The following is a 72,089-nucleotide window of genomic DNA, read 5'->3' as shown; positions in this document are numbered from 1 at the left end:
GTGAGTGTGAGTTGTGAAAGACAGAAAGGAACCAAGAAAAACTAAAATATTTCTTTAATATTTATTTTCTGATTTACTTCATGATTATTAGTTTACTTGAATTTTCTAGCTCTTCTTAACTAGTCACTTATTTTCTTAGAAAATTGTCCGTTTGATTGGAATTTTTAAATGTATTAGTATAGAGGTATGAAATCTTTTTTTACTTCCTTAAATCTCTAACTCTGTAATTATACCCACTTTTTCATTTCTAAAAATGTATAATCTTTTTTTTTTCTTTCTCTTATTCTCAACTGGATTTCCAGGGCTGTGACTCTTTTAACTCACATCTGTTATACAGTATGTAAAAGTTATTAGCCAAAATAGGATGAGGAGTCCACAACATGATGTGGAAAATTCCTTCAGAGTTATATAGAGAGTAAAAGTATGTCCTATGAATGCATAGATTCATTCTAGAAATATTTTTGACTTGGCTCTAAATATCCAGACTTTTGGAATAGAAAAGAAGAAAAACAAAAATCTTACATGTGCAAGGCACTTTGTAGTTTATACAATGAATAGTCACATTATTTTCTTTGAGTATCTTAACAACACCATGAAAACCATTTTCCTCAGTATTTTACAGAGTAGAAACTTATACTCAGAATGGTAAATTCCTTTGAGATAATATATCTAGTAAATGGCAAAGTCTATAATATTTTTCTGCCAATAGCCTTCTGCTTTCTGTGTAAGGGAGTATGTATATGCTGATTTGTGTGAGTGTATATATAGATATTTATAGTTATTTATAGCTTTCTTGTGTTCTGCCATTAAAATACAGACTGGGATTATGTTTCATAGAATCACAGTAAGGATGATAATAAAAAAATCTCTGATGCTGTATAAAATAATTTTCATCTATTAGGCTGTTCGGAAATTTCTACTCTTTTTTCTTTAAATTATCTATTATAAAACCTTTTTGAATGTTAAGTTCTAAGTAAGTATAATGCAACTATTTGTTATAAAGTTGGAGTAATTTGAAATAATTATCTAAACCATTGTACATGTCTGCTTTATATGTTTATTTCCCCATGGATCTAAATGGGAATATTTGTGAGTAAAATGAAAAGAACAGAAATTATTTTGAAGCATATTGGAGTGAAATTGATTCTAATGACAGAGAATAGTAAGAAGGAAGAGAAAGAAAGACATGTTTGATTTTATAAGGTTCCTATTTACATTTATTCTTATTGAGTATTGGGAAATAGTAATCTTAGAACATGACATGGTAGCATGCATCCACAGATGTGGTAGTAAGTCAAAATTAGAAAGATCCGTTTTGAAAAACTATGTTTTCAAATAATAGCAGTCTTGTATTCTAAGGCACAATTTGGTTTCCATGCTTGTGTTCGGGCTATTGCAGTTCAGAGTTGCCACATGTGACTAATTCAATAGAAATTTTAATTTATGGAAAACTGCTCTATACCAGACAGATAGTGCTCCCTTTTCAGCCATCTCATAGAGAATTTTGTGCTATCATAAGGTATCAAACAATAAAATCATTTTATTGTATTTTGGAAAAGACACCTAACACCAGAATCTGTGAGTCTGAGAATGCAGTTTGCAGAGAATAAATCATTTTACAGCATTTCAAAAATAAAGAAAATAAAGCATTTTAAATTCTGATGTATTCTCTTTGCCAATCTAAGACTATTTCCAAAAGTAAAGCACCAGACTCTCATCTCACGTTGCGCCATGTACATCCGGTTATGTTTAGTTAACATGAAGAGAACTAGGTGACCTAAAATTCTTTGTATTTCAGACAGAGTGATCATCGAGGTCCTCTTAATTGAAAATCTTTGTTTGCTTTGTTTATAACTCTCCAGGACAGTAAGACTCACTCACTTGTACATTCAGTAGCTAGAAGCCAGTGTATTATATAAACCAGCAAGGGGAGATTGGTTTACATTGTGATAAGCATCAGGCCATGTTAACTATTCTTACTAAGATGATTACATTAGATCAATAATAAGTAATAGTTGACCTCATCAGCAATGTGTCACAGCTAGAGTCATGATGATAGGTGACAGCTCTCACAAACATTTGATTAGGCAAATTTCTATTATAAACATATTCCTAGAAACACACACACACATCACTTAAAAAAAATCCAAATTTACTTAGCTCTGCCTGTTGTTTTTGCCAATAACTCTACCAGCTGGCCTGTGGGAGATGTTTGCAAAAATGTTTGCATTTCCCTTATGTCCCCTCCAAACCTTTGTTTTCACCACAATAATGAAAGGAACAAATGTTCACATTTTCCAAAGGTTTACCATTTTCAAGAAAAACACAAAAGCTCATCTGAAATAAATGAGTGTTCACTTGCTGGTAGGTAGCCAAATACAAACAGATGTTTAACTTTTGTGAATTAACTTTTTGTTTGTTTGTTTCTGGGCTTGATGCTACTTAGAAGCATGCATTTTGTTTTTAGACAAGGATTGAGTCTTGATATCAGAATACTGTGTCATGAAAGGGATGATTAAGCAGCCATATCCTGACTTGTCCTAAAGGTAGTGTACTTCATGATGTTTGCGAGTTTCAGAACAAGTTCTGTGTCCTGTCAAGTAGCTGTAGAAAGAGCAACCCTAGACAGGAGGCTAGACTCTACTCCTTTGCCACTAACACCTTATGTGACCTTGAGTAATGATCTTCCCTCTCTAGATATTAGTTTCCTGTGTGTATTATTTTATGTAAATCTAAAGCCTCCATGTGCATCTTAATCCTCATAGGAAAAATATTAACTGCTTAAAATTAATTAGAAGTAAAGTCTTAATACATAAATTCATCTTTATTCTCTTTATCAATATGTGCAACAACTTTATTTGCATGGTTTGCAAGAAGTTTTTAAAAAAGTCCCAATGAGAGAGATGATGCCCCTGGGAAAAGGAGGCAGCTTGAGTGCTATAAGCAGAGGGTTTGGAGCCAGACTGCTGGGTGCAAATCGCAGTCTCTTCTACTTCCCATCTGTGTGAACAGGGGGAAGTCCCTTAAATCCTCTGGAAGCTCAGGACATTTCAGTTTTTTCATCTGTAACTTGAATATAGTGATAGTACCTACTGCATATGGTGGTTGTAAGAGTTAGATGAAGGAATAGTTACTACAAGCAATTTCTTAGAAGAGGTAGCTCTAATTTCTCTGCAATACTATTTGATATGCCAAGAAATTAGAAATCACATAGGGAATTATGAGGAAAAGATATGCTTCAAAGTTAGTGATAAGAAGTGCAGTCATGTTAGATCCACTATCATCCAACAATACTATCTTCCTACCATCATCTAATGGCCTTCCCTGATGGTTCAAAGGTAAAGAATCCACCTGCCAATGCAGGAGATTCAGGAGATGCAGGTTCGATCCCTGGGTGGGGAAGATCCCCTGGAGTAGGAAATGGTAACCCACTCCAGTATTCTTGCTTGAGAAATCCCATGGACAGAGGAACTTGGCAGGCTACAGTCCATGGGGTCACAAAGAGTCAGATGCGAATGCGCGCGCACACACACACACATTAAATATATAGATGTATCTCCCAGGGAAGATCCCCCGGAAAATGGAAAGGCTACCCACTCCAGTATTCTGGCCTGGAGAATTTCATGTACTGTATATAGTAAATGGGGTCACAAAAGACAGACACGACTGATCAACTTTCACTTCACTCCCAGTGGTTCTGTTCCTATGGCAAGCCCTGACTAATACAGGAGCCTAGACTGTTATCACAACTGTCCTCCTGACACAGACATTGTTTTCTCTACAAAAAAAAAAAAAAAAAAAAAAACAAACAAACACAAAATAGAGAGGGCAAGAGAGAAACAATAGATAACATATGGATCTATTTGGGGCAGCTGGTGTTGAATTGATGGCAGCGATGTGCTTTATTCACGGATGGGGGAAAGACTGGCAGCCTTTGGTGAAGCCTTTCCCTTTTGCCGGGTACCTAGAAGAGAGCTGTGTGTAATCTTGCCCATGTTTCTTTTGTTTTTCAATTACTTTATAGGAGAGGTAAAAAGGAAAACTCATCTTGGCATTTTAATCATTATTCTGTAACTTATTTAAACATTATTTTGTAGATTTGGTGCCTTATTTTACTAACTTTTTTTTTTTTTGTCTTGGCACTGAATAGATTATATGGATCTTACCTTATCTTCCTCTTGTGCCTGAGCCCTGAGAATCCAGACAGTATTCAACATAAATCTCTAATTGTGAATATCTCCTAGAAAGCAGCAGTCACCAGGCATGTTGGTGATGCCATTTCTTTCACTGCACATGCTGACCCACTATAAGCTCAGTTTTCACATAATAGGGAATAGTCTGTATGGTTTGTTGTATACTGTACCTATAGATTAGCTGTTGAATCTTTCAAGGAAGAGTTCTCTTCAATTTTGACATAAACTGATACAGCAAGTGTAAATCTCAGTCCAAACATTTAAGTATGCAAGAAAAATTACCTTTCTTATTCCTCTCAAATCAACTCACTGCTGACATTGAGGCCATGTGCTTCTGGATTGGTATGAAATCCCATCTCAATTATTACTGCTCTCCCCTTGTCAGAATAATAGGAGACTCTGTGCAACCTCAGAGTTTTCTGAGAAAATATTTATAACCACCACTACCACAAAAATTCACAAATATATAAAAATCAATTCATGCCAAGAAATGTTGCATGTGGTTTTATATATTAATATGAAGGGTTTTAACTCAGGTCTGTTACATTATGTTATGGGCTGAGTTGTGTCCCCTTCCCCCACAAATTCTTATTTTGATACCCTAACCTCTAGATACTTTAGAATGTTACTGTATTTGGATATATATATATATATATACTCCTTATACTTTATTTTAATAATAGTGAATTATTCAAAGAGACTTTTTTGCATTATTATTATTTTGCATTATTTTAAAAAATAAAGTATTTATTTTGGAATAATTTTAGATTTACAGAAAATAATACAAAAATCAATACAATTTCCTTATACCATGCACCCCTCATGTTACATTATTGTGGTGCATTTGTAAAAACTAAGAAACCAACATTATTACTAACTAAACTTCCAGATGTCATTTGTATTTCACCAGTTTTTCCACTAATGTCCTTTTTCTTTTTTTCTGTTCCAGGATTTAATCAAGGATAGCATATTTCTTTTAGTCATCATATTTCCTTAGGCTGCTCTTGGCTGTGATAGATTCTCAGTCTTTCCTATTTTTTCTTGATATTGACAGTTTTTAAAAAGGACTGGTCAAGTATTTTTAGAATGTCCCTCTATTGGAATTTGTCTAATTATCTTCTTATTATTATACAGAAGTTAGTGGTTTTCAGAAGAATACCAGAAAGTTAAAATGTCCTTTCCATCACATCATATCAGGGAGTACATGGTATCAATATGACTCATCACTGGTGATGTTATCCTTGATCACTTGCTCAAGATAGTTGCAATGGACTGAAGGTTTGTCCCTCCACAAAATTCATATATTGAAACACAGAAGAGGGCTCTCACCAGAACCCAACCACATTTGCACTTTATTCTTGGACTCCTAACCTCCAGAACTGTGAGAAATAGATTTCTGTCATATTTATTTTGTTACTATGGTTCTTGTTATAGCAACCCAAACTGAGTAAGACAGTAATCTTTGCTAGGTTTCTCCATTGTAACGTTCAGTTCAGTCCAGTTCAGTCACTCAGTTGTGTCCAACTCTTTGCGACCCCATGAATCACAGCACGCCAGGCCTATTTTCCCTTTTTTATACTCTATTGTTTGGAAGATTGTCACCGACTCCAACTCACACTCAATAGGGACTGGGGAATAAACTCCACCTCCAGGAAAGAATAGTCCATGAAAGGTTGTTGCTGAACCATGAAAGATGCTGGGATTCTTGGCCTCTGGAGGAGAAGAATTCAATCCGGGGCCAGAGACAAGGCTTGATCACTCAGAGCTTTTGTGTAATAGAGTTTTATTAAAGTATAAAAGGGATAGAGAAAGCTTCTGACATAGACATCAGAAGGGGGCAGAAAGAGTACCCCCTTGCTAGTGTTAGCAATGGAGTTATATACCTTTTAATTAGTTATTACAGTGAATCAAAAGAATGTCTCAACTTTGTGAAAATTTTACCAGACCCACTCCCACAATTTACATTTTAGGATAGCAAGATTAGAATTTAACAATAGAAAGATCCTACCAGACCCACTCCCATAATATACATTCTAAGATATCAGGATTAGTCAGAAGGTTTTCAGGAAGGAGAAACTTTCCTCAAGAAACTGTTGCTGTATAATCCTTAGTACAAAGTTTAAACTGAGTTGTGTAGTTGATTAAGACTAAGGAATGTAGACAAAATTGTGTCCTTTCCTCCTCCTTGAGAACTCCAGACCCCTCTCTCCTCGGGGACCCCCGGACTTCTTATCAACCTGCCTAGGAATTGACTCTCTCAATAGGCATATACTATTTGGGTCATCTTTCCATTGACCACCTGTCTGCTATCACATTGGTCCTAGATCTATAATCTTCTTCCTTCTTTTTACTGACTTACTATAATCTCATAGCCTCCAGAATAAAAGCCACAATCACAGAAAGCTAACCAAAATGATCTCATGGATCACAGCCTTGTGTAACTCAATGAAACTATGAGCCATGCCATGCAGGGCCACCTAAGATGGGCAGGTCATGGTGGAGAGTTCTGACAAAATGTGGTCTGGGTATTAGTGGAGAATTCTGACAGAACATGGTCCACTGGAGAAGGGAATGGCAAACCACTCCAATATTCTTGCCTCGAGAACCCCATGAACAGCATGAGAAGGCAAAAAGATGACATGGGAAGATGAGCCCACCAGGTGCCTAGGTATCCACCTACTGGGGAAGAACGGAGAAATAGTTCCAGAAAGAATGAAGAGAATGGACCAAAGCGGAAACGACACAGTTTTGATGTGCCTGGGGGTGAAAGTAAAGTCTGATGCTGTAAAGAACAATACTGCATAGGAACTTGGAATGCTAAGTCCATGAATCAAGGTAAATTGGACATGGTCAAGCAGGAGATGACAAGAGTGAACACTGACATTTTAGGAATCAGTGAACTAAAATGAATGGGAATGGGTGAATTTAATTCACATGACCATTATATCTACTACTGTGGGCAAGAATCCCTTAGAAGGAATGGAGTAGCCCTCATAATCAACAAAAAAGCCTGATACGCCATACTTAGGTACAATCTCAGAAACGACAGAATGATCTCTGTTTGTTTCCAAGGCAAACCATTCAATATCACAGTATCCAACCCTATGCCCCAACCACTGATGCTGAAGAAGATGAAGTTTAACAAATCTATGAAGACCTACAAGACCTTCTAGAGCTAACACACACACACACACACACACACACACACACACACACACACAGATGTCCTTTTCATCATAGGGGATTGAAATGCAAAAGTAGGAAAGTCAAGAGATATCTGGAGTAACAGGCAAGTTTGGTCTTGGAGTACAAAATGAAGCAGGGCAAAGGCTAACAGTGTTTTGCCAAGAGAATACACTGGTCATACATAGCAAACACCCTTTTTCAACCACAATAAAAGATGACTCTACACATGGACATCACCAGATGGACAACATCAAAATCAGATTGATTATATTCTTTGTAACCAAAGATGGAGAAACTCTATACAGTCAGAAAAATCAAGACGTTGAACTGACAGTGGCTAGATCATGAGGTCCTTATTGCAAAACTCAGACTTAAATTGAAGAAAGCAGGGAAAACCACTAGCCCATTCAAGTATGACCTAAATCGAATCCTTTATGATTATACTGTGTAAGTGCAAATAGATTCAAGAGATTAGATCTTATAAAGTGCCTGAAGAACTATGGATGGGGTTCATAACATTGTACAGAAGACAGTGACCAAAACCATCCTAAAGAAAAAGAAATGCAAGAAGGCTAATGGTTGTCTGAGGAGGCCTTAAAAATAGCATAGAAAAGAAGATAAGTGAAAGGCAGAGGAGAAAGGGAAAGATACACCCAACTGAATTCCAGAGAATACCAAGGATAAGAAAGCTTTCTTAAGTGAACAATGCAAAGAAACAGAAAACAACAGAATGGGAAAGACTAGAGATCTCATTAAAAAAAATGGTGATACTGAAGGAACATTTCAGGGAAAGATGTGCACAATAAAGAAAAGAAATGGCAAGGACTTAACAGAAGCAGAAGAGACAAGAAGAGGTAGCAAGAATACACAGAATTATATAAAAAAAAGGACTTAATGACCCAGCTGACCATGATGGTGTGATCACTCACCTAGAGCGAGACATCCTGAGTGTGAAGTCATTTGGGCCTTAGGAAGCATTGCTATGAACAAAGCTAGTGGAGGTGATGGAATTCCAGCTGAGCTATTTCAAATCCTAAAAGATGATGCTGTTAAAGTGCTGTCCTGACTATGCCAGCAAAGTTGGAAAACTCAGCAGTGGCCACAGGACTGGAAAAGGTCACTTCTCATTCCAATCCCAAAGAAAGACAAGGCCAAAGAATGTTCAAACTACCACACAATTGCACTCATTTTGTATGCTGGTAAGGTAATGCTCAAAACGCTTCAAGCTAGGTTTCAACAGTATTTGAACTGAGAAATTCCAAATGTACAAGTTGGATTTAGAAAAGACAGAGGAATTAGAGATCATATTGTCAACATTCATTCAATCATAGAAAAAGCAAGGGAATTCCAGAAAAACATCCACATCTGCTTTATTGAGTACACCAAAACCTTTGGCAGTGTGGATCACAACGAACTGTGGAAAATTCTTAGAGATGGGAATATCAGGACACCTTACCTGCCTCCTGAGAAATGTATATGCAGGTCAAAAAGCAGAATTTAGAATTGGACATAGAACAATGGAATGGTTCAACATTGGGAAAGGTGTATGTCAAGGTTGTATATTGTCAACCCGCTTATTTAATTTCTGTGCAGAGTACATCCTACAAAATTCAGTGCTGAATGAATCACAAGCTGGAATCAAGATTACCAGGAGAAATATCAATAACCTCAAACATGCAGATGACATCACTCTAATGGTAGAATGTGAAGAGGAACTAAAGAGCCCCTTGATGAAAGTGAAAGAGAAGAGTGAAAAAAACTGGCTTGAAACTCAACATTCAAAAAACTAAGATCATGGTATCCAGTCCCATCACTTCATGGCAAATAGAAGGGAAAAGTGGAAGCAGTGACAGATTTTATTTTCTTAGGCTCCAAAATCACTGCAGATGATAACTGCAGCCATGAAATTAAAAGATGCTTGATCCCTGGACGAAAAGCCATGACAGACCTAGACAGCATATTAAAAAGCAGAAACATTAACTTTGCACACAAAGGTCCATCTAGTGAAAGATAGGGTTTTTCCAGTAGTCATGTACAGATGTGAAAGTTGGACCATAAAGAAAGTTGAGCCTTGAAGAACTGATGCTTTTGAACTTTGATGTTGGAGAAGCCACTTGAGAGTTTCTTGGACAGCAAAGATATCGAACCAGTCAACACTAAAGGAAATCAACTGTGGATATCCATTGGAAGAGCTCATGTGGAAGCTGAATCTCCAATATTTTGGCTACCTAATGCAAAGAGCTGAGTCATTAGAAAAGACCCTGATGCTGGGAAAGATTGAAGGCAAAAGAAGAAGAGGGTGGCAGAGGATGAAATGGTTAGATAGAATCACCAACTCAATGGACATGAGTTTGAGCAAACTCCAAGAGACAGTGAAGGACAGGGAAGTCTGGCATGCTGCAGTCCATGGGGTCACAAAAAGTCGACTAAACAACAGCTTTCTGTGGATAATACTTCGGATCATTTTCTCATCAGAAGCCACCTATGTCATCATTATCTTAACATAATATAACACTAACGGTGATTTACTTTATTAGTCGAATCACACTACATTTGAATTTCAGAAGATTCCAGTTCAGTTCAGTCACTCAATCGTGTCCAACTCTTTGCAACCCCATGGACTGCAGCATGCCAGGCTCCCTGTCCATCACCAACTCCCAGAGCTTGCTCAAACTCATGTCCATTAAGTTGGTGATGCCATCCAACCATGCTCATCCTCTGTCGTCCCCTTCTCCTGCCTTCAATCTTTCCCAGCATCAGGGTCTTTTCAAATAAGTCAGCTCTTCGCATCAGGTGACCAAAGTATTGGAGTTTCAGCTTCAACATCAGTCCTTCCAATGAATATTCAGGACTGATTTCCTTTAGGATGGACTGGTTGGATCTCCTTGCAGTCCAAGGGACTCTCAAGAGTCTTCTCCAACACCACAGTTCAAAAGCATCAATTCTTAGGTGCTCAGCTTTCTTTATAGTCCAACTCTCACATCCATACATGACTACTGGAAAAACCTAACATTGACTAGATGGACTTTTGTTGGCAAAGTAATCTCTGCTTTTTAATATGTTAAATCTTCTGAATATGCACCTAATATGCCAGCAAACTTGGACAACTCAGCAGTGGCTATGGAATTGGAAAAGGTCAGTTTTCATTCCAATCCCAAAGAAAGGCAATGCCAAAGAATGCTCAAACTACTGCACAATTGCACTCATCTTACATGCTAGTAAAGTAATGTTCAAAATTTCTAAGCCAGGCTTCAAAAATATGTGAACCATGAAATTCCAGATGTTCAAGCTGGTTTTAGAAAAGGTAGAGGAACCAGAGATCAAATTGCCAACATTTGCCGGATCATCGAAAAAGCAAGAGAGTTCCAGAAAAACATCTATTTCTGCTTTATTGACTACGCCAAAGCCTTCAACTGTGTGGATCACAATAAACTGTGGGAAATTCTGAAAGAGATGGGAATACCAGACCACCTGACCTGCCTCTTGAGAAACCTGTATGCAGGTCAGGAAGCAACAGTTAGAACTGGACATGGAACAACAGACTGGTTCCAAATAGGAAAAGGAGTACGTCAAGGCTGTATATTGTTACCCTGCTTATTTAACTTATATGCAGAGTACATCATGAGAAATGTTGGGCTGGAAGAAGCACAAGCTGGAATCAAGATTTCTGGAAGAAATATCAATAACCTCAGATATGCAGATGACACCACCCTTATGGCAGAAAGTGAAGAGGAACTAAAGAGCCTCTTGATGAAAGTGAAAGAGGAGAGTGAAAAAGTTGGCTTAAAGCTCAACATTCAGAAAACTAAGATCATGGCATCTGGTCCCATCACCTCATGGGAAATAGATGGGGAGACTGTGGAAACAGTGTCAGACTTTATTTTTTTGGGCTCCAAAATCACTGCAGATGGTGACTGCAGCCATGAAATTAAAAGATGCTTACTCCTTGGAAGGAAAGTTATGACCAACCTAGATAGCATATTAAAAAGCAGAGACATTACTTTACCAACAAAGGTCCATCTGGTCAAGGCTATGGTTTTTCCAGTGGTCATGTATGGATGTGAGAGTTGGACTATGAAGAAAGCTGAGGGCCGAAAAATTGATACTTTTGAACTGTGGTGTTGGAGAAGACTCTTGAGAGTCTGCAAGGAGATCAGTCCTGGGTGTTCATTGGAAGGACTAGTGCTGAAGCTGAAACTCCAGTACTTTGGCCACCTCATGCGAAGAGTTGACTCATTGGGAAAGACTCTGATGCTGGGAGGGATTGGGGGCAGGAGGAGAAGGGGACGACAGAAGATGAGATGGCTGGATGGCATCATCGACTCGATGGGCATGAGTTTGGGTGAACTCCAGGAGTTGGTTACAGACAGGGAGGCCTTGCATGCTGTGATTCATGGGGTCGCAGGAGTTGGACACAACTGAGTGACTGAACTGAACTGAACTGAATAATAGGCATTTTAATCACAATGACAGGGAAAGAACCTGGCCCCAGGTAGCAAATTGTTTGTTTTCTGTGTCATTTAGTAATATTTGAGAATTATCTTACATTTTCTCTATTAAGATGTTTTTACTTGAAGTAGTCTGTTTCCTAAAAGAAAGAAATCATTTGTATCAGTTACTATACATTTATAATTGTGTCATATTTTCCTAAAAGAATGTGCTTATTTCTTTATTCTACTTTATGAAAGTTACTGTAAGCTTAGATCAACATGAAAATCTTAAACGAATGCAGTACAAGCTATGTCATCCTTTTAATGATTTAGCTCTGAGTAGCTCTTAATTGAAAGTTTATAGATATAGGTGATGTTCAGCTCATTGTATTTTCTGCTCAGCAAATTTTAAGATACCTTAAGATATTGCTGATTGACAAATTAAATGTTATTTCTTTGAAAGAAAAGGCTGTATTAGACTGCTGTTTATGTCAGAATAGTGATGGATTATTTTAATTGCATATATAAAGAGATACTTGATAACAAGGAATAGCTGGGATTGAACCATTTACAAGTATATAAAGCTATCTGGATATTTCAGACATGTTTTTAAAAATGAGTCCCTTCTTTCTGTGATTTTTGGGAACAGAAAGTTTGCAAGGTTATGAATTAACTTTCCAATCTGTCAGCAGTGTATTACAGAGAGATTTGGAAGGCTCAAAGCAATATTTCACTCTCTGTTGAAAATCCACATAAAGGGCACATTCCCCTGCTTCTGTTCCTTATATGATTAGTGCAGCAGTAGAATGTGGCACACTGGCTTTATGGTACATTTTCAAGTTGTTTGTTGATGAAAATCAAGTTAAAAATTGGAAGCTAAAACTATGAAATTGTCCAGGTATTTCTATAAAGGAACTCATGAACTGATAGGATATAAATGATATTTTTTTACAATCATAGTAAAACTATTCTAGGGTCTTCTTAAGTCAGTTTAAAGATGGCTTAAAAAAAATTCAACACCTAAAGCCTCTCTTCTACCCTCAGTTCCCTCCCATTTTTGTCTCTGTATATTTGTTTCATTCATTGATCCATTTATTCATTCCTCAAATATATATTGAGCACTGATGATATTCCAGGTACTATGCCAGATCTTGGAGATTCAGCAGTGAATGTGATACACGCAGTCTCATAATGGAGATGTAACTAGTATTAATCAGACAAAAGAATGAGTATAAAATTACAGTGGAGTCAAGTGGCATTACGGCAGGTGATATGGATTTAGGACAGCTTATAGCAGGATAATTTGAAGAGACATCACCTCCATATTCTGTTTTACCCTTATTAAGTCTTATTTATTTCCCTAGTGAACCAAAGTCACTTAGAAAATGCAATAGTTTGAACCTCTAATTCCCCCATCCCTGAATTGTCCCCTGCCACTGTTAACCAATAGTTTGTTCTCTATATCTGTGTCTGCTTCTATTTTTATATTCCCCAGTGTTGTATTTTTTAGATTCCACATTTAAGTGATATTATATAGTGAAAAAGTTGGCTTAAAGCTCAACATTCCGAAACTAAGATCATGGCATCTGGTCCCATCACTTCATGGGAAATAGATGGGGAAATAGTGGAAACAGTGTCAGAATTTATTTTTTTGGGCTCCAAAATCACTGCAGATGGTGATTACAGCCATGAAATTAAAAGACGCTTACTCCTTAGAAGGAAAGTTATGACCAATCTAGACAGCATATTAAAAAGCAATGACATTGCTTTGCCAACAACAGTCATTCCGGTCAAGGCTATGGTTTTTCCCGTGGTCATGTATGGATGACCCAGTTGGACTGGGAAGAAAGCTTAGTGCCAAAGAATTGATGCTTCTGAACTGTGGTGTTGGAGAAGACTCTTGAGAGTCCCTTGGACTGCAAGGAGATCCAACCAATCCATCCTAAAGGGGATCAGTCCTAGGTGTTCATTGGAAGGACTGATGCTGAAGCTGAAACTCCAATACTTTGGCCACCTCATGTGAAGAGCTGACTCATTGGAAAAGACCCTGATGCTGGGAGGGATTGGGGGCAGGAGGAGAAGGGGATGACAGAGGATGAGATGGCTGGATGGCATCACCGACTCGATGGGCATGAGTTTGAGTGAACTCCGGGAGTTGGTGATGGACAGGGAGGCCTGGTGTGCTGCAGTTCATGGGGTTGCAAAGAGTCGAACATGACTGAACTGAACTGAACTGATACAGCATTTGTCCCTCTCTAACTTATTTCACTTAGCATGATGCCCTCCAAGTCTATCCATGTTGCTGCAAGTAACAGATTTTTATTCTTTTTTTTTTATGTCTGAGTAGTATTCCATTGTTTTTATATATACCACCTCTCCTTTGGGCTTCCTTTGTGGCTCAGAGGTAAAGAATCCCCCTGCAATGCAGGAGACCTGGGTTTGATCTCTGAGTTGGGAAGATCCCCTGGAGGAAGAAATGGCAACCCACTCCAGTATTCTTGCCTGGAGAATCCATGGACAGAGGAGCCTGGCGGGCTACAGTCCATAGGGTCACAAAGATTTGGACACAACTGAGCGACTGATCACCATCATAGTCCATGGGGTTGCAAAGAGTTGGACCTCTTCTTTATCCGTTCATCTGTTGATGGATGCTTAGGTTGCTTCCATGTCTTGGCTATTGTAAATAATGCTGCTATGAACATTGGGATGCATGTATCTTTTCAAATTAGTGTTTTGGGTGTTTTTTTTTTGTTTGTTTGTTTTTAATATATCCAGGAGTGGAATTGTTGGGTCATATGGTAGTTTATTTTTAGAATTATGAGAAACCTCCATACTGTTTTCCACAGTGACTATACTGATTTATGTTCCTACCAACAATGTATGAGGGTTGGTTCCCTTTTCTCCAGATCCTCTCCAGCATCTTTTATTTGTGTTATTTTTGATGATAGCCATTCTGACAAGTGCGAGGTGATATTTCATTGTGGCTTAGATTTGCATTCCCCTGATGATTAGAGATGTTGAGCATCATTGAGTATCCTTTCATGTGTCCGTTGGCCATTTGAATTCCCTCTTCAGAATAATGTCTGTTAGCTCTTTGACTCATGTTTAAATTGTTTGTTTGTTTTGATGTTGAGTTGTATGAACTATCTACATATGTTGGATTTTAATCTCTTATCAGTTGTATAATTTTGCAATATTTCTCCCCATTAAGTAGGTTGTCTTTTCATTTTGTCCATGGTTTTCTTTGGTGTGCAAACACTTTTAATTAGATCTCATTTGTTCATTTTTTTCAACTTCAAGAGATGGATGCAAAAGAATATTGCTGTGATTTATGTCAAAGAATGTTCTGCCTATGTTTTCCTCTAGGAGTTTTATAGTATCCAGTCTTACATTTAGGTTTTTAATCCATTTTGAATTTATTTTTGTATGTGATGTTAGAGAATGTTCTTTCTCTTTTTTTTCATTTATTTTTATTAGTTGGAAGTTAATTACTTTACAATACTGTAGTGGTTTTTGCCATACATTGACATGAATCAGCCATGGATTTAAATGTGTTCCTCATCCTGATCCCCCCTCCCACCTCCCTCCCCATCCCATCCCTCTGGGTCTTCCCAATGCACCAGCCCTGAGCACTTGTCTCATGCATCCAACCTGGGCTGGTGGTCTGTTTCACCCTTGATAGTATACTTGTTTCAATGCTATTCTCTCAGAACATCCCACCCTCGCCTTCTCCCACAGAGTCCCAAAGTCTGTTCTGTACATCTGTGTCTCTTTTTCTCTGTTTTGCATATAGGGTTATCATTACCATCTTTTAAAATTCCATATATATGCATTAATATACTGTATTGGTCTTTATCTTCCCGGCTTACTTCACTCTGTATAATGGGCTCCAGTTTCATCCATCTCATTAGAACTGATTGAAATTAATTCTTTTTAAAAGCTGAGTAATATTCCATTGTGTATATGTACCATGGCTTCCTTATCCATTTGTCTGCTGATGGGCATCTAGGTTGCTTCCATGTCCTGGCTATTATAAACAGTGCTGCAATGAACATTGGGGTGCATGTGTCTCTTTCAGATCTAGTTTCCTCGGTGTGTATGCCCAAGAGTGGTATTGCTGGGTCATATGGCAGTTCTATTTCCATTTTTCTTTTAAGCAATCTCCACACTGTTCTCCATAGTGGCTGTACTAGTTTGCATTCCCACCAACAGTGTAAGAGGGTTCCCTTTTCTCCACTCCCTCCCCAGCATTTATGGCTTGTAGACTTTTGGATAGCAGCCATCCTGACTGGCATGTAATGGTACCTTGTTGAGGTTTTGATTTGCATTTCTGATAACGAGTGATGTTGAGCATCTTTTCATGTGTTTGTTAGCCATCTGTATGTCTTCTTTGGAGAAATGTCTGTTTAGTTCTTTGGCCCATTTTTTGATTGGGTCATTTATTTTTCTGGAATTGAGCTGCATGAGCTGCTTGTATATTTTTGAGATTAATTCTTTGTCTGTTGCTTCATTTGCTATTATTTTCTCCCAATCTGAGGGCTCTATTTTCACCTTGCTTATAGTTTCCTTTGTTGAGCAAAATCTTTTAAGTTTCATTAGGTCCCATTTGTTTATTTTTGCTTCTGGGGAGGTGGATCATAGAGAATCCTTTTGTGATTTATGTTGGAGAGTGTTTTGCCTATGTTCTCCTCTAGGAGTTTTATAGTTTCTGTTCTTACATTTAGATCTTTAGTCCATTTTGAGTTTATTTTTGTGTATGGTATTAGAAGGTGATCTAGTTTCATTCTTTTACAAGTGGTTGACCAGTTTGCCCAGCACCACTTGTTAAAGAGGTTGTCTTTTTTCCATTGTATATCCTGTTTCCTTTGTCGAAAATAAGGTGTCCATAGGTATGTGGATTTATCTCTGGGCTTTCAATTCTGTTCCATTGATCTGTATTTCTGTCTTTGTGCCAGTACCATACTGTCTTGATGACTGTGGCTTTGTAGTAGAGCCTGAAGTCAGGCAGGTTGATTCCTCCAGTTCCATTCTTCTTTCTCAAGATTGCTTTGGCTATTTGAGGTTTTTTTGTATTTCCATACAAATTGTGAAATTATTTGTTCTAGTTCTGTGAAAAATACCATTGGTAGCTTGATAGGGATTGCATTGAATCTATAGATTGCTTTGGGTAGTATAGCCATTTTCACAATATTGAGTCTTCCAATCCATGAACACGGTATATTTCTCCATCTATTTGTGTCCTCTTTGATTTCTTTCATCAGTGTTTTATAGTTTTCTATATATAGGTCTTTTGTTTCTTTAGGTAGATATACTCCTAAATATTTTATTCTTTTTGTTACAATGGTGGATGGTGTTGTTTCCTTAATTTCTCTTTCTGTTTTCTCATTGTTAGTGTATAGGAATGCAAGGGATTTCTGTGTGTTAATTTTATATCCTGCAACATTACTGTATTCATTGATTAGCTCTAGTAATTTTCTGGTAGAGTCTTTAGGGTTTTCTATGTAGAGGATCATGTCGTCTGCAAACAGTGAGAGTTTTACTTCTTCTTTTCCTATCTGGATTCCTTTTATTTCTTTTTCTGCTCTGATTGCTGTGGCCAACACTTCCAAAACTATGTTGAATAGTAGTGGTGAGAGTGGACACCCTTGTCTTGTTCCTGACTTTAAGGGAAATGCTTTCAATTTTTCACCACTGAGGATAATGTTTGCTGTGGGTTTGTCATATATAGCTTTTATTATGTTGAGGTATGTTCCTTCTATGCCTGCTTTCTGGAGAGTTTTTTTTTTTTTTTATCATAAATGGATGTTGAACTTTGTCAAAGGCTTTTTCTTCATCTATTGAGATAATCATATGATTTTTATCATTCAATTTGTTAATGTGGTGCATTACATTGATTGATTTGCAGATATTAAAGAATACTTTCATCCCTGGGATAAAGCCCAGTTAGTCATGATGTATTATTTTTTAATATGTTGTTGGATTCTGTTTGCTAGAATTTTGTTAAAGATTTTTGCATCTATGTTCATCAGTGATATTGGCCTGTGATTTTCTTTTTTTGTGGCATCCTTGTCTGGTTTTGATATTAGGGTGATGGTGGCCTCATAGAATGAGTTTGGAAGTTTGCCTTCTTCTGCAATTTTCTGGAAGAGTTTGAGTAAGATAGGTGTTAGCTCTTCTCTGAATTTTTGGTAGAATTCAGCTGTGAAGCCATCTGGTCCTGGGCTTTTGTTTGCTGGAAGATTTCTGATTACAGTTTCGATTTCCGTGCTTGTGATGGGTCTGGCTTAAGATCTTCTATTTCTTCCTGGTTCAGTTTTGGAAAGTTATATTTTTCTAAGAATTTGTCCATTTCTTCCAAGTTGTCTATTTTATTGGCATTGAGCTGCTGGTAGTAGTCTCTTATGATCCTTTGTATTTCAGAGTTGTCTGTTGTGATCTCTCCAATTTCATTTCTAATTTTGTTGATTTTGTTCTTCTCCCTTTGTTTCTTGATGAGTCTGGCTAACGGCTTGTCAGTTTTATTTACCTTTTCAAAAAACCAACTTTTAGTTTTGTTGATTTTTGCTATGGTCTCTCTTGTTTCTTTTGCATTTATTTCTGCCCTAATTTTTAAGATTTCTTTCCTTCTACTAACCCTGGGGTTCTTCATTTCTTCCTTCTCTAGTTGCTTTAGGTGTAGAGTTAGGTTATTTATTTGACTTTTTTCTTATTTCTTGAGGTAAGCCTGTAATGCTATGAACCTTCCCCTTAGCACTACTTTTACAGTGTCCCATAGGTTTTGGGTTTGTTGTGTTTTCATTTTCATTCATTTCTATGCATATTTTGATTTCTTTTTTGATTTCTTCTATGATTTGTTGGTTATTCAGAAGCGTGTTATTTAGCCTCCATATGTTGGAATTTTTAATAGTTTTTTCCCCCCTGTAATTGAGATCTAATCTTACTGCATTGTGGTCAGAAAAGATGACTGGAATGATTTCAATTTTTTGAATTTACCAAGGCTAGATTTATGGCCCAGGATGTGATCTATTCTGGAGAAGGTTCTGTGTGCACTTGAGAAAAAGGTGAAATTGATTGTTTTGGGGTGAAATGTCCTATAGATATCAATTAGGTCTAGCTGGACCATTGTGTCATTTAAAGTTTGTGTTTCCTTGTTAATTTTCTGTTTAGTTGATCTATCCATAGGTGTGAGTGGGGTATTAAAGTCTCCCACTATTATTGTGTTATTGTTAATTTCCCCTTCATTCTTGTTAGCATTTGCCTTACATATTGTGGTGCTCCTATGTTGAGGTGCATATATATTTATAATTGTTATATCTTCTTCTTGGATTGATCCTTTGATCATTATGTAGTGTCCTTCTTTGTCTCTTTTCACAGCCTTTATTTTGAAGTCTATTTGATCTAATATAAGTATTGTGACTCCTGTTTCCTTTTGGTCTCTGCGTGAAATATTTTTTTCCAGCCCTTCACTTTTAGTCTGTTTGTGTCCCTTGTTTTGAGGTGGGTCTCTTGTAGACAGCATATATAGGGGTCTTGTTTTTGTATCCATTCAGCCAGTCTTTGTCTTTTGGTTGGGGCATTCAACCCATTTACATTTAAGGTAATTATTGATAAGAATGGTCCTGTTGCCATTTGCTTTGTTGTTTTGGGTTCGTGTTCATACAACCTTTCTGTGTTTCCTGTCTAGAGAAGATCCTTTAGCATTTGTTGAAGAGCTGGTTTGGTGGTGCTGAATTCTCTCAGCTTTTGCTTGTCTGTAAAGCTTTTGAATTCTCCTTCATATCTGAATGAAATCCTTGCTGGGTACAGTAATCTGGGTTGTAGGTTATTCTCTTTCATAACTTTAAGTATGTTCTGCCATTCCCTTCTGGCCTGAAGGGTTTCTATTGATAGATCAGCTGTTATCCTTATGGGAATCCCTTTGTGTGTTATTTGTTGTTTCTCCCTTGCTGCTTTTAATATTTGTTCTTTGTGTTTGATCTTTGTTAATTTGACTAATATGTGTCTTGGGGTGTTTCGCCTTGGGTTTATCCTGTTTGGGACTCTCTGGGTTTCTTGGACTTGGGTGCCTAATTCCTTCCACATTTTGGGGAAGTTTTCAGCTATTATCTCCTCGAGTATCTTCTCATGGCCTTTCTTTTTGTCTGCTTCTTCTGGGACTCCTATGATTCGAATGTTGGGGCATTTCACATTGTCCCAGAGGTCCCTGAGGTTGTCCTCATTTCTTTTGATTCTTTTTTCTTTTTTCCTCTCTGCTTCATTTATTTCCACCATTTTATCTTCTACCTCACTTATCCTATCTTCTGCCTCCATTATTCTACTGTTGGTTCCCTCCAGAGTGTTTTTGATCTCATTTATTGCATTATTCATTTTTAATTGACTCTTTTTTATTTCTTCTAGGTCCTTGTTAAATATTTCTTGCATCTTCTCAATCCTTGTCTCCAGGTTATTTATCTGTAACTCCATTTTGTTTTCAAGATTTTGGATCATTTTTATTATCATTATTCTAAATTCTTTTTCAGGTAGATTCCCTATTTCCTCCTCTTTTGTTTGGCTTGCTGGGCATTTTTCATGTTCCTTTACCTGCAGGGTATTTCTCTGCTTTTTCATCTTATTTCGATTGTTGGGTTTGGGGTGGCCTTTTTGTATTCTGGTAGTCTGTGGTTCCTTTTTATTGTGGAGGTTTCTCCCAGTGGGTGGGGCTGGGTGTTTGGCTTGTCGAGGTTTGCTGGTTAGAGAAGCTTGTGTTCTGGTGGGTGGAGCTGGATTTCTTCTCTCTGGAGTGCAATGGAGTGTCCAGTAGTGAGTTTTGAGATGGGTCTATGGGTTTGGTGTGACTTTGGGCAGCCTGTATATTGATGCTCAGGGCTATGTTCCTGTGTTGCTGGAGAATTTGCATGGTATGTCTTGCTCTGGAACTTATTGGCTCTTGGGTGGTGGTTGGTTTCAGTGTAGGTATGGAGGCTTTTGGATGATCTCTTATTAATTAATGTTCCCTGTAGTCAGGAGTTCTCTGGTGTTCTCAGGTTTTGGGCTTAAGCCTCTTGCCTCTGGATTTCAGTCTTATTCTTCCAGTAGCCTCAAGACTTATAATAAAATGTCTAGGTTAATTGTGAAAGGATTCTCCACAGTGAGGGACACCAGAGAGTTTCACAGAGTTACATGAAGAAGAGGAGAGGGAGGAAGGAGATAGAGGTGAGCAGGAGGAGAAAAGGGGGATTCAAGAGAGGAGAGACAGATCTAGGTTGTACTCTGTTCCCTAAGTGTTCTCCACAGCCCAGAACACCCACAGAGATTCACAGAATTGGATTGAGAAGAGAAGGGGGAGGGAGGAAATAGAGGTGATCTGGGGGAGAAAAAGGAGAGTCAAAAGGGGGAGAGAGTAATCAAACCAGTAATCACACTCCTGAGTAAAAATGGGTACTGAAGGTTGGATTCTTAAATGTCCAAAATTGATATAAAATACTGAAAAACAAATATTAAAAAGATTAAAAATCTAGAGTAGAGGTTAGACTCTTAAAAATACAATATTAAAAAAACCACAAAAACACAAAAATTTAAGAAATATATATGAAGTTTGCTTTAAAAATAGGGTCTTTTTTTTTTTTTTTTTTTGGCCAGGTTATAGTGGGTTATAAAAATGAAAATTAAGGAGTAATAGAGGAGTAATAGAGGACTTTAAAAAAAAAAGAAAAAGTAAAAAAAAAGGGGGGGGGGAATTTTGTAATTAAAATTTAAAAAAAAGAAAATAGTAGTAAAAAATATATCTAGGAATTTCTCTGGAGCTGTTGTGGGCAGTGTGGGTTCGGTTCAGTTTCAGATAGCTCCTTGTTTGAATTTACACTTCTCGCTATCTATAGGCCCCTTCTGGTGTAGTCGGTGTTAACTACAGGGATTTTAATCTGTTGCACCTGTCACTTCTGAAGCGGTTCCCTTTGTTTATTTGGCTTCTGTTTGCAGGTCTCTTCAGTGTCTAATTTCCGCCCTGACACAGGCGGGCAGAGGTGGTCTCTTGTTTAGGTTCGCTTGTTCAGTCGTGCTGTGGGGAGGGGGGGTGCTGCAGACAAATGTCACTGGCCTGTGTGGGGAGCACTCGCGGTTTTCTGGCCACACTGGGCTTGCCCCCACTCGGGGCAGGTGTGTGTGCTTTCCCCGTCCACACTGCTCAGGCTCCAGGCTGCTCTCTAGGGAGCGGGCCCTGCGTTGCGTGGACTTCCCAGGCCTAAGCCGCTCAGATTCAGGTTTTCGGGTATTCCACAAAAGCACAGACTCGGTTGGGCCTGCGTTTTGTGCCTTCCCCAGTCGGAGCAGCTCAGGCAGCCAGGAGCTTGACAAGCACACTCTCCCCGGGTGCAGGGTGCCTTTATCCCCTCCGCGGTCCCAGCCTCAGTTTCCGTGCGTGCTGGTTGGGTGTGCCTTGTGTCAGTTCTGGGGAGCTGGACTCTAGCTGGGACCCTCCCGGTGGATGTTGACCACCCAGAATCTCAAGAAGTCTTTGGTTTGAAGCTGGAAGCCTGTTTTCCGTTTGGTAGGGGGTGCAATCTCTGGGGCCGAGTTTGCCCTTTTCCCCTCCCCCCTGCCTCCTGCCTCTGGCAGGGGATGGGCCGGTCCGCCACTGGCTAGCTCTTCTCTGGTATTTGTTCAGTCCTTCGTTCTGGGAACTGGCAGGTAGTGCCTAAGTTTAGGGCTTTTCCCAGGTTAATTCTCTCTCTCTTGTGATCCCACAGTTTAAGTTGCTATCTCACGTTAGCTCCCTCCGATTGCCCTCAGGGCATTCAGGCCCGGTCCTTACCCTAAGCAATGCCACCTGCTCCTCTCCATTCCACCCCCACTTGCTGGTGGCAGATGCGGGCGTCTGGGGTACTTTTCTGCTGGGAGTTGCTTTTAGGCATGTAATCTGTGGGTTTTATTTATTTTTCCTCCCAGTTAGGTTGCCCTCCAAGATTTGAAAACTTCCCCCAGACCCGCCAGTGAGAGGGTTTCCTGGTGTTTGGAAACTTCCTCTATTAAGACTCCCTTCCCAGGATGGATCTCCGTCCCTAACTCTATTGTCTCTCTTTTTATCTTTTATATTTTGTCCTACCTCCTTTTGAAGACAATGGGCTGCTTTTCTGGGTGTCTGATGTCCTCTGCTAGCAATCAGAAGTTGTTTTGTGGAGTTTGCTCAGCGTTCAAATGTTCTTTCAATGAATTTGTAGGGAGAAAGTGGTCTCCCTGTCCTATTCCTCTGCCATCTTAGTTCCCTCTAGAGAATGTTCTAATGTCATTCTTTTACATGTAGCTATCCAGTTTTTCCAGCACCACTTATTAAAGACCCTCTCTTTTCTCCTCTGTACATTCTTTCCTCCTTTGCCATAGACTAATTGACCATAAGTGCATGAGCTTATTTCTGGGCTTTTCTTTACCCTATTCCATTGATCTATGTGTCTGGTTTCATCCTGTACCATACTGTTTTGATGACTGTAGCTTGGAAGTATAGTCTAAAGTCAAGGAGCATGATCTCTCCAGCTCCGTTCTTCTTTCTCAAGACAGAACAGTACTTATGGCCATTTTATACCTCAGAAGATGCAAGAAGAATGTATCTAGAAATAGTCCATCCCTGTTTTGCTGCAATACATACATATCCAATTTATTTTATGCACTCAGGTGGTCATCTTAAGAGAGCATATGAGGATATATGCTTGTCAACTCCAATAACCCTCAGATTCTGAAAGGAGATTCTTCTGATGGGCACTGTCATGTCCTACTTTAATGCATCTCTCAATTTTTCATAATAATTTCCATAGGAATATGCCCCATATGAATATCCCTTTGATATGTCACTGTTCTGTTGTCCTTCTGCCTGACCATATGGCCAGAGCACTTGTCACTGCCAATGAGTAGGTAACAACCAAAATATCATGACATGCAGCATGTAATTCCTTCTACCCAGCTGATCTGTTTTTATCTTCCTTGGTCATGGTGGCATTCTTCCAAACAGAATGCTGTCTGTTCATTTTAGACCTGCTTATTATAAACCATAAAGTTCTTTGTTGGTTGATTTAGAGCTTTTTATAGGGCAATGTCCAAGTTACAGCAAAACCCAGCAGCTCCTCATGGATTTCCAAAATCAGTGCTAGGGAAAGGAGATGCTCTGCTAATGAGTATCCCTTCCTTATGTTCCCTCAGTAGCATGGTCTTATGTAAACCGTTTCTATTTTATTATGGAGTTTCTGTGCATTCATGTCTCCATTAAAGTTTTTCTCCAGTATCACCCAAGATATCACAAGTAGTTCAGGCTTAAAAACTATTTTTTTCCCTTTACTCACAAGGATAGTTTCAATTAATGTCCAACAGCAGGCTAGTAATTGCCTCAAAAATGGAAATCCCCTAGCCCAAAGTCCTAGTGGTTATCACTGGGAAGCACTCACAGACTTTGCAGTAAAAACCAGTCTGAGTTCCTTACAGATCTATCACACAGACAATTTATTCATGCCAGCACTCGAGTCTATTCTATGCTATGTAGACTTGAAATATTTTATTTGCTTTCATTTAGTATGCCCAATTAATATTATTTGAGGGACAGATTTATATTTTTTTTCCACTTTGAAGAAACCATTCCTCAGGCAGAATGTATCACGGTATCCATCCCCATGATACATTCAAGGTAAAAAATGACACAATCCTTTCGTATGAACTCTGTTCAAACTTAGCAGTTCTCCAAACTTTCATCTTAATCCAATAACCGTTTGCATTCAGAATTCATCAACACATTTGGTTTTACAATATTAGGCAGAGGAAGTATTCCCCAGTTAGACATAACAATTATTCCCACAAAACATTTAGGCAAAGGAGATGCAGCTTCTTTCCATAAAGACTGTTTAAACATCCAACTTTTGTAATTCTATCAACTTTTTCAATTTAATAGACGCTCAGAAAGAAATGGCAACCCACTCCAGTATTCTTGCCTGGAGAATCCCCATGGGCAGAGGAGCCTGGCAGGTTACAGTCCATGGGGTCACAAAAAATCGGACAGGACTGAGTGACTAAGCATAACGCAGCACACATGATGGCTTCAGCAATATGTCTTGGTATCACAACACGTTGGGGTTCTGTGTAAAGGATTCCAAGAAAGGTCTCTTCTCCACCCCTCTGACCAATTTTATCCACTCTTGTGTATTAAACTTTGGGTCTGTAGTGGAAGGTCGAGAGAAGGGACACTGGCTGTTAATATTAATCTTGATAAATTGGCCTATTTCCCCAAGTAATTGCAGGTCAGGTTTCTCACAGTAATTTTTGCCTTCCAGCATTTATAATTTCTCAGTGTTAGAGTAAATAGAGCAGACTTGTTTGGGACCCTTTAATGTTGGGGGAACCAGTAGAAGTCCCTTTGGTCCTTCAAGCCTTTGATCAGTTCAGCTCACTTCAGTCTTTCAGTTGTGTCTGACTCTTTCTGACCCCGTGGACTGAAGTACCCCAGGTTTCCCTGTCCATCACCAACTCCCAGAGCTTGGTCAAACTCATGTCCGTCGAGTCAGTGATGCCATCCAACCATCTCATCCTCTGTCATCCCCTTCTCCTCCTGCCTTCAATCTTTCCCAGCATCAGAGTCTTTTCCAAGGAGTCAGTTCTTCACATCAGGTGGCCAAAGTATTGGAGTTTCAGCTTCAGTATCAGTCCTTCCAATGAACACCCAGGACTGATCTCCTTTAGGATGGACTGGTTGGATCTCCTTGTAGTCCAAGGGACTCTCAAGAGTCTTCTCCAACACCACAGTTCAAAAGCATCAATTCTTCAGTGCTCAACTTTCTATTATAGTCCAACTCTCACATTCATACATGACTACTGGAAAAACCATAGCTTTGACTAGATGGACCTTTGCTGGCAAAGTAATGTCTCTGCTTTTTAATATGCTGTCTAGGTTGGTCATAGCTTTTCTTCCAAGGAGCAAGCGTCTTTTAATTTCATGGCTGCAGTCACCATCTGCAGTGATTTTGGAGCCCAAAAAAATAAAGTCTCTCACTGTTTCCATTGTTTCCCCATCTATTTGCCATGAAGTGATAGGACCAGATGTCATGATCTTTGGTTTTTGGATGTAGAGTTTTAAGCCAACCTTTTCAGTCTCCTCTTCCATTTTCCTCAAGAGGCTCTTTAGTTCTTCACTTTCTGCCATGAGGGTGGTGTCATCTGCTTATTTGAGGTTATTGATATTTCTCCCAGTAATCTTGATTTCAGCTTGTGCTTCATCCAGCCAGGCATTTCACATGATGTATTCTGCATATAAGTTAAATAAGTAGGGTGACAATATACAGCCTTGATGTATTCCTTTCCCAATTTTGAACCAGTCCATTGTTCCATGTCTGGTTCTAACTGTTGCTTCTTGAACTGCATACAGATTTCTCAAGAGCTCCATTAAGACCTTTGCCTCAATGCCACCAATGTCTGTTTTATTCATTCCATTTCTCAATAACCATTTAAAGAATTCCACCCTGATGAGACAAGTCTCTTGACACTCTCCTTTCTCTTTCCTTTTTGTTTAGAGCCTATCAGTATTTTCTTTATTCACTCCAGTTCCTAATAACCATTTAACATTTTTCATCTTAGTGTGACCAGTCCCTTGACTAGCCCCTTACTGTGATTAGCCCCTCTGCCTCTACACACTGTGGTTATCAGCATCTGTAAGCCCCATGAGAGGAAGCTGATAGCAGATTCAATAAGACTTTACAGACTGTTGCTCAATTTTATAGCAGTTAGGTTACATGAGTACCATGAAAAGGGGTCCCCTTAAGCACAGTGTTTACCATGACCTGTGTAACAGGCTTATTCAGTAGGTGAATATAATATCCTACATGGTTTGCATATGATGTATACTAGCTATTTTATCTAGGGAGTTCCACTTGACATTGTTAGGGAGAGTCCCTCTTCCCAGGGTGAACAAACTTTATAGTAGCTTTTATCCAGTTCACCAGGTTGGCTGTTCCCTTGGGAATAACCTGTTATGTATACGGATCATCTATGATTGTACTATATTGAGCAGTGTGTACTGTATTACCCAAACATGCTCTTTAACTCTGCAGCATTCAAAACCAAAGATGCTGCTCCTAAATCAGTCAGCTTCACAATCCATTTCAATAGCTTTCTCAGGGAGCTCATGGTACCTAACTACAAGCTTAGGTAACTCCTTCACATTGTACTATCTGATTTCAGTGGTTTCTTCATTTTGCTCTCCCCATAGTGTGAACTATTTTCTTGACCAGAGAACTTAAAAGTGGTAATTTTTTCCTAATCTGAGCATAACTTTTCCTTTTGAGAGTTAATCTGAGGCTAGTGGCTAAAACTCAAGACTGAATGAAATCTTATCACTCTCTACAAAACAAAAAAAACATACAACTCAGTTAAAAAATCAGCAAAGAATTAAATAGACATTCCTCAAAGAAGATATGCAAATTGACAATAAGCAGATGAAAAGATGCTCAGCATTATTAGTAGTTAGGGAAATGAAAAAGCAACCCACAATGAAATACCACTTCATACCTAAGATGACTATAATAAAAACATTATAATAATAAGTGCTATCAATAATGTGGAAAAGTTGAAAGTCTTATACATCATTGTTGGTGTGAGTGTAAAATGGAAAACAGTTTGTTGATTACTCAAAAAACAAAACATAGAATTGCCATATGACCTAGCAGTTCCATTCCCAGGTATATTATACCCAAAGGGGTTGAAAACAGGGTCTCAAACAGATCTTTGTATTCCAGCATTCATTGCAGCAATATTCATAATAGTCAACAGGTGAAAAGAAACAAGTATCCATCAATAAATGAATAGATTAATAAAATGTGATTTGTATATATAGTGAAATATTGTTGTTGTTCAGTCACTAAGTTGTGTCTGACCCTTTACAGACCCATGGACCACAGCACGTCAAACTTTCTTGTCTTTCACTATCTCCCAGAGTTTCCTCTGTCCATGGGATTCTCCTGGCAAGAATACTGGAGTGGGTTGCCATTTCCTCCTCCAAGGGATCTTCCCAACCCAGGGATCAAACCAGCGTCTCTTATGTCTCCTGCTTTGGCAGGTGGATTCTTTACCTCTAGCACCACCTGGGAAGCCCAGTAGTTAAATAATATTATTTATTCACCATTAAATGATTGAAGTTCTAATATGCCACAACATGGATGAACCTTGAAAGCATTATGCTGTCAAACAAACCAGCCCTGATACGACAGCTATTATCTGATTCTACTTATATAGGAGAAACCTATAACAGGAAAATTCATAGAGACAGAAAATAGATTAAAGGTTACCAGTGGTTGGAGGTAAGAGAAGATGAGGAGTTACTACCTAATGGTTGTAGAGTTTCTCTTTGAGATGATGAAAAAATTTTAGAAATAAGTAGTATTGAGTTTGCACAATGCTGTGAATACAGTTAATGCCACTGAAATGTACACTTAAAAGTGGTTAAAAGGAATATAAATTGGTACAGCCACTATTGAAAAACTAACAAATAAATTTCAGAAAAAGAAACTTTCAAATCAGTATCCCTCATAAATATAGACATAGAATGTATAATTTCTATGAACAAATAGGTAACAAAACATCAAAAGTTTAATGAACCATGAATAAGTAGGATTTAATTACAAGAATTCACAGTTGGTTTAACATTGAAAAACTAATCACTATAATTCATCATATTCAGAGAACAAAACAAACCACATAGTCATTTTCTTAAGTACAAAGAAAATATAGGCATATCTTATTTTATTGTACTTCAATTTATTGTGCTTTGTAGATATTACCTCTTTCCAAATTGAAGGTGTGTGGCAAACCTGTACAAAGCAAGTCTATTGTCACCATTTTTCCAGCAGTATTTGCTCACATCCTGTTTCTGTGTCACATTTTGGAAATTCTCTTGATATTTCAAACTTTTTAGCTATTATTATACATGTGATGATGATCTGTGATGAGTGATCTTAATGTTACTATTACTTACTGAAGTCTCAGATGATGGCTAACATTTTTTAGAAATAAGATATTTTAAAATTTACATATGTACATTTTTGACCTAATTATTGCACACTTAACAGACTACAGTATAGTGTAACATAACTTTTATATGCATAGGGAAAAACAGAAAATTCATGTGAGTAGCTTTATTGCTATATTCACTTTATTGTAGTGGTCTAGAAGTGAACCTGCAATATCTCTGAGGTTTGTCTGTATTAAACAAAATTCAAAATCATTCATGGTAAAGTCTATTTACTACATCAGCAGCCTCAGATATGTGGATGATACCACTCTAATGGCAGAAAGTGAAGAGGAACTGAAGAGCCGGGGTGAAGGAAGAGAGTGAAAGAGCCAGCTTAAAACTCTATATTAAAAAAACTAAGGTCATGGCATCTGGTCCCATCACTTCATGGCTATAGAAGGAGAAAGCATGGAAGCAGTGACAGATTTCCTCTTCTCAGGCTCTAACATCACTGCAGATGGTGTCTGCAGCCATGCTATTAGAAGATGATTGTTTCTTGGCAGAAAAGCTATGACAAACCTAGACAGTGTGTTAAAGAGCAAACATCATTTAGCTGACAAACGTCCATATAGTAAAGGCTATGGACTATAAAGAAAGCTGAGTGCCGAAAAATTGATGCTTTTGAACTATGGTGTTGGAGAAGACTCTTGAGAGTCCCTTGGACTGCAAGGAGATCCAACCAGTCCATCCTAAAGGAGATCAGTCCTGGGTGTTCATTGGAAGGACTGATGCTGAAGCTGAAACTCCACTACTTTGGCCACCTCATGCGAAGAGTTGACTCATTGGAAAAAGCCCTGATGCTGGGAGGGATTGGGGGCAGGAGGAGAAGGGGATGGCAGAGGATGAGATGGTTGGATGGCATCACCAACTTGATGGACATGGGTTTGAGTAAACTCCGGGAGTTGGTGATGGACAGGGAGGCCTGGCGTGCTGCGATTCATGGGGTCGCAAAGAGTCGGACACAACTGAGTGACTGAACTGAACTGAACTGATGATCTTTCCAGTAGTCATGCACGGTTGTGAGAGCTGGACTGTAAAGAAGGCAGAGTGCTGAAGAATTGATGCCTTCAAACTGTGGTGCTGGAGAAGACTCCTGAGAGTCCCTTGGACAGCAAGGAGATCAAACCAGTCAGTCTTAAGGGAAATCAACCCTGAATATTCATTGGAAGGACTGATGCTGAAGCTGAAACTCCAGTATTTTGGTCATCTGATGCAGACAACTGACTCACTGGAAAAGTCCCTGATGCTGGGAAAGATTGAGGGCAAAAGTAGAAGAGGGCATCAGAGGATGAGATGGTTGGATGGCATCACCGATGCAATGGACATGAACTTGGGCAAACTTTGGGAGATGGTAAGGGACTGGGAGGCCTGGTGTGCTGCAGTCCATAGGGTCGCAAAGAGTTGGACATGACTGGGTGACTGAACAACAGCAACAAAGTCTGTTACCAAAAAAGGTTTAGTAGGTATTACCTTCTTCAAACTGATGAAGGACATCTATGAATAACTTAAAGAAAATATCATATTTATTGGTGAAAAATAGTCTCTCTAGTGAGATTGGTCTGGAGAGACAAAGAATCTCTGCTATATGGCTTTATTTCACAGGTCAAGAAAACACGGTTTTGTTAAAAGCAGATTGAAGACTCCAAGACCAGTTGTGAATTGCTTGTCCTTTCCTCTTCATCATATATAAACTTCTTTTTTTTATTAATGTAAATATGCATATATATAAATCACACGCACACACATACACACAAACATATAATCAATAATCAGATAGCAATATTATTTGAAGTATTCAATGTTTAGCTTTAAAATATATTTAACCATATGAGCACATTATACGGGAAGGCATAAACCACATTAAATTTTCCATATTTATTGGCTATTTACAAAAAGCAAAAATAGAGTAGTCTAAATAAGTAAAAACTTTACTTGACCTTTGCTTTCTTTATCTCTATGAATTTTAAAGTTTTTAAATGCTTCCAGGTAACTAAAATTTTCCTGTTAACTGAGTAAATATAATGCTAGTTTTAGGTTTAAAGTCATTTGATGAACTCGAAAATTATATTTAGGTTGACACAATAGAACAACACAAACATTATTAATATTGAAAATATTTCTGAGATGACATTTACAAATTCACATCAACAATGAAATTAGAAATTGTCTGAGCTATGTAAAAATTAAACATTGGTTTAGAAAGATTTAGTTGCAAAGCAGAAGTAGAGACACAGATGTAAAGAACAAATGTGTGGTTACCAAGGACAGAAGGAGAAATGGAGTGAATTGGGGATTGACATATGTACATTATTATGTATAAAATATACAACTAATGAGAACATACTGTGTAGCTCAGGAAACTCTACTTGGTGTTCTGTGGTGACCAAAATGGGATGAAAATCCAAGAAAGGGGGAATGTATGTATACATACAACTGATTCACTTTGCTGTGCATTTGAAGCTGACACAATGGTGTAAAGCAACTACACTCCAATAACAATTAATTTAATAAAGACAGGAAGTAGAATTCAATATATTGTGTAAACACTGTTCACTTACCTGTCATAGAAAAGCAGTGTAGAAATATTTCTGTTTATATTTAGAAAGTTCAAATTAACTACGCTTTCCATGACAAAGATAAAGCCAATCATAGAAAACTATTAGTTTGTAAGTAGATGTTCTTGTTTTTCCTCCCATATGAACTTGACCTATCCTGGAGGCCACCACAAGGAGTTCTTGTTCATGCAGATAGGTTTTTGCATCTCTCTGCCTGAAGGCATTTTGTTACCCTAGAACTTCCTGGGTCTGTCTCTGAAGTTAGCCAGGTATTTTGGAGAGTGAATATTTCAATCTCCAAACACCTAACCAATTCAAAGAGAGGGTAAAGTAAATTCTCCAGTTTCCTCCAGTTTGCTGGGAAAGGTTGAAGGCAGGAGGAGAAGGGGACGACAGAGGACAAGATAGTTGGATTGCATCACTGACTTGATGGACATAAGTTTGAGCAAGCTCCAGCATTTGGTTATGGACAGGGAAGCCTGGTGTACTGGAGTACATGGGGTCACAAAGAGTCGGACACGAGTGAGCCACTGAACTGAACTGAAAGCAAATGCTTCAGTTTCCTTAGTTCTCAGTGGGTCAATGAGATTAACTCCCAGTTCTGCACTCTTACACAGTGCTTCCTGAGATCAGCTTCCAAATTAACTTATTGAAAGCAAATTGTTTCAGAATTTGCTTTTGAGGGACCTAAGATAGCACTGCTTATATTATCTTCCATGGTGTAACAAAATCGTAGAGAATACAGTGTTCATAAACCAAAATTTTCAGAGCAATCTGACATGTCCAAGGATTCAACTTGATTAAGAATATTATGTGAACTTAGATACAGATATAATTCTGCATTACTTGCAAAGTATTAAAAATTATTTACCACAAATTTCATTAGTACAATTTTATGAGACTAATTGTTAGCTTGATACCAATTTCTATTTTTCTTCTATTGCTCATAAAACTGTCTTTTGAGTTCTATATCCCTATATTACAGACAGATGACAGACTTGCATGCTCAATTAATCTCTAAGAGTGCTCCCAAGAAGCCATTCAGAGATGCATAGCGCGACAAACACAGTAGATCATGGGAAATGGTCAGTTACTTCCCCTCTGTGAAGAGGAGATAAGTTCAGTTCAGGCACTCAGGCGTGTCCGGCTCTTTGTGACCACATGAATCGCAGCACGCCAGGCCTCCCTGTCCATCACCAACTCCCGGAGTTTACCCAAACTCATGCCCATCGAGTCAGTGATGCCATCCAGCCATCTCATCCTCTGCTGTCCCCTTCTCTTCCTGCCCCCAATCCCTCCCAGCATCAGGGTCTTTTCCAATGAGTCACTTCTTCACATGAGGTGGCCAAAGTATTGGAGTTTCAGCTTCAGCATCAGTCTTTCCAAAGAACACCCAGGACTGATCTCCTTTAGGATGGACTGGTTGGATCTCCTTGCAGTCCAAGGGACTCTCAAGAGTCTTCTCCAATACCACAATTCAAAAGCATCAATTCTTCAGCACTCAGCTTTCTTCACAGTCCAACTCTCACATCCATACATGACCACTGGGAAAAACCATAGCCTTGACTAGACAGACATTTGTGGTCAAAGTCATAACTTTCCTTCCAAGGAGTAAGTGTCTTTTAATTTCATGGCTGCATTCACCATCTGCAGTGATGGAGCCAAAGAAAATAAAGTCTGCCACTGTTTCCCCATCTATTTCCCATGAAGTGATGGGACCAGATGCCATGATCTTAGTTTTCTGAATGTTGAGCTTTAAGCCAACTTTTTCACTCTCCTCTTTCACTTTCATCAAGAGGCTTTTTAGCTCCTCTTCACTCTTTGCCATAAGGGTGGTGTCATCTGCATATCTGAGGTTATTGATATTTCTCCCGGCAATCTTGATTCCAGCTTGTGCTTCTTCCAGCCCAGTGTTTCTCATGATGTACTCTGCATATAAGTTAAATAAGCAGGGTGACAATATACAGCCTTGACGTACTCCTTTTCCTATTTGGAACCAGTCTGTTATTCCATGTCCAGTTCTAACTGTTGCTTCCTGACCTGCATACAGGTTTCTCAAGAGGCAGGTCAGGTGGTCTGATATTCCCATCTCCTTCAGAATTTTCCACAGTTTATTGTGATCCACACAGTCAAAGGCTTTGGCATAGTCAATAAAGCAGAAATAGATGTTTTTCTGGAACTCTCTTGCTTTTTTGGTGATCCAGCAGATGTTGGCAATTTGATCTCTGGTTCTTCTGCCTCTGCCTTTTCTAAAACCAGCTTGAACATCTGGAAGTTCATGGTTCACATATTGCTGAAGCCTGGCTTGGAGAATTTTGAGCATTACTTTACTAGCGTGTGAGATGAGTGCAGTTGTGCTGTAGTTTGAGCATTCTTTGGGATTGCCTTTCTTTGGGATTGGAATGAAAACTGACCTTTTCCAGTCCTGTGGCCACTGTTGAGTTTTCCAAATGTTCTGGCATATTGAGTGCAACAGTTTCACAGCATCATCTTTCAGGATTTGAAATAACTCAACTGGAATTCCTTCACATCCACTAGTTTTGTTCGTAGTGATGCTTTCTAAGGCTCGCTTGACTTCACATTCCATAATGTCTGGCTCTAGGTGAGTGATCATACCATCATGATTATCTGGATCATGAAGATCTTTTTGTACAGTTTTCTGTGTATTCTTGCCACCTCTTCTTAATATATTCTGCTTTTGTTAGGTCCATACCATTTCTGTCCCTTATTGAACCCATCTTTGCATAAAATGTTCCCTTGGTATCTCTATTATCCTTGAAGAGATCTCTAGTCTTTCCCATTCTGTTGTTTTCCTCTATTTCTTTGCACTGATTGCTGAGGAAGGCTTCCTTATCTCTCCTTGCTATTCTTTGGAACTCTGCAATCAAATAGGAATATCTTTCCTTTTCTTCTTTGCTTTTCACTTCTCTTCATTTCACAGCTATTTGTAAGGCCTCCTCAGATAACCATTTTGCCTTTTTGCATTTCTTTTCCATGGGGATGGTCTTGATCCCTGTTTCCTGTACAATGTCATGAACCTCCATCCATAGTTCATCAGGCACTCTGTCTATCAGATCTAGTTCCTTAAATCTATTTCTCACTTCCACTGTATAGTCATAAGGGATTTGATTTAGGTCATACCTGAATGGTCTAGTGGTTTTTCCCTACTTTCTTCAATTTAAGTCTGAATTTGGCAATAAGGAGTTCATGATCTGAGCCACAGTTAGCTCCCAGTCTTGTTTTTGCTGACTGTATAGAGCTTCTCCATCTTTGGCTGCAAAGAATATAATCAATCTGATTTTGGTATTGACCATCTGGTGATGTCCATGTTTAGAGTCTTCTCTTGTGTTGTTGGAAGATGGTGTTTGCTATGACCAGTGCATTCTCTTGGCAAAACTCTATTGGCCTTTTCCCTGATTCATTCCCCTATGATGAAAAGGACATCTTTTTTGGGTGTTAGTTCTAGAAGGTCTTGTAGGTCTTCATAGAACCGTTCAACTTCAACTTCTTCAGCATTACTGGTTGGGGCATAGACTTGGATTACCATGATATTGAATGGTTTGCCTTGGAAACGAACAGAGACCATTCTGTCATTTTTGAGATTGCATCCAAGTACTGCATTTCGGACTCTTTTGTTGACTATGATGGCTACTCCATTTCTTCTAAGGGATTCCTGCCCAGAGTAGTAGATATAATGGTCATCTGAGTTAAATTCACCCATTCCAGTCCATCTTAGTTTGCTGGTTCTTAGAATGTCAACATTCATTCTTGCCACTTCCTGTTTGACCACTTCCAATTTGCCTTGCTTCATGGACCTAACATTCCAGGTTCCTATGCATTATTGCTCTTTACAGCATCAGACCTTGCTTCTATCACCAGTCACATCCACAACTGGGTATTGATTTTGCTTTGGCTCCATCCCTTCATTCTTTCTGGAGTTATTTCTCCACTGATCTCCAGTAGCATATTGGGCACCTACTGACCTGGAGAGATCGTCTTTCAGGATCCTAGTATTTTGTCTTTTCCTACTGTTCATGGGGTTCTCAAGGCAAGAATACTGAAGTGGTTTGCCATTCCCTTCCCCAGTGGACCACATTCTGTCAGACCTCTCCACCATGACCCGACTGTCTTGGGTGGCCCCACATGTCATGGCTTAGTTTCATTGAGTTAGACAAGACTGTGGTCCTGTGATCAGATTGGCTAGTTTCTGTGATTATGGTTTTAGTGTGTCTGCCCTCTGATGCCCTCTCACAACACCTACCATCTTACTTGGGTTTCTCTTACCTTGGACGTGGGGTATCTCTTCATGGCTGCTCCAGCAAAGCGCAGCCGCTGCTCCTTACCTTGGACGAGGAGTATCTCCTCATGGCTCCCCCTCCTGACCTTGAACGTGGAGTAGCTCCTCTTGGCCCTCCTGCGCCCGCACAGCCACTGCTCCTTGGACGTGGGGTTAGAACTGCTCAATTTTTGAGTCATGGACACACACACATCTAAAATAAATAAAGGTATAAATATGTACATGCAGTAAATGGCTTCAGGAAAAATAAGACCAAAAAAAAAAAAAAAAAGCACAAAAACAGAACCCTCAGAGACTGAATAATTGCTCATTCTAATTCATTTTTAAAAATAGAGGTTTTCACTATTCTTCAGACATAAGAGGACTGGATGACACTAATTTCTTTTCTTTTTATGCTGGGATTTTGTAGCCACTAACCTACAATGTTTCTTAAACAAAAGAAACACGTGCAGATGTCTGCAAGTCCACCAGCTCACCTCACCCTATGAAATTCATGGGCTTTCAGATATAAACAGCTGGCATCACACCATGCTGGGACACCACACCCAAGTCTTTAAACTGAAAGACATAGGCCTTCCAGAGTCAATCTGTAGATCACCTCTGGTATCTAAACAGGTCTTTCAATTAACGCATATATATGGAATTTAGAAAGACGCTAACAATGATCCTATATGCAAGGCAGCAAAAGAGACAGAGATGTAAAGAACAGACTTTTGGACTATGTGGGAGAAGGCAAGGGTGAGATGATTTGAGAGAATAGCATTGAAACATGTATATTACCATATGTAAAATAGATGACCAGTGCAAGTTCAATGCATGAAGCAGGGCACCCAAAGCTGGTGCTCTGGGACAACCCAGAGGGATGGGGTGGGAGGGAGGTGAGAGGGGTTTCAGGATGGGGGACACATATACACCTGTGGCTGATTCATGTCGATGTATGGCAAACGCCTCCACAATATTGAATGTTAGTTAATTTTTAAAAATAACATGAAAAAACAAGACTATAACAGGTCTTTCAGACTTCTGGGAAGACAATCACCAGGTCCCATCAGTTTCTAACTGACAGATGGTAATAGCATACAAATGCATGTGGAAAGCAGAGTCCAATTTCTAAAATAATAAGATGCTAACAGACTTTGTCATATGGGATCTAAAAAGCGGCCCAATATTTCTATTCTCAGCTCAAACTCACTAGTTGGCCTTGTTAGGTCTGGAAGAGGGTGGTCAGGAACACTTAGAGAATCTTAAAATTTCTCCTGCTGCAACCTTCATTGATTAAAGTTTGCTCTCTGCTCTAGCATTTCCTCAGGCTATGACCACATCCATGTAGAACTACCCTGAACTGTGAAAGTATATAACTCAGTTGTTAAAAGCATAATTCTCATACAAATATATAGTGAGCATGTGTCAAAATTTTATTCAATTCATTTTTGAGGTAATCAGAGGAATAACTGAGCTAACTCCAAAAGGATTTGAGAAACTTGGAATTACTGGGGACAGAAACATTGAAATACATTTGTTAGGTTAGGTACAAAACTTGTTGCTATTCTATCAGGAAATAAAATCATAATCTTTGGTATTAAGTTCTCCATCAGGAAAAAAAAAGTTTCAACTCTTTCTGTGTTCTACAGTTTAAGGTATTATAAAACATCTGGGCTCTGATAATCATTCAGTTCAGTTCAGTTCGGTCGCTCAGTCATGTCCAACTCTTTGCGACCCCATGAACTGCAGCACACCAGGCCTCCCTGTCCATCACCAACTCCTGGAGTCCACCCAAACCCATGTCCATTGAGTCAGTGATGCCATCCAACCATCTCATCCTCTGTCATCCCCTTCTCCTCCTGCCCTCAATCTTCCCCAGCATCAGGGTCTTTTCAAATGAGTCAGCTCTTCTCATCAGGTGACCAAAGTGTTGGAGTTTCAGCTTCAACATCAGTTCCTCCAATGAACACCAAGGACTGATCCCCTTTAGGATGGACTGGTTGGATCTCCTTGCAGTCCAAGGGACTCTCAAGAGTCTTCTCCAACACCACAGCTCAAAAACATCAATTATTCTAAAAGTACATTTCCTAAGAGGCAATGACTTCCAGTAGGCACAGTAGGGAATGTTCTAACATTATATTAAAAGTTGATGTAATTATATTTTTTTTGTGTTTGTAAATTTTGAAGATTTTTTTCCCTGAAAGCTCAGAAAAAGTAAGCTTCATGGAATGGTATGGGAAAAATATTGGCATCTCTTGAATGCGGTATAACACAACATTCCAAGTCTAATATATTGAATCATGAGGGGTGTTGAAATGTTTACTATTAATATTTGAAAGGATTTGCAGATAGACCTCTAATTATACATTCTAATATGCATTATTGTATGAAAATGCTTGAATCAGAATGTCTAGGAGAAAAAATCTGCACTGACAGTTTTTAATAGCTGCCCAAATGATTCTAACGTGCAGTCAGGATTAAGAACATCTGCTCTAGAATGAGATACCACCAATTCTGGCATAATGGTTGCTCCTGACTCTACTTAACTCTAAAGAAAGACTGACTATAGAAAAGTTCCACCCAATACAGTGTTCCTAAGTAGCTTATCAATTGCATATCTATTGCCTCATTCTTAAATATGAACTTATATTTGAAGTTAAACAGAGGAAAAACATTTCAAACAGAAGAATTCTAAAACAATTAGACGCTTAGGAATACTAGACAATACTTTAAGAATAAAAAACTATATAGGAGTCTGAACCTCCTGTGTCCCACCATATTTTTTTTCTTCAAATGAAATTAATAAATGTATGACTCTTGTTCCTAAGCTGAATATGGCCCAGGAAAGCACACCACCATGCTGTTGTTCACTTTAAAAACATGACCACCCAAATTATGTTGGATGTGTGTCACAGTCATGCTCTATTAGTCCGTAAGCACTCTCACTCTTGTTCAAGTCTCAAGTTCCTCTTCCCTCATTCTTACTTCTGTTTAAAGATCTTGCTTCCTTTTTCATTGAGAAAGTTGATCACTGAGAAAATTTAAAGAATCAGAATTGTTTCTTCATATACCTACCACATCCCACTTAAATGACTGTTTCATTTCTTTCCTCCCCTTTAAGAAAAACTCCTTGAAAGAGTTGTCAACATTTCCTCTCTACTTCTACTCCTGCCATTCTTCCTTGAACTTGTTCTACTCCATCATTTGTTACCATCACTGTATTGGAGTGTTTCCATCACTGCGTTGGAGTGCTACCATCACTCCATTCACTGTTTATCAAGATCACTAGTGGGCAGGACATTGCCAGATTAAATGGTGCATTCTCAGCTTTCATTTTATTTGACCCATAATCAACATTTTACACAATTACCCCTTCCTTCTCCATTTACCCTTGCTTCTTTGATTTCCTCAAGTCTATAGTTAAGTTCCCTATTTTTCTACACCATATAAATGCTTCCTAAATTTATATGTCCAGTCTGATTGCTCTCTCTCTCTCTTGAATTGTAAGCACTCATTTCTAATAATTCAGTTGACTTTTCTACTAGAATTTCCTTTTTTTAGCAATAACAAAACTTTGAGTTTAATATTTCTAATAAATTGAACAACATTGGGATGACCATATATCCTGGTTTATCACTGTTGATTATTTTCAGTGTTTTGCTCAGTATCAAATATGCTTTTGTCTGGATGAAAAAGTATGTGGTTACCCAAAAGAACATTGTTCTATTTTGAGGCTTCTAAATTGATTTCCTACTCTTAAGGTAATTCAGTTTACCATATCCTTTTTTTTTTTCTTCCTCTCACAAAGAAACACAATTTTTAATCTGTTTAATGGCATTAAAGACAATTTTTACAATCCTTTTATATTGTAATGGTTTTCATTATTTGATGAGTTCTACTAAATAAAAGGGCATAATTTACTTTTTGATAGCTTGCTATTTTGTATAACTTTGCAAAGATTTATACAGTTTTCTTATGCTGTAAAAATAGTAACTAACAAACTGTTGTTCAATTGATTTTGAGAAATTGTTCTTAAAAGAGTTTATGTAGAAAAATTACATTTAAGATTCCTGAGACTGAGGAATCTACAGTTGTATTAGACTCAGTGGTTGTTTTTCCAGCTTTATTGAAATCTGAAGCATAACATTGTACAAGTGTAAAATGTATAACGTGATAATTTTATATATACATATATATGACAGTGAAAGTGTTAGTTGCTCAGAGTGTCTAACTTTTTGAGACCCCATGGACTTTATTTCACCAGGATCTTCTTTCCATGGGATTCTGCAGGCAAGAATACTGGGTGTGTTGCCATTTCCTTCTCCAGGGGATCTTCCCAATCCAGGGATTGAACCTGCTCTCTTATGTTTTCTGCATTGGCAGGCGGGTTCTTTATCACTAGCACCACCCTGGAAGCAGATTGTTTACTGAATGTTTATTGTATTCCTTTGGTGGTGTCATATTTCCCAGATTCCTCATGATCCCTATAGCCTTGTGTAGGTGTCTGCACGTTTGAAGAACGACTCACCTCTTCCAGACTTAATGGACTGACTTTGGTGAGGAAAGAACTTCTCCTGCAAGTTGGTGTATGCTGGAGCCTTCTGTGATTCAAGTCTAGTGGTGTGGTGTGCCACTTGCCCTGATATGGGGAAGCACTGGACCAAGGGAGGTGTGGTGTCTCATTGGCTCAGGCACTCAAGGTCTTACATCAACAAGTTGTGATCTTTGATGAGAACTGTGGAGAGTCTACAGTGGCTCCAAGGGCTAATGGGGTCCTTAGCAGTGCTCCCAGGCCCAGCAACTTGGAATGAGGGCAGATGGTGGTGGCGGCTGCAGCTGACCGTGTGCACATGCTTTTCTGTAGAGGCTGCCTGCAGGTGCCTGTGTGGTGGCAGGGGACATTTGCAGACCCTTATGCAGTAGCATGGGCCAGGGCAAGCACTGGGGGCCAGGGTAAATTAGTGATGACTCAATAGTGTGGGAATTTACTTGAATTTCTAATAGACATTTTAAATGTACCTGCTATTTTGATTTCCTATGTGAAACCTACTTGACTTTAAGTTTTCCCCATCTCTTCTGATGACAATTCTATCCTCTTAGTCGTTCAGACCAAAAACTCTGGAATCATCTGTGAAAAGGCAAAATTTTTCCACTATAGACTTAGGTTAAGTATTTGGGGAATGGAGAATTTAACTGAAATTGACAGCTTGACAGGAGAAATAAACCAAAATTTATTCATATGGCAGCACACAGTTGAAGTATTCATACCTAGCTCAGGAGACCTACATTAATACAGGAAATGGAGCAGGGAGAAAAGGCTTCTATGGAAAGATCAAATGACTTCTTAAGGAAAGACAAATGAGCTTTTCAAGGAACAAGTGGGATAAGATCGTTTGCAATAATATTTGTTTATACAGGAATATGTGATCTTCTCTGTCTTTTCCCTATAAGAAAAAGTTACTCTAAAAGAAAGATTTACATTATTTCTCTCTTCAGTGAATTATGCTACTCCAAAAAGGGATGCAGTCTTGCTCCCAGAAGTTTCTGCCTTTAGTCAGAAAATCTCCAGAAAGTTCCACATAAACTCTGGAAAGTCTTCTTTCTGTATCTATTGAACCACAGATATCTGCAGTTAAAATAATCTTCATATTAACCCTGGGTGTCCAAGTGGTCCCCACAAGCATAACTCTTTTTTTTTTTCCTATCATATTCCATATGTAATCTATCAGCAAACCATGCTTAGTTTATCCTCAAAATTTATCCAGAAGCTGACAGAGGCTCACTGGGAAAACTCGGGCCCACAAAAACACCATCTTTCTTCCTAACAATTCCACTTTACTCTGCCCTTGCCTGCCCACCTCCTGCAGGTGTATGCTCCATCCCTAAATCAGAAGTTATTTTAAAACACCAGTCAGATCATGTCCCTCATGATCTTCCAGTGGTTCCCCACCTTACTCTGAGTAAAATCCAAACAGCTGATAGGATCATACTTGGCCCTACATGATCTTACCACAGACTTTACCTGATTGACCTCATGTCTCACCATAGTTCTTCTATATTCATTTAATTATACTGCTTTTCTTGTTGTGGTCTAGTCACTTGTTCTTTCCTGTGCTCTAAATACTCTACTGCCAGATGGAATTCTTCTCTCACTTATTTTCTTCAGGTTTCTGATAGACTGTGAAACATATTTTTCACACAAGAGAAAGATGAAATGATCCATTACATATAAATATATACCTTCAAAAATGAATAAGAAAAAGAAACTCCTGGAAATAGCCCAATAGGGAAGTGAGTAAAGCTATGAGCAGAAAATAGAGATATTTTTAAAGTAAAAGATATTATGACAATATGTTCCACTTTTCTTGTAAAAGTCTATTAATTGGAAAAATTTTAAAATTGAAATAGTCATCTGAAAATTAAACATTCTGCATCCATTTAATTAAATAGTAGAGACCTCTTTATACTTGCATGTTCATGGGAGAACAAAATGTGAAATATGAATTTATCTTAAGACTTCAGTGCACATCTGATTTGTTCATCATATCATGTTGCTCTGGGCTTTTTTCTCCAATAGTATGAAATATCAGGGCTCTTTTGATGGATGCAGTTTGGGATTAGATTGGGTTTTGTACCTTTTGTGATCAGTTCTTGGGCCTACCATTTTCTAGGAAGAGAATTTATCAATTTTTATTTGTTTCAAATTTACACCACACGTACTTTGTAAAGAACTTGTGGAAACTTATAATCAAATATTTAAAGCAACTAAAAAATCAATTTTTTAAGCAGAGAAAGAAAGGTTGGAATTATATAAAAATAAGGAATACAAAATTTCGCTCATTTTTATACTTGATCATTCAGTTTATTGCTAGGCTTCCTGAAAGTCAAGACAGAAGAGGAAATGCATTTTTAAAGCAGAAACATAATTCCCTGGAAAGCTTGTCTACCCTGTGGAATTAAGAGCCTCAATTGTAATAATGGAAGGAAAAATGCTTTACACAATGGGAAGTGCCATATGAATATAAAGAATGGATATGACTGAGTTTGAAAATTCTCAACTCATCTTTTTTGGGGCAAATACTAAATGAGCCTTCTTTTGGCTGTGAATTACCATTTATAAACCTAATACAATAGAGGAAATATTTCTGTAGTCTCTTGGGCTCATTCTTTTAGCTACTCACCAGACTGCCTTTGCAGACGTGCTCTTTCAATCAGTAATGATATGTTCAATTATATCAGGGACTAATTTGCATGCTAAATTTAAAAAAAAAGATCTTTAGAAAAACATCAGTGATTTTTATAGTCATTTAAATGAATCTAATTTATGGATAAAGTTTGTCAAATTTAAAATTTAGTGATTGCCCTCAAATAATTTTTCTTGACACTTAAAATTCTTATACCACATAGCTAATATCCTGGTGCCTGTGGCTTTGTTTTTGGTTGGTATGCTTAGATATGTTGGCACCGCTTGAAACTATTGATTATGAAATTCAGTCAGTAGAAGAGGCAAGCCGGTTGGATCTTGACTTGATTGTTAGTCATTCTCTTCCTTCAACGTGAGGCTCCAAAGAGGTATTTTACCGTTTGGGAAGAATGATATTAAACGATGATTGCAGCAGTTAAGAGCTTTTCTTTAAACTCTGTCCAAACTCACTAGAAACGTTTGCCTGAATAGCATAGTTTCTAGAGAAGGATGGATGCTTAGACTTCCTTCTCTCTCATTAACCAGCTTTGCAAGACCTTGAGCAAGGACGGTAATAATTCTGTGACTTAGTCTCCTCCCACATAAAACTGTGACAATAATAATCTTACCTTAAAGAATTGTTGTGAATGTTAAATGAGGTAATACCTATAATGGGCTTAGGATGATTCCTAGCTGCAAGTGTTCAATAAATATTAGCTAGGAGTTCTAGCAGTATCACATAAGTCAGAACACTGCAGGCCAGACCCCAGGAGCCCTCTCTCTCTCAGGACAGGTGGTTAGAAATGTCTTTTTATCAGGTTTGTGTCAGAACAGGTTCTCCAAAGAAGGCTGCCAAATAACTGGTACCTGAGTTGCTTTGCAGAATCTTGCTGCAGAAAGAGTGAGACAAGCCAGAGAAGTTTCTTATTTTTCTCCTTTTAAAATTTATTTTTAATTGGAGGAAAATTGCTTTACAATGTTGTGTTTGTTTCTGCCATAAAACAATGCCAATAAGCCATAATTATACACATATCCTCTCCTTCTTGAGTTTCCCTCCCATCTCCTATCCCTCCTCTAGGTCATCACAGATCACCATGCTGGGCTCCCTGTGCTATACAGCAATTTCTCACCAGCTATCTGTTTCACACATGGTAGTGTATATATGTCTATTTTACTTTGTCCATTTGTCCCACTCACTCCTTCATCCACTGTGTCCACAAGTCTGTCCTCTATGTTTGATTCTCCAATCTTTCCTGAAAATACGTTCATCAATACCATTTTTCTAAATTCCATATATAATGCTAATATACAATATTTGTGTTTCTCTTTCTAACTTATTTCCTTCTGTATAACAGGCTCTAGGTTCATCTACCTCACTAGAACTGACTCAAATTTATTCTTTCTTATGGCTGAGTAAATTAAAAGATGCTTACTTCTTGGAAGGAAAGTTATGACCAACCTAGACTATGTATTAAAAAGCAGAGACATTACTTTGTCAACAAAGGTCCGTCTAGTCAAGGCTATAGTTTTTCCAGTGGTCATGTATGGATGTGAGAGTTGGCCTATAAAGAAAGATGAATGCCAAATAATTGATACTTTTGAACTGAGGTGTTGGAGAAGACTCTTAAGAGTCCATTGGACTGCAAGGAGATCCAACCAGTCCATCCTAAAGGAGATCAGTCCTGGGTGTTCATTGGAAGGACTGATGTTGAAGCTGAGACTCCAATACTTTGGCCACCTGATGAGAAGAGCTGACTCATTGGAAAAGACCCTGATGCTGGGAAAGATTGAGGGCAGGAGGAGAAGGGGATGACAGAGGATGAGATGGTTGGATAGCATCACCAACTCAATGGACATGGGTTTGGGTAGACTCTGGGAGTTGGTGATGGACAGGGAGGCCTGGCATGCTGCAGTTCATGGGGTCGCAGAGTCAGACACGACTGAGCGACTGAACTGAACTGAATATTCCATTGTATCAACAGACATCTAGGTTGCTTCCATGTCCTAGTTATTGCAAATAGTGCTGCTATGAACACTGGGGTGCATGTATCTTTTTAACTTATGGTTTTCTTAAGGTATATGCCCAGTAGTGGAATTGTTGGGTCATATGATAGTTTTATTCCTAGTTTTTTAAGGAATCTCCATACTGTTCTCCATAATGGCTCTATCAATTTACATTTCCACCAAAAGTGCAAGAGAATTCTCTTTACTCCACATCCAGAGAGGCTTCTTAAAGACAGAGAGGAGACAAAAATCATTCAGTCCACAAGGCACACGTAGGACATAAAATGGGAGAGAAGGGTGTAGGTGTTAAAAGCCAGGCAGAGATAAAGTATATTGGGGAATGTATGAAAATTATGGGATTGTCCTCACTAAACAATCCCTGGGTCAGGAAGATCTCCTGGAGAAGGAAATGGCAACCCACTCCAGTATTCTTGCCTGGAAAAATCCCATGGATGGAGAAGCCTGGTAGGCTACAGTCTATGGGGTCGCAAGAGTCGGACACGACTGAGTGACTTCACTTTCACTATTACTTTAGAAGTGTCCGGCTCTTCCTCCACTATCACTTGTTACTCCCAGGTCCTGGATAGGGCAGATTGGCTTAAAACTATAGGGATACATCTATTTTTTCCTGAGGGATATTTTCTACACTTCTGTTTCATTGAAAAGCAGCCAGAGACTAAAAAAATGCCAGAAAAAGGATAACTGATAGCATAGGTTTCTAGAAGAGGCAAGAATGAAGAGATTCCATGATCAGATAGAGAAACTGGTCTTTGAATAGTAGAGGAACTGCTCATGCTTCAAAATAATAACAGTAATAATAAAGATGAGTGAGCCTATATGGCAGTTGTGAATGTAAGTGAGAAGCTAATGGATCTTACTCTGAATAGCCTCCATCTAAATAAAATAAGCAGTGATGTCAGCTCCTGCTAGTGGTCTGGCAGGTGACTGGAGAGGTTTGGTGCAACCACTGTGGGGAATGTAACACTAAGTCATCATGAAATCAGAAAAAAGACGAGCACTTGCTGAGTATCCAGTGGAATTCATGATTTTCTCCAGCTTGGTATTTTGCAGTGGTTTGCATTTATTTTCAGTTTTTCATATGGCTCATGCACAGATAAAAGTTGAGTAAATGGCTGTAGGAGTTTAAACTCCCAAGGAGAGGATAGAGGAAAATGGAGAGTAAAAAGTGAGAGTCCATAGAGGGAAAAAGTTTAAGAATAAAAAAGTTAGTGAAAGTAAAGTCGCTCAGTTGTGTCCGACTCTTTGCAACCCCATGGACTGTAACCCACCAGTAACCCACCAATAAAAAAGGTTAAGAGGACTTAAAAATCTTAACAATTTTTTTTGGCTTTCGCTGATTATTTTATATTGCACTACTTTGGAAACTTAATTAGAATACTTAAAAAGAAGAATTGCAAAAGGAATTAGCTTCTCAGATAGTTCATGTGCTGAGGTGTAACTTTCCCTTTAAAAAGCCAAGTGATTGAGATAGGCCATGAGGTTAACTTTTTTTTTTTCCAATTAGAGTAAGAGATAGTAAGTAGACCAATTGAGCCAGCCTTAACAACAAATAGAGAATGATATATGAGTACTGTGAACGGAATTTGGATAGTGGAATTATTTTAACTTCAATAGATACTTTGGAAATATATCAAACAAGTTTCAGTGAACTTTTTCAACATTGCATGTAAGACAACAGTCTTTCCAAAAGGTTTTATTGATTCTGTACCCCATTCTATCCTAATGGCTGCAGGTAATGAAAACGCATTATAAGACTTAGACCCTGGTGTTAGCAGTTGACAGTACAACAGGGAAGATAATATCAATGTGCATAAAATATGTCATGACCAACTGATATGTGACCTTAATTAACAATAAATGCAGTAGATATTAAAGAATACCTTAGATGCTCACAATATTTATTTATTTTTATATGTAAAATATCTCATTTCTTCACAATTTTTAGAGGTAGCAATGCAGTTATTGTTGCTGAGAAATAAACTATTCACATCTTAATGATGCGAAACAACCATTTTACTATGTTTAAGAATTCTCTGGGTCAGGAATTTAGACTGGGTTTGGCCAGGCATTCCTGGTGCCTCATGGTGTCTCTTATGTGGTTGCTATCATGTGTTATCTGGGACTTTAGTTTTATCAAAACCCTGTTGGATTGGATGTCCAAAGTCGCTCTCATATGGCTGATAGCTTGATGTTGGTTATTGGCTGGGATATCAGCTGGAGTTTATCAATTAGACATATATGTGGCTTCTCCATGTGTCTGATGTCTTCACAGTGTGATGGCCTCAGGGTAGTCAAAATTCTAACATGGAAACTCAGGATTCAAGTCCAAGTAAACCAACAGAAAGGGTGGAAGCTTCAGGTTTTTATGACTTAGTTGGACATCACACAGCATCCTTTCTGCTCTACTCTCTGTTGAAGCAGTCACCAGCCTGCCCAGGTTCAAGGAGAGGGGCATTGACCCTATCTCTTAAAGAGAAGAATGTCAAACAGTCTGTAGCCTTTAAAAAAGACAACTACAAGTAGCTATTGGGCTTTCCTGGTGGCTCAGATGGTAAAGAACCCACCTGCCAATTGGGAATATCACCTGGAGTAGGAAATGGCAACCTACTTCAGTATTCTTGCCTGGGAAATCCCATGGATAGAGGAGTCTGGCAGGCTGCAGTCCATAGGGTGGCAAAGAGTCAGACTCGACAGCACACACACACACACAAGCACGTAGATTTTTCAGATATTGTTTATCTGGTTGACAAAGTTCTTAGCAAGTTCTTCCAAGTTTGCTTAGAGTTTGTTCTAAAAATGTATGTTGGACAAGTTCCTCCAAGTTTGCTTAGAGTTTGTTCTAAAAATGTATGTTTGATTTTTCATATGGTTTTTATAAATCTTTTAATATAAGCATATGATTTTTTTCTCATTTAGTCTGTAAATATGATGATTTACATAAAACTGATTTTTAAATATTAAGCAAACACTATAATCCTGAAATAAATCCTACTTATTCATGATGTATTATCCTTTTTATATATTGGTGGATTATGTTTGCTAAAACTTTGTCAAATATTTTTCTGTCTATATTTCTAAATATTTGTCTGTAGTTTTTTGTTTTGTTACACTTTTTTTTTTCTTCTGGTTTTGGTAACGGGTTAATGTCAACCTCAGAGAACATGCTGGGACGTGCTGAAGAGTAGTCCCTCCCCTTAAAATTTCAGGCAATTTTTTTTAATTGGCATTATTTCTTCCTTAGATATTTGGTAGAATTCCCCAGTGAAGCTGTGTGTGGTTGGTGTTTTTATCTATTTTCATCTTTCTAAAAATATTTGTAAGAGCAGTTTTAAAATTAAACTTATAAAAAAATAAAATTAGGCTTATAACAAAATTCAGAGGAATGTACAGGAATTTCCCACATATATTCTGCCCCTCTAAATGCAAAGCCTCCCCCTTTATCAGTATCACTCACCAGAATGGTTCATTTTTTTAAACAAGGATGAACTTCCATTGATAGTGTACTACTGTGTGGGCTATTGTAATGGTGAGTACACAGTATAAAGAATTTGCCAAATCTTACAGAATTTTACAGGCTTAGAATAGAACATTAATGTATATAAATTTTTAAAGTCATTTGAGAGGTTGAAGAATTCCAAAATGAAATATATAATGTGACCAAAAAATCTAATGTATTATGGATATATGAAGCAACCTCACTGAAGGAGGGTGACTAGAAGAATGAGCTAAGCTACTTTGGAAATGAGTGGATTCTATAAGACTAAATGCAAAAGGAACTGTACCTAAGAACCACGCTGTATTTGATAAAGTTGGTCGCCATTCTGGTACATGTAGTGATTCTGAAACCACCTTACATGTATACTTCAACTCAACAATTAAGTAAACGGTAGTTGATGGTGGATTTCTCAATGTAGGAGCAGTAACTTGTGTGCGTGCTTGCTAAGTTGCTTCAGTTGTGTCTGACTCTTTGTGACTCTATGAACTGTAGCCCACCAGGCTCCTCTGTCCATGGGGTTCTCCAGGCAAGAATACTGGAGTGGGTTGCATCCTCTAGGGGATCTTCCTGACCCAGGGATCAAACCTGCATCTCTTATGTCTCCTGCATTGGCAAGCAGGTTCTTTGCCACTAGCACCACCTGGGAGCAGTAAGTTACCAGTAAGTAAGGGAAGAAGGCTGGAATGATCCATGGAATAAAGATTATGGTTGAAGATAGTAGTATGAACTACGTTTAGCTTAATGTGTGTACACATGGTTACATACCAATGTGTGTGTGTGTGTGTGTGTGTGTGTATGCATATATGCTGGGAAAGATTGAAGGTGGGAGGAGAAGGGGACGACAGAGGATGAGATGGTTGGATGGCATCACCGACTCAATGGACATGAGTTTGAGTAAACTCCGGGAGTTGGTGATGGACAGGGAGGCCTGGCGTGCTGCAGTCCATGGGGTTGCAAAGAGTCGGACACGACTGAGCAACTGAACTGAACTGATTGGAACAGTTTCAGAAAGTAATAAATTAGTACTGAATTATACCCAAAAGTATAAAATAAATACTCATCAGTCTATGTTTACATAAATAAATGGTTGAATAAATAAATTTGGCAGAGAAAAGACAAATCTTTCATGCAGAATAGTTCCAAATAATTTATGTAATCCACCTGTAAGAATTATCTAATCCACCTGTAAGAATTTGGCCATAACTCCATATTCTTTAAATGTGAGTTGTGACTTTCTTCTGAAGATTGCAGCATATAAAGGGAGGGAAAAAAAGGAGTAATTTTACAGTGGAGAAAACTTACAAACACTACATCAGACACGTGATCAATGTCAACATCAACATTTAGTCATGTTGTTAGTATGTGCCCATGATATGATGTGATGAGAATGGCACTTTACCTCTCTGGTCGAACTCCCCAGAACACATCACCTCAGTTTAATTGTGAGGAAAACATCAGAAAAATACCAATTGAAGGACATTTTACAAAGTATTAATACTTAACTAGTACTCCTCAAAACTGTTAAGGTCATCTAAAACAAGGAAGGTCCGAGAAACTGTCACACCCACAAGAAGCCTAAGAAGGCATGATTAGTAAATCTAATGTGGAATGCTGATGGGATTCTAGAGCAGAAAAGGAACACTAGGGAAAACTGAGGAAATGTGAGTGAAGTATGAACTTACATTAATAATAATCTATCAATACTGGTTCATTAATTTTGACAATATAGCGTACTAATGCAAACCCAGAAATTCCACTTCTGAGTATTATGCTAAGTGAAATAAGTCAGTCACAAAAAGGGCTAATATTGCATGATTCCACTTATGTTAGGTATCTAAAATGATAAAGCTCATAAAAACAGAAGGGACAGTGGTTGCCAAAGGCCAGGAGAGGAGGGAAAATGGAGAGTTGCTGTTCAATGGGTGTAGAGTTTCAGTCATGCGAAATGAAAAAGTTTGAGATTTTTTGTACCATAGTGTATATACAGTTAACAATATGGTAATGAACACTTATAAGTTGTTAAGAGAGATTTATATAATGGGGTTTTTGTACAATAAAAAAGGAAATATGGTTTAATTCACTTTAATTTAAAAATGAATACATGTGCTGTTATTTTTTACCCTAGAATGACATGATACTGTGTTTTCAAATTAAGTAAAGAATGAAAGTGGAAGTGTTAGTTGCTCAGTCGTGTCTGAATCTTTGTGACCCCATGGACTGTAAATGGCCAGGCTCTTCTGTCCAAGGGATTCTCTAGGCAAGAATATTGGAGTAGGTTGCCATTTCCTTTTCAGGGAATCTTCCCAATCCAGGAATCAAACCCTGGTCTTCTGCATTGCAGGTGGATTCTTTACCACTGAGCCACCAGGTAAGACCATAGGCAGTCCGAAATCAGTCATTCAACATTTTTTCTTTTTACTATTTATGAGTATGAGTCATATACCAGATTAGCTTCTATATGTAATGGTAAAAGGCCCAGTACCTACCCTGAAAGACTATAATCCTAATGCAGAAGACAAATAAGAAAAAGCACCATGTGGTAAGTACTGTGAGTAGGGATGCAGGGTGTATTGGGGGTGAAGAGGAGGACATCCCAACCAGACTTAGGAAACAACAGGGAACACTTTCCAGAGGGGGTGATAATTGAATATTAAATGATGGGTATTTTCAGGTGGAAAGCCATAGAAAGGAATGCTAAACAGTGAGGACAGCATGTGTGAAAGCACAGAGGTGTGAAATGCCATTAGAGATCTGGTGAACTATAATATGTGTCAGATAGAGTGTAGGAGAATGAGTCTAGAGATATACAGGAAAGGGGTTGATTATGGAAAACTCTGAGAAAGATTGGTAGTTTTTTTCTACAGGGATAACTTCTGAGCATAACAGCTAGAAATTATGACCTAGTTTGAGAAACACTGAAGTAAAGATGCCTATGTGTATGACACATCTAGGAAATCATAGTTACATATCCAGTGTAATGTAAATAGAATTAATTTACCCCAAGCACAGGGTCATAATAAGGAGGTTTAATTTTACCTCTGTGCCTTGTGGAAGGAGCTCAGAATGTTCACTGAATATGAGCAGCACTAAGAAATGAACACAGAGCCACAATGGAAAATTTTTACAAGAGAAACGAAAGTGTGCTGCCTAGCAAAAAGCAGATGGTGATTCGTGCTAGTTACCAGTGAATAGTTTGGAAAGGAAAAGCAGAAAAAAAAAATGATAAAGTGAAACAGAAGTAAAAAAAATGTTATGACAAAGATGAAAACAGAATGATTAGAATACAAGTTAAGATAGACGATGATTTTAATATACTATCAGGCAAGGTGAGGAGAGGAGGCAACAGGGACTCAAAGAGCTAAAAAAAAATAGTAATAACATGTAAAGATGGAAATCATGGGTGGATACATTTATTCTTGGTGAAGAAATAGAGAACTGCTAGATATCATACAAAGATACATTTGCTAAGCTGATAAGAAATAGATAACAAAAATCTATGTTACACCAAAATAGACAACCCAGAGTAAAACAGTCATTTAAAAATTGTTTTATGACATGTGTCTAAAGGCAGAATTACTTCCTTAATTCAGGTATTGAGTTGAAATAGTATTAAAATAATTAGATATACATTGTATTATAATTATTTCACCCTTGATCAATACCCTGTGTCCTGGGGAAGAGAATATATATCGATGTGTTTCAGTCAAACATATCAACAAATCATTTGAACATCATTGATCAAGATTGTAAGTTTGAAGTTTAAAAAACATCTCTGTAAGCAAAGAAAATTTCAATTGCACAGTGTTGTATGTGTCTGTGTTGTGTTTTAGTCACTTCAGTTGTGTCTAATTCTTTGTGACTCCATGGAATGTAGCTGGTTAGGCTCCTCTGTCCATGAAATTCTCCAGGCAAGAATACTGGAGTGGGTTGCCATTCCCTTCTCCAGGGGATCTTCCTGACCCAGGGATTGAACCTGGGTCTCTTGCATTGCAGGCAGATTCTTTACCATCAAAGTAAATATGAAAAATGATTGTTGAAATGTAAACTGTGATATAATACTACAAATAATAGATTTAATTACAGTGTAAGAGGTGTTTGGTTTTATTTACTCTTCTCTCAAAATATTTTTCCCCTTAAATTTAAGATCAAATTCAGACTGAAACATTACATGTAAATCACTATACAGTAATTTCAATGGTATGTCTAACACTTTAAGGGCATAAGATTTGAATATAATAAATATGTGTGCTTAGTCACTCAGTCGTGTATGACTCTTTGCAATCCCATGGAATGTAGACTGTCAGGCTCTTCTGTTCATGGGGATTCTCCAGGCAAGAATATTGGAGTGGGTTGCCATGCTCTCCTCCAGGGGATCTTTCTCAACCCAGGGATCGAACCCAGGTCTGCCGCATTGCAGGTGGATTCTTTACTAACTGAGCCACCAGGGAGACCCATAAGTAAATATCCTACTGCTTAAGAGTATCATGTTTTGCTGTTGTTCAGTCCCTAAGTTGTGTCTGACTCTTTGTGATCCCATGGACTGCAGCACACCAGGCTTTCCTGTCCTTCACTATCTCCTGGAGTTTGCTCAAACTCATGTCCATTGAGTCAGTGATGCCATCCAACCATCTCATCCTCTGTCATCCCCTTCTCCTCCTGCCCTCAGTCTTTCCCAGCATCAGGGTCTTTTCCAATGAGTCAGCTCTTCACATCAGATGGCCAAAGTATTGGAGCTTCAGCTTCAGCATCAGTCCTTCCAATGAATATTCAGGATTGATTTCCTTTAGGATTGACTGGTTTGATTTCCTTGCAGTCCAAGGGACTCTCAAGAGTCTTCTCCAGCACCACAATTTGAAAGCATCAGTTCTTCAGTGCTCAGCCATCTTTATGGTCCAACTCTCATATCTGTACATGACTACCTGAAAAGCATAGCTTTGCACATAGGGACATTTGTCAGCAAAGTGATGCCTGCTTTTTAATATACTACCCAGGTTTGTCATAGCTTTCCTTACAAGGAGCAAGCATCTTTTAATTTCATGGCTGCAGTCACCATCTGCAGTGATTTTGGAGCCCAAGAAAAGAAAATCTGTCACTGCTTCCACTTTTTCCCTTTCTATTTGCCATGAAGTGATGGGTCCGGATGCCTTGATCTTCATTTTCGGAAAGTTGAGTTTTAAGCCAGCTTTTTTACTCTCCTTTTTTACCCTTGGCAAGAGGTTTCTTAGTTCCTCTTCAATTTCTGCCATTAGAATTATATCATCTGCATATGTGCTGGTAATCTTGATTCCAGCTTGTGCTTCATCCAGCAGGCATTTCACATGATATACTCTGCATGGAAGTTAAATAAGCAGGGTGACAATATAAAGCCTTGTCATACTCCTTTCCCAATTTTGAACCAGTCCGTTGTTTCATGCCTGGTTCTAACTTGCTTCTTGACCTGCATACAGGTTTCTCAGGAAACAAGTAAGGTGGTCTGGTATTCTCATTTCTTTAAGAATTTTTGGCAGTTTGTTTTGATCCGCACAGTCAAAGGCTTTAGATTAGTTAATGAAGCAGATATTTTTTTCTGGAATTCCCTTGCTTTCTCTATGATCCAGTGAATGTTGGCAATTTGATCTTCGGTCCTCTGCCTTTTCTAAATTCGTTGCACAACTGGATGTTCTAGGTGCATGTATTGCATAAGCCTAGTTTGAAGGATTTTTAGTATAATCTTGCTAGCATATGAAATGAGCACAATTGTATGGTAGTTTGAAGATTCTTTGGCACTGTTCTTCTTTGGGACTGGAATGACGTTTCCAGTCCTGTGGCCACTGCTGAGATTTCCAACTTTGCTGACATATTGACTGCAGCACTTTAACAACATTATCTTTTAGGATTTGAAACAGCTCAGCTGAAATTCCATCACCTCCACTAGCTTTGTTCATAGTGATGCTTCCTAAGGTCCACTTGACTTCACATTCCAGGATGTCTGGCTCTAGGTGAGTGATCACACCATTGTGGTTATCTGGGTCATTAAGACCTTTTTTATATAGTTCTTCTATGTATTCTTCCCACCTCTTGTTATTTTCTTCTGCTTCTCTTAGATTCCTGCCATTTCTGTCCTTTATTGTGCCCATCCTTGCATGAAATGTTCCCTTGATATCTCCAATTTTCTTGAAGAGCTCTCTAGTCTTTCCCATCCTATTGTTTTCCTCTATTTCTTTGCATTGTTCACTTAAGAAGGCTTTCTTATCTCTCCTTGCTATTCTCTGGAACTCTGCATTCAGTTGGGTATATCTTTCTCTTTCTTCCTTTCCTTCTCTTTTCTTCTTTTCTCAGCTATTTGTAAAGCCTCCTCAGACAACCACTTTGCCTTCTTGCATTTTTTTTCCCTTTGGGATGGTTTTGGTCACCACCTCCTGTACAATTGTTATGAGCCTCCTTCCATAGTTCTTCAGGCACTCTGTATATCAGATCTAATTCCTTGAATTTATCACCTCTATTGTATAATCATAAAGTATTTGATTTAGATCATACCTGAATGCCCTAGTGATTTTCTGTACTTCAATTTAAGTCTGAATTTTGCAATAAATAGTTCATGATCTGAGCCACAGTCCACGCCAGGTTTGTTGACTATAGAGCTTCTCCATCTTTGGCTACAAAGAATATAATCAGTCTGATTTCAGTATTGACCATCTAGTGATGTCCATGTGTAGAGTTGTCTCTTGTGTTGTTGGAAAGGATATTTGCTATGATCAGTGTGTTCTTTTGGCAAAACTCTGTCAGCCTTTGCCCTGACCATGTTGGAAAATACAATTATTGAACTTAGATTGATAATGATGTATAATAGATAGATATTTTTATTTGTTATTTTTATTTGACCATTTCAGATGTCAGTATCTCAAAAGAAAATTAGTAAAAAGTTAATTTGAGGAGATATATTTACCTGTTTATGACATATATTATTGTTCCCCCTTTTAAGTGAATGCCATGAAAATAAAATAATTATATTATACAGTTGTGTCCATGTTTTATGATAAATGGTTTTCAGTGAAATATTTTGAGCATCAGTTTATAGAAGTGGACTATAAATCTGTACATTGCTGAATTGGTCCATTCAATAAGCATTAATTAGGTTAGTATAGTCTTTGCTACAGAAACAGGTAAACTGCAGTGATTTAACACAGTAGTTTATTTCTTGCTCACATTACAATCTGTTCAGGTTACAGAGCCCTCCTTCATCACCACCCAGGGTGGCCTCTAAGGTTGCATTGACATGGAAATAGAAGCCTGATTTTTAAATGCCTCAGCCTAGAAATGACACATTTACTTTTACTCAAAGTCCATTAGGCCAAAATTATTTCTATGGCTCCCAACCAAACGCAAAGAGCCTGGAAATTGTAGTGGAGATTATGAAATATCTGGTAAACACTAACTCTCTCCAAATTCCAAGCTGCATGTTCGATCCGTGGACTCCAGACAAACCCCCATCAAAATCTGTTTGGATGTCAAGACTACTGATGTCACACAGCCATTACAAGCTTGTGAAGACAGTTATTACTCACAAGGTGCTGAAGAGAGCAAGGCAAGCACTAAGCAGGTCTCAGAATGGCTTGAGTGGTTTGAGAAAAAGTGGGAGCAAGAGACCCTTACTAACTCTGTGGTGAGGGAGGGAACCAGTGCGCTCTCTATCAGCTGGCCGAGACATGAAGCAGAAAGAAAGACAGGAGGGGGGGCAAACAGCTTAAATGGAGTAAGGTTCCTTATGACACCATTTCAGTATTTCTCCAGGTTATTACTCTTAACCCGGTTCCAAAAGCATGCTTAAGCACATTTTATGTGCTTTGCTAGGCACTCTCAGCATATGATTATCATTTGGGTAAATCATCTACATTCAAGTAATGCAAATTCTATTTTTCAGTTTCTGCTCTCTTTTATTCTTTCTTCTGAGCAAGAGCCATCAGTGGTCTTTACATGCAAAATAATTACCATTACAGTATACTAACACATATATATGGAATTTAGAAAGATGGTAATGACAACCCTATATGCAAAACAGAAAAAGAGACTCAGATGTATAGAACAGACTTGTGGACTCTGTGGGAGAAGGCGAGGGTGGGATGTTTCAAGAGAACAGCATCGAAACATGTATATTATCTAAGGTGAAACAGATCACCAGCCCAGGTTGGATGCATGAGACAAGTGCTCGGGCCTGGTGCACTGGGAAGACCCAGAGGGATCGGGTGGAGAGGGAGGTGGGAGGGGGGACCGGGATGGGGAATACATGTAAATCCATGGCTAATTCATTTCAATGTATGACAAAAACCACTGCAATGTTGTAAAGTAATTAGCCTCCAACTAATAAAAATAAATGGAAAAAAAATAAAATAAAACAAATCCTGACCAGGGCATAGATCATTTCAAAAACTTCAGTCCACTATTTGGAGGAATCACAATTAGTCATGCCATCATAGAGCCAGCGTTCTGGAAGGATCCTTGGTATCTCCATGTTCACTGGATCACAGAATTTCTCCATTTCCTCCTCTCTATCCCACTTACTATTTTGGGATTTTTGTTACCTGTCTCAGTCTCTAGTGTTATTGTCCTTTCATCTTCTGTCTTGACCATAGCAAGAAGCTCATGTCTCATCTTCCTGAGTCCACTCTGACTCCTTGTCCAGTTCATCCTCTATATTTTAATAGCTAAGCTCTCTAGCCTCATCTTATTCCACTACCTCTTTCATATCTTCTCATAAACCATGCTGACCTTTTTCTAGTTCTCAAAGACTCCATCCTCTCTCCCTGCTCAAGGCCTTTGTACATGTTACCCCTGCTTCCTCGAATGCTCATTTTCCTCTCTCTTCAGTTGACAAACTCTTCCTCATCTTTCAGTCTCAGCTCAAACATGTCCCTAAAGAAATCTTCCTTCATCTCCTTATTGCCCTAGGCAGTCCCTCTTCTTTTAATCTCTTCAGTACACTCTTTATTTACTTTATCTTCATAGTCCTTGCCTTCTATCTAGTAGTGTTTTCCTTGTCTGTCTTCTCCTTTACACTGTGAGCTACATGATGCAGCAAGTCTAGAGCTTTGGCTATTTCATTTAGCTTGTGTCCTCAGCATATAGATAGCATCATAGGGTTTACAATAACAGTAAGTTAGCCTCTTTAGGGAATAAATCCCTGCTCTAAACAAAGGTATACCTTGTATTTGATTTACTAAGAGCCATCTCAAGATCTTGGACAGAATAAGTACATCATAAGTGTTTGCTCAATGAACCTCAGTCTGCACTTGGCTAGGCTACTTTCAATACTCTTCAGAAGCTTCAAATACTGTGTTTAGGCATTTTTTCTTTGTCCTGGAGAATTATTAATGTGTCAACATATTTTTATATAAATGTGGAGTGGGAAAGCAGGCCCTATTACAAAGTTGTTCTGGTAGCAATTGGGCTAGGGAGTGACTGGTCAAGTTACCACAGAAATGATGAGGGATGAATATAAGTATTACCATGAGAATGTGAGAAGAGAAAGTATTATTGGGTTTTAGAGGCAGAATTGGTTCCAAATTAACTTGGGAAATCATATAGAGGGTTGTAGAACAACTTCAAAGTTCTTAATATGAGTAACTAGGGTAATTTTCCCCAACATTGGAAGAAAAATGATGCTACTAGACAAATTATCATTATGCTTCTTCTTTGACTGTTTTGCTAGATAGATGTAAACACTAATCTGTTTTCTTTTATAATTGGTGTGGTCGATGTTTCTATCTAGTGCTCTAATGATGTTAGCGAATATTTTGTTGCCACATAAAACCCCATGATCTAAAATATAGTTCAGAGATGTGCCACACCAGGAGAAAAGCAAGCTGTGTTTCTGAGGAGGGCAAGATGGACAAGGTGTGTTTTTTTTATCAAGTTTTCCTTTTTTAAACCACTGTTAATTTCTGTGTAACCCTAGAATGAGAAGAGTGTAATTGTTTTCAGATTTAAGAGGTGTAATACTCCTTTCATGTTAAAGAGATTCTAATATAGAGAAACATGTATTATTTAAAAGAATACTTCAGTCACTTATAAAAAGTACTGTAAACATGTTAAAGGAAAACAATTCAGTTATATGAAATGTAAACCTATTTCATCAGAATACTGATTCATATCAGATATAAGATATTGTCTAGATAATCAGCTTTCAATGGAAATGATGGGACTAAAAGAAACACTGTAGATTACTAGAGGAAGATTGTAGATTGACCGTATTGAAATAATAGTAGGGACTTAAATGGCAGTCCAGTGATTAAGACTAGATGCTCCCAATGCAGAGGGCATGGGCTTGATCCCTGGTTGAGGAACTAAGATTCTGTATGCCATGAGGTGAGGCCTAAAAAATATATATAGTAAAAGAATTTAAACAATACAAATGCACATTGTTGTTCTTCTTCAGTCATTCAGTTGTGTCCGACTCTTTGCAATCCCGTGGACTGCAGCATGCCAGATTTCCCTGTCCTTCACTATCTCCTGGAGCTTGCTCAAACTCAAGTCCATTGAGTCGATGATTCCATACATCCATCTCATCCTCTGTTGTCTCCTTCTGCTCCTGCCTTCAGTCTTTCCCAGCAACAGGGTCTTTTCCAATGAGTCAGCTCTTCACATCAGGTGACCAAAGTATTGGAGCTTCAGCTTCAGCATCAGTCCTTCCAATGAATGTTCAGGGTTGATTTCCTTTAGGATGATTTGATCTCCTTGCTGTCCAAAGGACTCTCAAGAGTCTTCTCCAACACCACAGTTCAAAAGCATCAATTCTTCAGTGCTCAGCATTCTTTATGGTCCAACTCTCCCACCCATACATGACTACTGGAAAAACCATACGGGCCTTTGTCGGCAAAGTAAGGTTTCTGCTTTTTAATATGCTGTCTAGTTTGGTCATGCTTTTCTTCCAAGGAGCAAGCATCTTTTAATTTCATGGCTGCAGTCACCATCTGCAGTGATTTTGGAGCCCAAGAAAATAAAGTTGTCACTGTTTTTCCACTGTTTCCCCATCTATTTGCCATGAAATGATGGGACCAGATGCCATGATCTTAGTTTTTTGAATGTTGAATTTTAAACCAGCTTTTTCACTCTCCTCTTTCACTTTCATCAAGAGGCTCTTTAGTTCCTCTTGCTTTCTGCCACAAGGGATGTATCATCTGCATATCTGAGGTTATTGATATTTCTCCTAGCAATCTTTTTTCTTTCTTCTGGCAATCTTGATTGCCTTCAATCTTGCTTGAATCTTGTGCTTTATCTGATCTGGCATTTCACATATAAGTTAAATAATCATATAAGTTAAATAAGCAGAGTGACAATATACAACCTTGATGTACTCCTTTCCCAATTTGGAACCAGTCCATTGCTCCATGTCCAGTTCTAACTAGTGTGTGTGTGTGTGTGTGTGTGTGTGTGTATACATATACATATATATATATATATATACACACATACATACATATATATATATGTATGTATATGTATATATATATGTATATATATGTACACCCTTATGTATATTTTCCTTGCTCAGGTTTAAGTCTCCTGATTAACAGGGCCCACTGAATATCCAATAAATTAAAGAAAGACCCATATCAAACTTTGTGGTGAAATTTCCATCACTAAGAAAAAATATGAGAAGACTAAAAAGAAGTTAACACCACAAAAGAGAGGCATCAAATGTTATCAGACTTCTCCCAAACAATACTAGATGATAGCAGACAAAGACGTTCATGCCTTCAAGGTTCTGAGGGAAAATGAAATTCAACTTAGATTTCTCTCCTCATCAAATGTAATATTCAAGTATGGGATCCAATGAAAGTTTCTGAACTTAAAGGACTTAGTCATGCCCCTCTCCTGTACCCTTTCTTTGGAGGGAGCTAGAAGATGTGCTCTATATGACAAGAGAGTCACAAAGGAGATTACACAGATTCATGCAACTGTAGGAAACAGTGGTGAGAAGCCAAAAATGACCACTGTGGCAGACCTAGAGAGAGCAACCAGGCCAGACTAAAAGCAAGTGCTGGCAGATTTCAGGAATCTAGTCAAAGGCAGATGACAGACATGCTGATGGTATAATAGAAAAGCTCAGAAATTTCCAGCGGCATCACATATGGCACATCAAAATGCTAGACCTACCCCAGAGAAGGTGGCACCACTAAAAAGGATCTACATTATTCAGTAACCTCTAAAATGCTAAGCTTGGAAGTAACACACAGGTGCCCATGACATTTCACAGCTAGGGACTCTCCAATTATACATCTTAGCAGAAAGGACCCAAGCTTTACACAAATGTAAGCACATGGTTAGGGTAGTAAAGTGCCTTAGTGTCTTTAGTTATGGCTTTAGATAGCAAAACATATGTGATTATTAGAGAAAAGCAGATAAGAAAGATAAACTGCATTTGGTGGAATAAGAAATGTAGATTCAAGTACATTATTTGAAGTCACTAAGGTGACTTACCTGGAGAAGGAAATGGCAACCCACTCCAGTACTCTTGTCTAGAAAATTCCATGGATGGAGGAGCCTGGTGGGCTACAGTCCATGGGGTCGCAAAGAATCAGACACGACTGAGCGACTTCACTTCACTAAGGTGACTTAAAATAGAGGAACTCTGACTGGGATATGTCAGAAGAAGAGGTAGAGGATATAAATGTACTAAATTTCTTTTTTCATAACAGGAAGTTCATAGATGATGTTTAAAGTTGATATATAAATAAATATTAAATCATATTTTGATATATAGAGGGAACCAAAAAAAAAAAAAAGAGTTTGCAATTAATTGCCTCTGGAAAGTAGAGGCATGGGTGGCAAAACCTTGAGAAGGGAGTTCTTGCTCTTTATTCATTGAAAGATTTAATTTGATTTTTTTACCCTACTATGTATTACTTGATAAAAATAAAAATATATATATTTATTATACTATCTGATAACAAATGTATAACCATTCTCCCTATTTTAAAATTTTTAAAAATCCAAAAAAAAATTTAAAAGAAAGCCATTAACACATAGATGTATATTGTAGGTTGAATTGTGTCCCCTTAAAACTCATACGTTGAAGTTCTAACCTCCAGTACCTCAGAATGTTATCTTAATTGTAGACAGGATCTTTACAGAGGTAAGCAAATTAAAGTGAGTTCCCTAATGTGGGCCTCAATATAATTTGGCTTATGTCTTTTTAAAAAGGGGAAATTTGGACACAAAGATAGGCATAGAAGGAAGATAATGTGAACAGACACGGGTATAAGGCAGCCATCTTTAAGTCAAGAAAAGAGGCCTGGAACAGATTCTTCCTTCAGAGGCTTCAGAAAGCATCAATCCTGCAGGCACTTTGATCTCAGACTCCTGCCTCCAGAAATATGAGACAACAAATTTCTGTTGTTTAAGCCATTCAGATTGTGGTTCTTTATGATAGCCCCCCATGAAAGCTAGTACAATATATTTCCTTTCATTCATTCAGCACATATTTGTGAAATACATACAACGTGTCAGGCACTGTTCTAGGCTGTGGGGATATAGCATTAACAAAACCAATCAAAGTCAATTTATATTAACAAGGGATGGAGACAGATAATAAGTAAAAGAAGAAAATAAAGTCTGTCACTGTTTCCATTGTTTTCCCATCTATTTGCCATGAAGTGATGGGGCCGGATGCCATGATCTTAGTTTTCTGAATACTGAGTTTGAAGCCAACTTTTTCACTCTCCTCTTTCACTTTCATCAAGAGACTCTTTAGTTCTTCTTTGCTTTCTGCCATAAGAGTGGTGTCATCTGCCATAAGGGTGGTGTCATCCAAAATCACTGCAGGTGGTGACTGCAGCCATGGAGCTAAAAGATGCTTGCTCCTTGGAAGAAAAGCTGTGACCAACTTAGAAAACATATCAAAAAGAATAGACATTACTTTGCCAACAAAAGTCCACCTAGTCAAAGCTGTGGTTTTTCAAGTGTTCATGTATGGATGTGAGAGTTGGCTATAAAGAAAGCTGAGTGCTGAAGAATTGATGCTTTTGAACTGTGGTGTTGGAGAAGACTCTTGAGAGTCCCTTGGACTGCAAGGAGATCCAACCAGTCCATCCTAAAGGAAATCAGTCCTGAATGTTCATTGGAAGGACTGATGCTGAAGCTGAAACTCCAATACTTTGGCCACCTGATGCAAAGAACTGACTCATTGGAAAAGACCCTGATGCTGGGAAAGATTGAAGGTGGGAGGAGAAGGGGACGACAGAGGATGAGATGGTTGGATGGCATCACCGACTCAATGGACTTGAGTTTGAGTAAGCTCTGGGAGTTAGCGGTGGACAGGGAAGTCTGGGGTGCTGCACTCCATGGGATCGCAAAGATTTGAACATGATTGAGTGACTGAACTGAACTGAAAAGAAGTAAAATATATAGTTTTCAGTTTAACAAGGTTGCAGGGTACATGTGTGTTAGTTGCTTAGTCGTGTCTGACTCTGTGATCCCATGGACTGTAGCCCACCAGGCTCCTCTGTCCATGGGACATTCTCCAGGCAAGAATATTGGAGTGAATTGCCATTTTCTTCTCCAGGGGATCTTCCTGACCCAGGGATTGAATCCAGGTCTCCCACATTTCAGGCAGATTCTTTGCCATCTGAGCTATAAAAAAGTCTTTCAGTATGTTTATAATTGTTTTGGTAAAAATCAAAACAAAAATGAGGGTTGGGAATATGGCAGTGTACATGGAGAAAGTTTCAGTTTTAAATAGAGTTCTCAGAGAGGAACTTATGGAGAGTGACATTAGGCAAAAATAAGAACTAGGTCAAGGAGGAAGCTAGGAGACTTTCTGGGCAAGAGTCCCTCCAGTCTTTGTTTTCCTTGTATATGATTGTTTACAGTCATTTTTAGTTGGGAATATATGTTCCTATGGTAAAATTTCAAAACAATTCAAAGAATTCTTAAAAAATATAGTTTCTTTTGCAATGCAACATTCCAATCCTATTCCCCACTCTACCTTCAGCAGTATTTTTTCTGCACTTTCAGAGATGTCTGTGAGTATATACACATGAATGTATATAAATATTTTACATAGGTTGATTCATGCAGCAGATTCTGGTCTATATCTTGATTTTTAACCTAACACGTATATGTATAAACATATTGCAAAATGAGATTATACTGCTTTATTTCATAACATATGACTGATATGGGAAATCATGGCAGAGTAAAATTCTAAAAATTATTAGTAAAATATAATAAAAATATACATTTGAACTGATTATTACAATATAAACTATGTATTTATGAAACTATAATACAAAATTGAACATACTTATATGGAAAAGAGCCCAATTTTGTGAATATTTTTTGCCATCAATAGCAATTGCTCTTCTAAAATAGAATTAGAATTAGTTAAACATTTGAATTTATTTACAAGTTTATATATATATATATATATATATATATATATATATATATATATACGATAAACCTGTTGTGGACTGAATCATGTGCTTCCCAAATTCACATATATATTGAAACCCTAACCCCCACTGTGATGCTATTTGAAGGTGGACAATTGGAAGATAATTAGGGTAAGATAAACTCATGTGGGTGGGGCCACATGATGAGGTTAGTGCTCTAATCAAAAACAGGAAGAACCACCAGAGAACTCAGCATCTCTCTCTCACTTTTTGCATGTACTCATCTAGGAAAGACATGCAAGCACATGGTAAGAAAGTGGGCTTCTCCGAGATAGGAAATGGTTCTTACCAGGAAACAAATAAGCTGGCACCTTGATCTTGGGTTTCCAACCTCCAGAGCTGTGAGAAATAAATTTCTGTTATTTAAGTATTTTGTATGTCAGCCCCAGCTATATAAGATGAAAACTGTGATGGGAATGTTTCCATTTTTTCACCTTTTTGGATTATTTTTTAGTATAACTTAGTAAGAGTACAATTGATATATGATTAATGTTTTGGGGGCTTTTAAACAAAGTAAATTGCCAGCTTTCTTTTCAAATGGTACCTATTTATACTCCCACCAGAAACATGCCTTCAAGCTTCCACTACTGATTTAAATTTGTCATTCTGTTTAAATTTGAGAGGAAGTTGATGAGTTAAATGCCTTACTTTAACATTTTCTTAGATAATCATTAATCCACTGTCTACAATCAATGTAACTGCTGGAATATGTTGTTTAAGCATCTTCAGACAATGCCAGGAAAATCTGAACAAATGAGGAAAGCACCCTTTCACAAGTTGATGCAGAAACCATATTGGATGAGCACAGAAATTTACATTTAGGCCTGATTAGTTATTAATAGAATTGTGACTAGTTTTTATCATCTTCTGTGTTCTCATTCTAAGTTAATTAGAGGGAAAATGCAGTATACAATCTAGAAGAAATATTGGCAAATGTTCTTTTAAAATTGGTGCCTCATTCAAAGTTAATATGCTTGAATTGCCAACAATCTTACTAAAGTTGTGGTTTCTATACATGAAGTAGATGTGGGAAAGTACAGATGACACAAGAGTAGAGAAGCAGAAGTCAATAATTGTCAATTTGAGGGTAGCTCATCCAAAAACTCAATGTGTAATCTTTGACAAGTCATTTCACTGTTTTAAGACTCACATCATTCATTAGATCACTGTTTCCAAGATCCTCCTAATCCTTTGTAATAAGATCTAAGGAACAGTCAGACAATTGAAAATTTCACCTTTTTCTTCTATACAAATAAGACTACAATATATATTAGTAGAAGGCAGTACTGATATACTAAAAGTACAAGTTTAAAAAAACTCTGAAATTGGCCACTAATAGTATAAATATCACTATTGTTGTTCTTTCTACAGAAATTAATTCTGGATATAGTATTGCATTTAGGTTTTAATGTAAATACAGATTCACTACAAGTTAGAAAAATACTTCTTTAAATCATTTTACTGAGACATCAAGTGCTATTTATAAATTGTTTCCATCTGTTAGCAGGTTACATCAGATTTGAACTTGTATTCTTAAATTGGAAAATCTAGATCTAAACTAGTTAGAAACTTGAAATCTGGTTTCCTAGTCTATGTGTGTAACTGAGCTTATTTTTATATATTTCACATACATAGAGTGTAAATAGTTCAGAGATTAGAGTTTGAAGTTGCTGACTTGAGTTAAAAACCCAACTCTGTTGCTTATTACATTTGTGAACTTGGGCAAGTTTCATAAACCTTATTTGGCCTAGTTTCTCATTTTTAAAATAAGTATAATGATAACAACATTAACTATTATACTTTCTAATGTTTTTAGAATAATTCTTGGATCATTATATGGATTTCCCTGGTAGCTCAGCTGGTAAAGAATCAGCCTACAATGCAGGAGACTATGGTTTGATTCCTGGGTCAGAAGATCCACTGGAGAAGGGATAGGCTACCCACTCCATTATTCTTGGCCTTCCCTGGTGGCTCAGCTGGTAAAGGATCCACCTGCAATGTGGGAGACCTAGGATTGATCCCTGGGTTTGGAAGATCCGCTGGAGAAGGGAACGGCTACCCACTCCAGTATTCTGGCCTGGAGAATTACATGGACTGTATAGTCCACGGGGTTGCAAAGAGTCGGACACGACTGTCAGTTTAGCTATCATTATTATTATTATCATCAGTATTTTTAAAAAGTAAAAAGCAAAGATTCAATCCTTTTGACCTTGCAAACCACATTTGAAAGTGTATAATTCTTCATTGTAAAAATAACTGCACCACTTGCAAGAGTTTCAGTTCAGTTTAGTTCAGTTCAGTTGTTCAGTCGTGTCCAACTCTTTGTGACACCATGAATTGCAGCACACCAGGCCTCCCTGTCCATCACAACTCCCGGAGTTTACTCAAACTCATGCCCATCGAGTCAGTGATGCCATCCAGCCATCTCATCCTCTGTCGTCCCCTTCTCCTCCTGCCCCCAATCCCTCCCAGCATCAGGGTCTTTTCCAGTGAGTCAACTCTTCTCATGAGGTGGCCAAAGTACTGGAGTTTCAGCTTCAGCATCAGTCCTTCCAAAGAACACCCAGGACTGATCTCCTTCAGGATGGACTGGTTGGATCTCCTTGCAGTCCAAGGGACTCTCAAGAGTCTTCTCCAATACCACAATTCAAAAGCATCAATTTTTTGGTGCTCAGCTTTCTTCACAGTCGAACTTTAACATCCACACATGACCACTGGAAAAACCATAGCCTTGGCCAGATGGACCTTTGTTGGCAAAGTAATGTCTCTGCTTTTAATATGCTATCTAGGTTGGTCATAACTTTCTTCCAAGGAGTAAACATCTTTTAATTTCATGGCTGCAGTCACCATATGCAGTGATTTTGGAGCCCAAAAAAATAAAGTCTGACACTGTTTCCACTGTCTCCCCATCTATTTCCCATGAGGTGATGGGACCAGATGCCATGACCTTAGTTTTCTGAATGTTGAGCTTTAAGCCAACTTTTTCACTCTCTTCTTTCACTTTCATCAAGAGGCTTTTTAGTTCCTCTTCACTCTCTGCCATAAGGGTGGTGTCATCTGCATATCTGAGGTTATTGATATTTCTCCTGGCAATCTTGATTCCAGCTTGTGCTTCTTCCAGCCCAGTGTTTCTCATGATATACTCTGCATATAAGTTAAATAAGCAGGGTGACAACATACAGCCTTGATGTACTCTTTTCCTATTTGGAACCAGTCTGTTGTTCCATGTCCAGTTCTAACTGTTGCTTCTTGACCTGCATACAGGTTTCTCAGGAGGCAGGTCAGGTGGTCTGGTATTCTCATCTCTTTCAGAATTTTCCACAGTTTATTGTGATCCACATAGTCAAAGGCTTTGGCATAGTCAATAAAGCAGAAATATGTGTTTTTTCTGGAACTCTCTTGCTTTTTTGATGATCCCGCGGATGTTGGCAATTTGATCTCTTGTTCCTCTTCCTTTTCTAAACCAGCTTGAACATCTGAAAGTTCACGGTTCACGTATTGCTGAAGCCTGGCTTGGAGAATCTTGAATATTACTTTACTAGCTTGTGAGATGAGTGCAATTGTGCAGTAGTTTGAGCATTCTTTGGGATTGCTTTTCTTAGGGATTGGAATGAAAACTGACCTTTTCCAGTCCTGTGGCCACTGCTGAGTTTTCCAAATTTTCTGGCATATTGAGTGCAGCACTTTCACAGCATCATCTTTCAGGATTTGAAATAGCTCAACTGAAATTCCATCACCTCCACTAGCTTTGTTCGTAGTGATGCTTTCTAAGGCCCACTTGACTTCACATTCCAGGATGTCTGGCTCTAGGTGAGTGATCACACCATCGTGATTATCTGGGTCATGAAGATCTTTTTTGTACAGTTCTTCTGTGCATTCTTGCCACCTCTTCTTAATATCTTCTGCTTCTGTTAGGTCCATACCATTTCTGTCCTTTATCGAACCCATCTTTGCCTGAAATGTTCCCTTGATATCTCTAATTTTCTTGAAGAGATCTCTAGTCTTTCCCATTCTGTTGTTTTCCTCTATTTTTTTTGCACTGATCGCTGAGGAAGGCTTTCTTATCTCTCCTGGCTATTCTTTGAAACTCTGCATTCAAATGGGAATATCTTTCCTTTTCTCCTTTGCTTTTGGCTTCTCTTCTTTTCACAGCTATTTGTAAGGTATCCTCAGATAACCATTTTGCCTTTTTGAATTTCTTTTCCATGGCAATGGTCTTGAAGACTTTACTCATTGTGAAAGCATACATCTGGGGTTTCTTTATTCCTTCCCTTCAGTAGTGATCCCAGTTGGGAATTGGAAATAGCTTGGGAAAACAGTGGGTTTTGGGACATTAATATGTGTTGTTTGGAATGGGGAAAGATTCTGTGCACAGTAAGTTGAGGAAACATTTTTTTTTTTAATCAGGGACTCTTAGAACTTTTAATGTCTTATTGTGCATGGTTAAGTTTTAAAAGAGACATTATATGCAGTGTTTACAAATGTATTTTGAACTCTCAAGGAAGAAATAAGTTTCCTCTACCCCTCTAGGTTTTTCTGACTGGTCTAAAAATTAAATTTAAATGAGACAAATTAACAGGAGAAAATCAGAGTTTAATAATATGTACAAATGGGAGAGAACCAGAAGAACTGAGTAAGTCCCCCAAATGGCCAAAGCCCTCATCTTAAATACCATCTTCAGTGAAAGACAAAAGAGGATGTTAGGGGAGGTGGTTGGGGCTTAGAAGGTGAGGAAGGTAATTGACATGGAGATGGAAAAGCAAGTGTTTCGTAAATAAATGTTTGCTGGGCCAGGCAGAGACAATGGAACCCAGAGAGGAATTTTAACAAATAGATGTAGCTGCTTTCTCCCTGTGTACACATCTAGTCCGTACTACAGTTATCTATGGTGATGGCTCCTTCCTTGAACAGGTCGTCTGTCCTTATTCTTAAGGAAATTAGTGGGAAGGTCCAAGTTTTTTTTTTTTGGACTTTGACTGTTTCAGCTTGAAACAACCTACATGCCAAAGAGACATTTTGGGGTGGCAGATTTTGCTCCCCTACATTACCAAGCTATTTAGGAAACACCACCTTGGGTAGCAGATGGGTCCTAACTAGAGGTTCAAGGTATCTTAGCCTTCAGTGATTTAATTGTATTCTAATATCAGTTTATTTTAGAAAAATCCTTAACAGAAAGATTCATATGACTCAAATAATATGGTTAATTTTATTTATATTTCCCCTGAAATATCTATGTCCATTAAACATAGTAGTATCAATTTTGTGTGTAAGAATCATGTCATTCATTCAATGTACAAACCCATTTCTTAGAGCCCTCATAGACTTTTTAATCTCTACCAATAACCAATTTCTTCATGGTCTATGGCCTGAGAATCAGTATTTCTCAAGTCTCACTATACATTTGGAGTCACCTGGAGAGCTTTAAAATATGCAGTTTAGCTGTCTAGATATTACTAAGAGATATTTGTGTCTATGTGTTCTCAGGTTGGGCCTTGGTTGTAGTGATTTAGTTGCTAAGTTGTATCTGACTCTTGCAACCTGATGGGCTGTAGCTCACCAGGCTTCTCTGTTCATGGGATTTCCCAGGCAAGATACTGGAGTGGGTTGCCATTTCCTTCTCCAGGCAAGCTTCCTGACCCAGGAATTGAACCGGGGTCTCCTGTGTTGCAGGCGGTTTCCTGCATTGCAGGCAGACTCTTTACTGACTGAGCCACAAAGGAAGCCCTGGCATTGGTACTTTTATCAGCTCTGCAGATCATATCAATGTGCAGACACAGCTCAGCATTGCTGGTTCTAGGTATTAGTGAAGTGAAATGAACAAAGATCTATTTCATACTGTGATAAACATGTAGCAGGAAGGTGGACCCCTTCCAGGGCCCAAGAGTGGGCTCTTATCTAACACTTGGAAATGAATTGTCCAAGGAGACACACGTGCTGACAAAGCAAGAGATTTTATTGGGAAGGGGTGCCTGGGTGGAGAGCAGTAGGGTAAGGGAACCCAGGAGAATCGCTTGGACATGTGGTAATGGGGTTAATTTCCAGGACGTCTCTGGCCAGTCATTCTGACTCAGGGTCCTTCCTGGTGGTGCATGCATTGCTCAGCCAAGATGGATTCCAGTGAGAAGGATTCTGGGAGATTGGTAGGACATATGGACTGGCATTTCCCCTCTCCTTTTGACCTTTCCCGAATTCTTCCAGTTGCTGGGTAGCTTGTCAGTTCCATGTTCCTTAACAGGAACCCCTGTTAAAAGATAACGCATGCAAGTGCTTACTAATGTACCTGCCCAGGGCGAGTGGTGTTGATCAGTGGCTCCTTTAAAAAACATACAGAATGTCACAGACCCTAATGCAAATGTTAAAAGTTGCTATAATATATAGTAATACCTGGATGGCTTCTACTGAAGAATCTAGGGAAGGAAGAAAGAGGATCATAGATAAAATTGTATCAATGATAATCAAAATACATACTTTGTAGATTCAGAGATCTGCTGTATTAGAGAACTTTTCCACTTTGCCTGTGATCCCCAAGAAGAACCCTAAGTAAATAACCTTACAGGTGTCCCTTTTGTATCCTATTGTCTTACGTATTTCTTAGAAAGGGCATTTTGCTCTTCACCCCATGTTGCCTGGCTACACTTTTCCCAGATATTTATAAATGTGTCCTAGTTGCCTTTATACAATGAATATTCTTTAATTCTTATTTGTCACCTTTGTGCTATTTGTTGTTGCAAGTCAACTCATTTTTTAGCTATTTCATTCAGGTAGAATTGACATACAATGAACTGAACATACTTAAAATGTATAATTTGGTAAGTTGGACTGCATCTATACCCATGAAACCATGCTGGTGAACTCGTTCCTTCCTTAGCCTCCTTGGTACAGTTCTTTAATTTTTCTTCACCATTAATTTTCAGTAACTCATTAAATCCTATAGATTCTTCTTATGCTTTTAAATCCATCTTCACAACACCATCCTCGCTTCCTGATGAGCCTCACATACCTGTGCCTTTAGGAAAATTGGTTGACCAGCAGGTTTAGCAGGGATCTATTAATGATTGATTGAGATTAGGCATTCCACCAAGGGACATCAATAAACAGTTCTAGACTCTAGATGAGCATATGATAATAATATGATGAATTATTAAAATTCAATTATTAATGACTACCATTTATTGAATGCTCATGATATGCCAGATATTGCACTAGGTACTTTATAAACACATAAGCTGCTCTTAAATTTGAACGGTATCTCTGCTTTGAAGAAGAATGAACTCAAGCCTAGAAACTTAAGCAATTTGCCAAAAGTCATACAGCCAGTACATCAAAGCTGGGGTTTAAAGCCAGATCATCTTGATTTTGAATCCCATGCTCTGTTCACCACACAAGAAAGCTATTATGCTTGATCAATTATCATTATGTATAAAATGTTACTAATGGGGGAAAAATTCCTTGCCAGTGGAAAAACTTTTGTTGTAAGAGTTTGTCTCATTTTAATACCATGATATATTATTGTAATTCTAGAATGGCAGTATTTTTTTTCTGACCTGAGCCATGATTATTTTATCTACACTATAGAAGATGGCAATCTTAAATTTAGCCAATGAAGCACTATGAAGAAAATAATTTACAAGATGGATAATTTCATAACAAATATATCAGCTTAAGAGCCTTAAAATTGGAAATAGTTTTTCCATGATGGAGGAATCAAAATGGAATATAATATACATACATGAGGAATAGCAGTCCAAAGCCAGGCATCTCTAACTTTAGTGAGAATATTTTTCCCGTAAATTACTCTTGCAAAAGTCAATAATAGAAGCTATTTGCTGCCAGAAATATATTTAAAGAAACTGCAATTTGTTATAATTAAATTGATTTATTTGCTTGCTAGTTTATTTGGTTGAGTATTTTCTTGAAATTGAGGACAAACTGGAAATGTAATTTACCAATCTATACATTATTACAGCATATTTCATACTCTGAGGCTTTTTAAAGTGTGTTTCAAATATCAGTGGTGAAAGTACTCTGTTTATACAAGGTATTGAAAATGTGGGTTATTTAAAGCTGAACTGGGGGGTCAGAATTAATTCTAAAGCAGGTTATAAGTGGTTCAGAATGGCCCTAGGAATTTAATATTCATCACTCATGATAGGATCAATGAGGAAGTAAATTCCATGGGATATCAAGGGTTTTTCTATGTTGGTCACTTATCAACTTGGAAATTCAGAGATAGATGTTTTACACTGTGTGTTATTCATAAGCAAAGGAATCAAGATTGTTTCCTTGCTTATTTTTTCCTGATG

The sequence above is a fragment of the Odocoileus virginianus genome, unplaced genomic scaffold (genome assembly GCF_023699985.2).
Source record: "Odocoileus virginianus isolate 20LAN1187 ecotype Illinois unplaced genomic scaffold, Ovbor_1.2 Unplaced_Scaffold_9, whole genome shotgun sequence".
Lineage (NCBI taxonomy): Eukaryota > Metazoa > Chordata > Mammalia > Artiodactyla > Cervidae > Odocoileus > Odocoileus virginianus.
The sequence above is the reverse complement of the archived record's forward strand: the minus strand, read 5'-3'. Positions refer to the sequence as shown.